Here is a 72,089-nt window from a genome sequence, read left to right on the forward strand (position 1 = left end):
AGGGGCCGGGGCTGGGAGGCTGCGGACCAACGGGGAGGGCGAGGAGGGCGGAGCCGGGCCCCCGGGCCCCACCTGCTGGCCGCCCCTGGCTCCCGCCCTCCAGGGATGCGCCCGAACCCCCTCCACTAACCTGCGCTGACGCGGGCTGTCCCCGACCCGAGACGCCCAGAGGGGGCGCACAGCCAGTCGCAGCCCCGATTCCGCAGGTACCACCTCTGGGGGCGAGGCGGGGTGGGGAATTCCACCTCTTATTCCTGCGCAGGAGCCTCGGGTCTTTATAACTTGACGCCCCTCACCCCGTCTTGGCCGCGGGGCTTCCCGGCGTTCAACCCACCCTGCAACTCCTAGATCCCTTGTCCTGGTGGCCAGAACGCAGAGGGACCAGGAAAGTGTGCGGGTCTGATAGCCAGTCAGGTCTTGCCGAGTAAAGTCTTGCCCTGGATTTCCACGTCTTCCGTGGCCTAATTTGGCCACTGTCCCTCGACCTCCGGGATGTCTCCAGATTTGGCAACTATCCAAAGAACAGGCCCTCTCACGAATCTCGTTTAAGATTCTCCTCAACCCACTCCAGCATCCCTCTCAGTGACTATTGGCCCACTATCTCGGTGTCCTTTAAAGTCTGGGCAACTCCCAAGCTAAAGCTGTCCTGTAACCAACGCTGCTTGTCATTCTTGGACTGTAAAATCCCTCCACAGATCTTTTGGGATTGATGTTAGAGACAGAACTATGACTGACAACAGAGACAGCTGCGACCCACTGGTGACTTTTTTTTTTGATAGAGCAAATATTTATTAATATCGTCTCGTTCAGGAGAAACACTCCTTAATACCTGAATAGAATTCTTTCCAACAAAGACTTTTTTCAAAACACAGATTTCCACCCTCGCTCCATCTGGAGTCATATTTTCCTGGCCTGAAGTCTCAGAGAGATAACCTGGTGGCCTGCCACCCTGCCAGTTATGATGGGTTACCTCCAGGACTGTCTTTCAAAGTGGGACCAAGTATCACAAAGAAGGAGGCCATAAAACCGAAGAAAGGACACTTCCAGGCACCATGTGCTCTGTGCTCGGCTTACAAAAACCTCCAAAAGATGCTGTGAAAATACAGCCCCTGTAGGAATCCTGGGCAATTCCTTTTCACCTCTGGGTGAAAGAGAGAACAATAGGTTGATGTGAGGAGAGAAGAAGAGGATATTATGTATGTTTTGGTACGCATGAGAGTGGGAATGAGAATAAGTTCTCAATCTAGAAAACACACCAAAAGACAAAGCAAAGAAATATGAACCCAGATTCAGTAAAATCTGTCTCTCTCAGTCTTCTCTGAAAGCATAATCCATGCACACATAAAGAGTCCACACTTCCTTCTGCTTGAATGAATTTCCAAGTGGTGGCGGCCTTAAGGACACTGAACGCCAAAGCTCAAATACTTCCTTCTGTTGTGCGCCCGCTCCCAAGAGATCAGCTCTTCCCAAGATCTTCCTAAACTACCACAGGGCCAGACATAAAGGAGTAATATTCATTTTTCACATCCTTAATAGAAAAAAGAAAAAGTCCCAAGGGTAAATACACTGTTCAAGGGGAAAATAAAGTGAATTATGTGACCCAATGCTTTTTTGTCGGGTGATCCTCTCTATACTAATTTGTGACTGGGAGAGTTTGCATACGACTAAAGAAAATGCAGAGCAGACTCTCCCCACTGAAAAGTCAGGGGGACAAGCATACCTTAAAGCACGGTCATTGGAGGTGCAGCCAGACTGCAGGACTCTGATCCCATACCCACCACTTGGTGATGTGGGCTTGGACAAGTTTCAGAAACATTACTGGGCTCAATCTCTCCATCTATCAAACACAGACCACACCTGCTAAGAGGTTGGATCTGAAGATAAAATGGGAGTGCACGAGCACAGATAGGAATCACCGTGGGACACATAGTGATTTTGCACTCAAGCTCATGCAAATTGCTTCCAGGATAAGGTGAACTCTATCCTGTTAGAAAGACTTGGCTTCTCCACACACCAATAACCAGAATTGGCCCTCTCTTCCCTAATACAAGCTCACAGGAACCAAAACTAAAGGTAGCGGAACGCTTGTGCTGCCTCACTGGACTCAGCACACTGACCTTCTATTCCTAAGGTCTGTCTTTTTCATCAGCAGTGAAGTACTCTGGATAGGTTGATAGACTCTTCTTCAAATCTTCAAAGACTAGTATTAGGGATTGTTGCTATTACCCTCAAATTTCTACTCAAGATTCCCAATGCCTTGGTTATAAAGAAGTGGCTTGAAAGATAGCACAAAGGGTTTAACCACAAATATTTTTCTGTTACAAGGCCAGGAAAGAGTAGCACCTACATATAAGACTTCCTATAAACAATTCCTGGGTAGAGACTCGTATCTTTGGCCCTCATTCAATTATGTGCAAACCAGTAAGTAATTATCATGCCCTGAAGTTTTGAACAGCTGCCCTAATCCCTGCCCAGTCTGCACCAGACCTGTGGCCATAACCTGAATTGCCTGGTCTCATTACAGGCCTGGAAATGCAGTTTAAAATTATCCTTGAGCTAAAAGGATGTTTCTGATTTTCCAAGTTATGTCATTTATCAAACTTCTAAATGGTTCTTCACCTTTGAGTTACATAAATGCTTCCTGAGGGAAACCCTGTGAAGTTTATTAGGTAATGATTGTGACCAAATTTAGCAGAGACCCTAGTACAAAGAAGTTCCTTAAACGTATGCCTGGGAATCACCTTTCACTTCTGTGCAAGAAAGTATCTTGAAAAATCCACAAATTTTGAAGACCCTCACATACTTTCAGTATTGTGTTTGATCCATTTCTGTGTTGGGTAGACCGATGCCCTCTCAATGTGATTTAAGAGGAAGCTTAGTAGGATTTTTTACCCACAGATGTAGTCATGTTGTCATCCAGCTAAGCCTACATCTTGAGCATCTTTGATACTAAGGTTGGAAAACCTGTAATCAATGGACTACTTCATTATACATGGGTATCCTATGCTGAGGGCTAAAGAGGAAGAGTGGGTCAAATATTGACCAATACACAAGTCCACTTATCAGAGAAGGAAGTCAGCGGTCCTCGATACCCACCAGATGGCAGTATCATGCAAAGCCTTGGGGCCAGAGGTACAACTAGGATGTGGGGGCACAGGGGGGAAAATACCCTAAGGAACTCTCAGTTCCCTGACATGGAAGTGCATTTGCTAGATCCCTAGGAGCACATCAGGGATCAATGCAAGATCAATGAGACAAAGACTGGAAAGACAATTGGTCCAAGGTTTGACTCTATAAAGCTCCGGACAGGGATAAATTTGACCAGAAAGTAGAACTTGTGGGGAATGGTTGATGAACGGAGAGGAATGTTTGAATAGTACCTACACTGTGCTGAGTCCAATGTTTTTCATATGTTTAGTATTGAGGACAAACTTGGAAGCTAGAAAGTTGGGCCCATATCCCAGTTTTGCCACTCACTAGTTGCATGATTTGGGGCATATAACTCCAAGTGGTGCTCAGGAAGCGAGGGGCCACTCCATAGGATATTCTGCCAATCAGGCAGACAATCCAGTGCTAAGACTCAAGAATGTGGTGCTACTTGGACTCTGTGGTGCCAGTAACCATCAAATCCACCCTGGAAATTCTCAGGGGCCTCAAGGGCCATACCTGACAATGCTGGGGGCTTTCCTGTGATGTCGAAGGTGCTGGAGATAGAATCCTAACCCCCCTGTACTATCTTTGTCATAAAATTTTAGTCATAAAATCTTGAGTAAGTTACTCAACCTCACTGCTTTAGTTTTTCCATAAAATAAAGACAAATATCCCGCAACATGATAGGGAGAGAATGGTGAGATTAGATGAATTCACATATATAAAAACATTAAAGGTGCCATATAGGTATTGTCTAATTTTTTTTTCTTCTTTTGCTTTTTAGGTCACACCCAGTGATGCACAGGGGTTACTCCTGGCTTTGCACTCAGAAATTACTCCTGGCAGTACTCAGGAGACCATATGGGATGCTAGGAATTGAACCTGGGTCGATTGAATCTACAAGGCAAATGCCCTACCCACCGTGCTATCGCTCCAGCCCGGTATTGTCTATTATTAATACTTCTGAGCACCACGGTATCTGAAAAGTATATGAAAGGAGAAAAGGCAAGTATTCAGAAGAAAATTTACTTTAACTATGCAGAAAGGGTCCTAAAACTGGTCTCCTGGGTCTTCTTTCACTGTACTACAGCACCCTGGTGCTCACGGATGATCTTGGCAAAAATTCTGCAACTGGACCCATATTGCCATCTGTTCTCTTACCTACTCAATGTGTTCTGAGAGCCTGCACAAGGCAAGATCCAAAACTGACTAGTGGGGATGCAGAGATGACTCACAGACCTACGCTGGCCCCAAGGAGATCTCTGGGAAGAGAGAAGGTCAACTAATTAACTGCTGCAATGCATTCTGATAAGCTCAAACCTGATACATCACATAAATGTGAAAGAAAAGGAGGAACACGGTAAGCAAAGCACTTAGTCCTCCCCAACAATTAGTTTTGCAACATCTTAATAGTTCCCTTCCAAACACTCTATAGCTGCATTGGGTGGAAATTTTTTCTTTAGACCTGAAGGAAAATATTTGTAAGTTGCTTAATAAACTGTCGATTGGTATCCAGAATACATATAAGTCAATAAAATAGGCAAACATATCAAAGTGGGAATAAATGAACCACAAATATGAGAAGTAAATTAACCAAGTATAAATATTCAAAACTTTGCAAGTATGCTAAAACTGTTGTTTTTAAAAACCACAAAATATATTTTTAAATAAACACTATATATAACTTATCAGATTAACAAATTTGATGTGATAGTTATTTATTTATTTATTTATTTTGCTTTTGGGGCCACACCTGGAGATTCACAGGGGTTACTTCTGGCTCTGCATTCAGGAATTACCCCTGGCGGTGCTCAGGGGACCATATGGGATGCTGGGAATCAAATCCAATCAAGGCAAATGCCCCACCTGCTGTGCTATCACTCCAGCCCCGATTGATGTGATAGTTATTAATCATTATAAGAGGTATAATAATTTTGCTACTATTGATAAAATGGAATTGATACAAATACACTGAAGTATTTGTATCAATTGATACAAATACATTGAATTTGGTAGTAATTATAAAATTTAAAATGTACACACACTATGTGGTCCATGGACCAATAACATAAATATAATTTGGGTATTTTTTTTTTTTGGTTTGGTTTTTTAGGTTTCACCTGGTGATGTACAGGGGTTACTCCTGGCCTTGCACTCAGGAATTACTCCTGGCGGTGCTCAGGGGACCATATGGGATGCTGGGAATCAAACTCGGGTCGGCCGTATGCAAGGCAGACACCCTACCTGCTGTACTATCGCTCCAGCCCCAATTTGGGTATTTTTATAAATATAAATTATCAGGTTCATCCAGCCCAGGTTTGCTGAATTGAACCTTCATGTTAACAAAATCTCAGATCAATCATATAAAGCCTAAGAAGCAATAAGTTTAACTATAGAGTTTCCTTGAGGAAAAAAAAGTCAGAATTAGGGTAGTGACCAACTTCTGAACTGTAACCTGTAATGTCTTAATTTTACAAAAATTATTCTTAATATAATGCTTCTAAAATTATTTGAATGATTATTTACACTTGGCAAAGTTCAGGCTTACTCCTGGTTTTACACTCAAAGATCACTCCTGGAAGACTTGGGGGACCATATAAGGTATGTGGGATTGAACCCAGGTTGTCCATGTGCAAAGCAAGCACCCTACCACTGGACTGTATCAATCCAGACCCTGTTTTTCAATTTTAAAAAAATGATTCTTTTGTGCTGGTCTTCCTGCTGTTGGTTGCCAGCCTACTTTGTGATTTGAACTAGTTTTAAAAATGTTCTGAAACTGTTTCTTCATCTGTGAAATGGGGGAAATAATAATATACCTGGAACATATAAGGTCAACCTAGCCTTAGATATTGACAGGCTTTGATAACAACACATCAAATACAATTCAACCTTTAGCATTCACAGTTCTGACTTTGTCATTAGGAAAATGGCCTCCTTTATGGTTTATCACTATATGGATGGAAGCAATGCTATAGAAGTAAGATTTCCACAAAGTGAAACAATATGATAAATACGCATATTGTTTTTACATGCACTCACGCTTATACTTCATATGCTAACTAGGTTGGTTACATGCACTTCATTCTTAAAAATACAATAGAAACCATTAATGAGCATCACCACATTTACCCAGTAGGAAGAGCAACAAGGTTATCACAAACCATCCCCTTACTTTTGCACACTCAGTGTTATTTCTTAGGTGTGCATTTTATATAAATAACATTTTTATCAACGTTCATGAGAAACAGACTAGTTCACATTTCACTCAAGTGAGAGAAGAAATCCAGAGTTCCAATCTCCTTCGAAGATCCAGAATGAGGGACACTGTCTTGTTTGCCAAGGCATCAAAAATCAGATGGGCCAGACACATGATACAATTTAGAGACAACTGCTGGACTAGAGCTGTTACCAACTGGATTCCACAGGACATCAAAAGAACATGTGGCCACCCACCTACAAGATGGTCAGACTTCTTCGTCAACATCCTGAACAAATGGTTTGAGGCTCTTCATGTTCCTGGAGTGAGCAGACACCATTGGGATACACTAGCACAAGACAGGGACGAATGGAGACGTTACTGGTGTCTGCTCAAGCAAATCGATGAGCAATGAGATGACAAGTGATACAAGTGATACAAGTGGACATTTTATATAGAGTTGTCTGATAGTAGAGGTACAATAAAATATTTCTCTTTGAAGGGGGAGGGAACATCCTGTTCTTGTTTCCTTTGTGTAAAGGGTAGGTAGGGAGGAGGATGTCTCCCAAGCAATGCTCAGTGGATTCTAGGGACACTTTGGGAGATACTTGGCCAACAGAGCAGATGGGTTTAATTTTTCACCCTCCTCAAACCAGGTACTCAGGGCCCAAAAGAGCCATAGCCAGCCATAATTGGGGACCTCAGGAGGTACACCTGGCAGTGTTGGGGTCCACGAGGTACCCAAGATTAGAGCCTTGGAAAAGTGTGCCCATCCTTTGGCTTCCTGCTCTTTAAAAATATACTCAGTAAAAGAAACGTTGATTAGGAAAGCAGTAGAACACTGTGGCTGCATACCTATAATAGAAAGACTTTAAATTCTGGATGTGTTACTACTTCGATGATTCTCAGAAAGTTAATTAAGCTCTAGTATCACAACTTACTCATTTACAAAATGAGAAAGGATTTTATAAAAAAAATAAAAACACTATAAAAATCTCGTAGGTCCCCCCACCCTGTATTTTCAGAAGCCCCAGCAGCCACACCCACTTCCCATAGCTGCTGCCATATTGACTCACCCACCGGCTCTACTCTGCCAATTCACAGCTAAATCTCCCAAGGAAATTTTAGGCAAGCCACTAAAATCCATGGAAACACAGGTTCCCATTGTCAAAAACTCTGGGGCACACTTAGGAGGCTGCCTTGCTGAAGCCCTGCAGCCATACCCACATCTCATTTCTGCAGCTACACCAAGGACTTGACTCCACCTCTTTATGATTATTCTCTGCACAGATGCCAAACTGTAAATAATTTCAAGCACCTTTGTGCCCGGGCTGAAAATTCTGGTGCTTCTAAGAGTGGGGGCAGAGAGCCTCCTCCTCCCAGGCCAGTACTTGCAGTAGTTCCAGCAGCCTCTCCCATCATCCATATCTGCCACCATGTCAACTCATTGGCCCAGGCCAATCCAGAAGTCTCTGGACCACATGGCAACATATGTGTCCACATGATAACCTCCTAATTACTCAATACTGAAATTCCAGTAAGAGCACACCAAATTCGAAGGGCAAGTAGCATAAAAGCCAAAAAAACCCTCCACAAACAAAAAACAATACACAGAAGAATCAACTAGAACAAACAGCTGAGTAAATCTTACATAGGGACTTAATAACCCCATGATGAGATATAAGAATTTTCACATAAAAATTGATTTTTGCATACTTATTGATTTTAATATTGGAGCCTTTTATCTAACCAATTTGAACTCTAGAATTATATCAACAGTTGTGGCTTTTGTCTATATTAAAATAAATTTTTATAAATTAAAAAGTAACCTCATAGAATTTGTATACAAATTAAATGAAATAATATATCTAGAACCAAAGAGATAATTACGAAGGGATTAAAGCACTTGTCTTGCATGAAGATGATTCCCAGCACCATTTACGGTCACTTGAGCACCATTAGGCATGATCTGAGCACAGAGTCAGGAGTAAGCCTTGAGCACTGCCAGGTGTGGCCAGAGAGAGAAAGAGAGTCAGAGATAAAGAGAAAGAGGGAGAGGGAGAGAAAGAAAAAGAAAGAGAAAAAGAAAAAGACAGAATGAGCAATAGAGATAGAGATTGAACAAGAGAAATAAAGAACTTTCTAAAGCTTGGCACTCAGTATGTGGTAAGCAGTTTTAAATGTTATATTTAACATTACTTAACACTTATTTAAATAATAAATCATTATTTACTTCCAATCCATAATTATACATATTATATATCATATAATTGAGGAGTCAGACTCTTCTGTCGCACAGGGACTAAATATGTATGTTTAATGCTTCATAATTTAAGGGGATGAGCATCAGTTTTCTGTATAATTTATAAAAATAAATTATAAAAATAATTTATAAAAAGTAGAAGAGCAATACAGAATAGACCAGCTACACCTGTAGGACGATGGGAGTCTCCTAGTACTGGTCGGTCCACAGAATACTATTCACACACCTCTTTTTTTGACCTTCGCAGCCCCAAACCCATTTTCATGGGAATGCGCAGTATCTAAGGTCAAACATTAGTACTAATTAGTGCTATGGTGCTTCTGAGTCCAATTCTAGTCCTCTTCAATATACTACTCCCCTCATGGACATTTATTAAGAGACACCATTGTCAGTGAAAGAATCTCTGATTAATACCACCCAAAAAGCAAGAACATCTTGAAAATATTTGCATCTGCCAAGAGAATCACTGAACACATAATCACTCTCAACCTAGCTAGACATTGTCTTAAATAAAGAAGTTATTAAATCCCTTTTTTTCCACAAAAAGTTATGGTGGGTGATGGAGAGAGAAAAAAAAAAAGAAGTGGTATTTATTGAACTCTTATTGATAAACAGAAGTGGAGTCACAGTTTTCTTTACACCAAGAAGCCTCTTTCCTGGCAAATCAGAAAGAAAAACCAGGATGGAGAAATTCCCCTTTTCTTAAGAAAGTGCCTGGGGGGAATATCCTGAAGCTAGGATGAAAGGGTAGGAAGTTCCTTTAGCTACATTATAGTGCAGAATCCTCTTCCCAGGATGTCAAAGGAACAGACAAGACCCATGTGAGGTCCAGCTGTACCCACTGGACATTATTAATATAGTGACATTTTCAAGACTGATATATGATGGTCTGGGGCACTATGGCCCATACATATGTGCTGTACTTCACTGCCACCCAGATGGTAACTAAAATATTCAGCAGACACACCACCTCCTCACAACAGCAAGGTGACTGACTTGCTCAGCACAGAGTGGCGCTGTGGAGGACTGAAATTGCAAGTGGCAAGAAGCAGCTGGGAGAGAGTGAGCAATCTGCTTCCTGCGACAGAACCAGAGACCAGAGAGGGAGACAGCTTGCATTTGCAGCGGGCTCAAAGCGTCTCCTCAGAGAACTGCAGAACCTGTCATCAGAGGGCTCTGGAAACCTGGTTCCAAGACAGATGCCTGTGCACAAAAGTACAAAGCACTCAGATGGATGATACTAGATAAAACAGGCTCAGAAACTGCTTGTGGATGTATTTACACATACAGATACAATCGCTTTCCTGACAATCCTAAACCAGAATGTCTAGGTATTTGCTAGTCATTCTCCACTGTGCCTGGGCTCTGTTCCAGGCCACCACAAGTGACAGAGTCCAGAATCAAGTGTGCAGAACCTTGCGTCCTCATGTAGTTGGACAGATATAGCAGATTCTTTGCTCCCCCTCCCTAACTTCATTGCAGTGTCTCCAGCAAGTACTGTGACTAGGTTAAGCATGGTAAAGTTGTGCTCATTAATAACGCTTATCTCTGGGGTGACTCGGTGGCAGAGCACGACCTGCTAGCCCTGGGGCTGCACGCTCACTTCTCAGTGCTGTTTGATCCTGATGGCACTACCTATTTGTAATGACCGACATCAGCACCAAGTCTCTGATCTCCAAGGAGCAACACAAGCCTTATCAGGCTGATAGCAAATTGTGCATTTTTGTATGATTCATTGGTGGGACATGCAATTCAAATATAATAGGGCAGATTCATTTATTTTCCAATTGGTATCAAAAAATCTCACTCCCCACCCACCCAGCAACCCTGATAATTATCTCCAAAATAGCTGCCAGTAATGCGCCAAAGACTACAATATGGTTAAATCCAAAACATTTTTCAGAACTCTTTTTAACCCTCCTATAGTTTTTGACATTTAACTCTCTTTTCCTTAAAATGACTCAATTTCCTTAGTATTTAGGACCATATGCTCCCTTGTTTTCCTCCCCATGACCAATCTATTCTTTTCATACATGACCATTAAATATTACAGTTCCTCAAGACTCCTTTCGAGCCTGTTTCTTCCCAAGCAGTCTTCTTTCAGACTGCTGATATCGAATTCATGGCTAAATTGTATTGGCTTTACCTACAACATAAGTAAAAAAAATTCTTCCACCTTCCTCCATGTCTTTTCCCAGGATCTTAACTAAACTACCCTCCTATCTCACCTTTTCTATCATCTAATAAACAATATTAAAATTTTGCCCCCTAGTAAGATAGGGTACTTAAGTTTTTCACAACAATAACTTCAAAATATATCATGAGGAGACAGCAGGTTGGAGTAAGGTGGGGGATAATAAGACAACTGTGGAGGAAAATAGACACTGGTGGAAAGGGTGGTGTTAGAACACTGCAGGCAAAAAATCCTGTCGTTAGCAGTATTATAAATCATGGTGTCTAAAATCAAGATAACATTTTACTTAAATAATATAGAATCTGGTAGTGTCAACTAACAGTAAACTCCACCCATAAGAAACTCCAAACATTTAAAATTCCATTAATGAGCCTGAAAGAAAGTCCAATGGCAGGGCACTTAACCTTGTATGTGGCTGACCCTCAGTTAGATCCAAAGCACCATATATGACCTCTGAGCCATGCCAGAGATGATCCCTCAGTGAACATCCAGGAGTAATACCTGAGTGCCACAGATGTGGCTGAAAAACTAAAAATAAAGTAAGATAAATAAAATTGTATTTATTGAGTCCCTTTGATTTTAATCCATTCGTAGGACAATCTTTCTAACATCTGGCATACACTAACAAGCATTCTCTAAAATTCTCTCTTTTAGAGAATGCTTGTTAGTTAGACTTATTACTGATGAATATATACAGAATTTAAAACATAGCAATGTATTTTAGTAATACAGTAACATAACAAGTTGCTGTACATATGATTAATGAACAAAAATCGATTGCTTTCTGCACTAAAACCACAATTTTAAAACAATAAAAATGACATTTATCATAGCAACCAGAAATATTCTCAATACTCAACAAACTACTTTGCAAAAAATAAAAAAAACCACAGCTCCAAAAATCATACTTCAAATGATCATAGTCCCAACCAGAATGTCTTATGTGAAGCGCATAGCCCAGAAACTGATCTCTCAGGTTACCCAGATGTCTTCAACTGGAGCTTTTTCTCTTTTCATTTATTTGGGGACCTATACACAGCAAAGTTCAGGGGCTATTCCTGCTTCTGTGTTCAGAGATCATTGCTGTGGGTCCATATTCAGTGCCAGGAACTGAACCTGGACCTCCTACATGCAAAGCAAGGGCTCCAGCTCATTGAACTTCCCTCCTACCCCCACATGGCCCAGTCCTAAATAATTTGTTCTGAATGAGCCTCTCTGGCAAATTGCAAATATTTCTAATAGCTCAGTGAAGGTAGAGAGTTCAGGATAGTTAAATAAGGCAATAAGGGGATTTCAGAATTTCTTTGCTTTGGGGTCACACCTAGCAGTGCTCAGGGCTTACTCCTGGCTCTGTGCTCAAAGAACCATATGTGGTGTTGGGGATCAAACTTGGGTCAAAAAGGGTAAGGCAAGTAAGACCTTACCCTTTCTATATCTCTCTGACCCAAGAAATCACAGAATTCTTACAACATCCAGACCCAATAGTTCCCTCACTCTTTTTTTTTTTTAATCTTATTGAATCACCTTGAGAGTTACAAGCTTTTGTGTTTGGGTTACAATCACTCTTTAGACATTACTTTTCGCTACTTGGGTTCTTTTAGATCTAACCCAATAACAGAAAATTTTTCCTTTTCAGTATGTTTAGTATACTAACAATAACAATAACATGAGGCACCTTAAGTAGAGGATGTTGTTTAGAGCCTTTCCTGTAGCTGACTGCCCAGATGTACCTATGGGAGCAAACAGGGAAGCCTATTTGGGTCGGTGTTTGATATCCCAGCTGTGAAAGGTCAGTCCTCAGCAGCCTGGGCCACCATGACTCAACCCTGAGTATAGGGACACCTCTGGGGTGTCAGTCAGAGACTGGAGAAGAGAGAACCAATTCCTTACAGAACAGGGGCCATGAGGGTCCAGCAGGGTCACAGCCCACTGGAGAGGGAGGGAAGCTGTGGTGGGCGAAACCCATACCTCAAGGGTCAGATCTGCTGGTCCAGGTGCTGCAATCCATACTACCCTTCACATGTATGAGGGAACCCCCTAATTTAAACAATTTTTCAGGTCTTTAAAAGACTGACTCCGTGTGGGAGATGGAATTTCTGAAGGAGGAGGCCATGGCTGCCTTCATCACAGTGTCACCTGGTCTTGGCTCATGTCCCAAGTACCAGACTCCCAGCTCTCAAGTCCAGTCCCTTCACACAGAAGGATTCCCAGAGCCTATCTTGGAGACTGGGCTGAAAGTATCAAGTTCCGGGTCTCTTGACCACCTTGGGATCATCCTGTCACACCTCTAAGCATTGCCAGCAAAGTGGAGTTCTCCTCACCCCACCTGACCACCCAACACCTACTTTTTCCTTATTAATTATTATTTTTAATTGAATCACCATGAATTACAAAGTTTTTCATCATTTTTAGACATACAAAATTCTTTTAAAGAGTTTCTAGAACACCATACTTTGTTATTTTTGACACAAATAATTACTGAGGTTACTAAATCCACAGCAAAAATGGGCCATACCATTATGATGGGGATCCCTTGCCCTTATACCAACGATCCCTGAAACTTTACTTAAAAATGTTTGTCTTTCTTTACAATCAGGTGCCACTTTCCAGAAGCACCAGGGTTTTTAACCCTCCAAGTATTCAAGTTCTTTCTTAAACTGTTATTTTTAATAAGCTATAAATTAGGAAAACAAACAGCTGAATTACTAGAATTGGATGCAAATAAGGAAAGAAATGATTTGGATAGGGTTGCTAAGGGACTCACAGATGAATAAAGTATTCAAGAATTTGACACATTTATTAGTTCAGTAATTTTCTGCTTCTCAACCTCTTCACTCTTCCAGCAGCTTACACCGAGGCCCCCCAACCAATCAATTTCCCACAAAGCAGTCAGAGTGATCGAAAAACACAAAACTGATTCTGTCACAGAACAGACACCTGCCTTCATCCCTCCCTTATCAGAATCCTTTTGTGGCTTCTTAGTCCCTTCAGGATGATGTACAGCTTCACTGACAGGCATTCAAAGCCCCTCTTGTCTGACCTCTTCCTCCTTCAACACTAGCAGTTACTCTCCACTCTTACCTCACCATATCGTCCCAGTTCATTGTACAGCTTTGATCTCAACCCCTTCCTCTAGAAAGCTCCCTGAGTCAAGTCATGTGTCCAGCCCTGGTCGGTGGCCCCATCTATCCCCTTCCAAACATATAGCTCAAAATTTGTAACCACATACAGGAGCGATTGCACAGCGGTTGGGCGTTTGTCTTTCACGTAGCCGACCCGACTTCGGTTCCTCGATTCCTCCGCCCCTCTCGGAGAGCCCGGCAAGCTACCGAGAGTATCGAGCCCACGAGGCAGAGCCTGGCAAGCTACCCGTGCGTATTGGATATGCCAAAAACAGTAACAATAAGTCTCTCAATGAGAGACAGTACTGGTGCCCGCTAGAACAAATCGATGAGCAAGGGGATGACAGTGACAGTGACACAGCATTACAGATTCATGGCACTACCATCTGATAGCTGGGCTAACTTAGACAAATCACTTAACCTCTTTAAGACTTGAAACAGAGTTAACTCAAGTTTCAGCCTCACGTGAGGATAGAAATGGTGCATGTTGAACTGTTCACCCAGCAAATGCGATAAGTTGTTTTTTTGTCTGTTTTTTTTTTGTTTTTTTGTTTTTTTGTTTTTTTTTGCTGAACGTTCTTCCTCATGAGAACAATAGCCTTGTGACCAGTAACCAGGACTATCCCATGCTCAGCGTCCCATTGTAGCACTGAGCCCAAGACGCTGAACTTGTACACAACCACTCGATTACATGCTATGGATATGCTAAACGGATCTGTGAAAGAATGATAATTCCATCACAGAAAGGACAGGAGCACCCTTTCAGATCAAAACAACTTCTCATTCTTCTGCTTTGGTGTTCTTCCAGCCTTTGCTGCTTCTCTCTGTTGAACCTTAACCACTTAGCAAACGGTATCATTTTTATGTCCTCTCCCTTCCAGGTGGTTCATCTTCCAGGAGATTTTCTTGAACCCATAGTTCAGGCCTTCTTGAAACGCCCACGTTCTTCACTCATATTGTCTTGTCTCTTCTCCCACTCCTCTCCAGCTGTGTTTCTCCTCCAGGTAAGACATAGACACCTTCAGACAAGTTTTGTTCTGCTTCTCCTTCTGTTCTTTATCTCCACTCCACCCTTGGGTCAGTCTTCCTCCTGATTCTTCTTTCCTCTCAATGAGCCATTTCTTTTACTAATATTCTCTCACCAAATGACACCCAGCATTTACCTCAGTGTTCCTGAGCCTCACCACGCCTCACTTAAGGTATTGACTTTTCAATCCATGATAAATTATTCAGCAGCTCATTTTCAGCCTAAGTCCTCTTTTCTTCAGGGCTCGTTCTCCCCCAGTCACCATTTCAGGGCTGCCTGTAAGTCTAATGACATGTTTACAATTCATGCTCTGCCAGACATTAAAGCAACTAGGTGCACTTGGGGATGATAAAGTGCTACTTGGAATTCTCAGCAAAGGGAAGGGCCCAATAAGAGTGCTGCTCTGCTGTTTATAAAGAACAAAGATCTCCGTCTCCACAACAAGGATCCTGTGTAAGCCACAGCAGAAGGGTGCTGGCTCAAAGTCAAGGCTTTCTCTGGAACTTCCCAAGCCTCTGTCAGAGCAACCAGCTCAGCTGCTGATAGGCATAAACCTCCTGGTGCAGTCAACAGTAGGCATGGCGATTTGAGATCTCTGTGCCATCACGGGAGGAAGGAAGGAAGGAAGGAAGGAAGGAAGGAAGGAAGGAAGGAAGGAAGGAAGGAAGGAAGGAAGGAAGGAAGGAAGGAAGGAAGGAAGGAAGGAAGGAAGGAAGGAAGGAAGGAAGGAAGGAAGGGAGGGAGGGAGGGAGGGAGGGAGGGAGGGTGTAACAGAGACAGAACACAAAGCCAAGAGGGCAGAATTCTGACTCTGTGGCATCATTCTCTCCACCCTGGCAGCTGATATTTTGCTCCCACCCCATTTCTCCCATCATCCTCAGCCCCTACCTTGTGACTAAGCTGAGTGAACAACACCTCAGGGATGGATGTTGGCCCAATTAGATTCTCTCTCCCAGGAATTTATGATTGAGATACAAAATACTGGAAACATAGCAGTGGGGAGTAAAAGTGCTTCACAAGACCACTGTTTTAGTACAGCCAAAATTGTTTGTGAGCAAATAGGTAAGCAAATGAAGAAGCCAGCTGAACAGATGAGAATGAGGAGAAAGGTGCAGAGAAAGGAAAATAGAGAAGAGGAAAGGTATGTGTGCGTGTATGAAAGAGAGAGAGAATATCTGTAACAGCATTTGCAAGAGTCTCCTATATACTAATGAAGCTTCAGTGAATTTACTTTACCAGATTGTGAACTCATAAAAGGTGGGTGTGTGTTGTCTTATATAACTTTGTATTCTGAGTTCCTATCATAGTACCAGGTAAATAGGAAATCTTTCATGGATTTGAATGAATGGACCAATCAGGGAAATGCTACCATCACTGAATGGTTGTTCTTTCCACCCAAACATCCCTGACCTATAGACCTTAAATTCCCACTTCCAAATTACTCACAAATTTTCAAAAGAAATAAGCCCCCTGGAAATGAAAAGTAAAAGAAAACAATGTTTTCAAATGGTAAAATTTGTTACAGTGAACACCTTCACAGTGCCAGACTTGTGGTAACCTGTGGATTAGAACCCACTGTTCTAATCTCAACAATCCACTGAGATCAGAATTTCATTACCACTCTAGAGTGAAGACAACTGATGCTCACCAAGTTTAGGTCTATAGCTAGAAAGGCTCAGAGCCAGAATGTAAATCCACTGATGCCTGTAAGGACTCTTCCCCCCCCCCCCCAACTCTACGCTCCTCTCCTACTACGAAAGTCTGCACACTCATCTATTCTGGAATTATCAATAAACTAGCAGGTTCACATTAAAGAACTTTCTAGAGAAATTAAGCACATTCTTCAGGGGAAAAGAAAACTTTTCATCAAACTTGTAAATCCTAAAGCATAATCAACACTTTCCTGCTTATCTAAAATGATCATTTACTGGGCACAATGGGGCATTTCCCTGATTGGTTCATTCATTCAAATCCATGAAGGATTTCCTATTTACTTAGTACTATGACAGAAACTCAGAATTCTAAGTTATATAAGATGACACACACCTGCCTTCAACGAGTTCACAATCTGGTAAAGTAAATAACATACATAATTATCATCATAGCCAGGATCATGATTAATTAATATCTGTGGTTATCTAGTACTTACTTACAGTATCGCAGTCTCCTCAGAAAAAAATCTATGCAGAAGATATTATCACCATCATCATTCCTGCCTTGTGGAAGTAAAAACTAGATTCAGAAAGCCCAAATAATTTGTAGCTATTAAATTGTGAAGCAGGACAAAATCATTTAATTGATCTAGTACCGAAGCTTTTCTTTCACTATATGGTTTCATACAGGAAACAAAAAATTGCAAACTGTTTGATTAACAAAAACTGAAGTCAGGGACAAAGTAGTGATTGAAAGGAAGATGTGATCAGGAGAATAGGAGCAGATTATCATCATATTTGGATTGGGGAGGGATCATTCAAAAATAAAATAGGTAAAAGCACAGAGATAAAAGAAAACAATATTAGGCATCCAGAGAACTGCAAACAATTTTATTATTTGGAGCCCACGTGAGAAAAACAAAGGCCAGGTGGTGAAAAGGGAAGGAATACAGCAAGGACCCAGACTTGGGGCAATCTCCTGCTATACCTAATGTTCCCTACAGGAAAAAAAGTGGGGGGGGGGAATCAGAAGAGATGGAGGGGGGCAATTAGAGAATTAAGAAAGAATTCAGGCTGCAGTGAGGAAAGTGAAGAGCTAGGTGTTGTGAGGCAGGCAGGAAGGGGAAATGCCCTCTAAAAACACATGGAAATGTGTGTGTGACGGGGTGGTCACAGGCAATGATTGAGAAATAGCACAGGAGCCCAGAAATGCCACATAGTCTGCTACAGAGAAAAGGGGCCTGCCCAATGTCCTGCCACAAAAGCCCATTTCCCTAGAAGGAAAGAATTTCAAGAGTCTTTCTAGCTCTCCTTTCCCTTGCCAGTCCCACATCCCTTCCAACACACACATATAAAAAGTCTCAAAGTCCTATGACTTCCTTTATTTCTTTTCCTTGACGTGCAACTCTCACTATTTCTTCTTTAAATTGTGGGCTATTCATCTGTGGATCCCTGTCACCTATCACTGTACTTAAGGAAATGTATGATTGCTAATGTTTGTTGAACCCAATGACACTGTTTAATCCTATGGATAAATGTTTGCTGTGCAATGCTCTTGATTCCAGTGAAAGCAAATGATGCCCTCCTCACTAGTGATTTCAGCATGAGTATTTCTCCCAGGCCTTGGCAAAGCTGGTTATTTCTGCTTGACTTCATTGCCACATTAGAAACACCACATTTCATCACCCGTTGCTGTTCTTTTCAAAAATTATTTATATTGCCCAGCATCCCTTGAGTAATCAAAAGAAATATAATGTCTTTACTGCCTCTGTTTGTCATTTGGAATGCATGGCAAGACTTCTCGAATAAAACCCACCCTCAAGTTCACATTTCCTCTTAGAATGAATCTCTACCTACATTATCTATCAAATCACCATTTTCTCTCTCCCTCTCTCTTTCTCCCTCCCTCTCTCTCTCTTTCTCTCTCACACACACACACACACACACACACACACACACACACACTGTAGTTTTTAATGAAATGATAGTTCGCACCAAAATTTTTACTTCCAGATAAATGGCTGAACCCTGCTTTTTGGTCCTTGTAATTGGGTAGTACCAATTACAAGGTGTAATTCAAGACTGGTGTATTTGAGTAAATAGCTTCATGCAGTCTAAGCAGAAGTGCTGCATTTCACTACCAGATCAGAACACTTAATTGTGAATGTAATCTCTTCAGAGTTGTTGCTTTCTTTTGCCATAGCAAACTGCAGTGTTCTAGATGGAGATACTCTGTTCACTTGAGTCTTGGAGTGGAGAACTATGAGTTGCCTCTATGAGCAGTGTGCCTACTTTATAGATAAATATCTTCAAGGTCCAGAAGATGGTTTTCCTGTATGTTCAAACTGTATTCACTTTCGTACATGTCTGCAGCCCAAATTTCCTTTTTCATAAGGACCCAAGTCATGTTGGGTTAAGGCTCACTCAAATGATTTCATTTTATATTGATTATCTCTACAAAGATTCTATCTCCAAATAAGGTCACCTTCAGAGGTCCAGAGGTTAGGATTTTCAACTTAAGAATTTTTGAGGATGCATGGCAGGCAGTCTGTTGTTGCTGGAGATCACTGGTAGAGGGATGACAGAATGGTTTACAATGCAGCAGGGTTCAATAAACTGGGATTAATGAGAGATGAGATAACCTATGGAGATCAAGATGTGAAATAAGCCAGAAGAAAGCTCCCTGAGAACCTTTATAATGACAGGATGTTTCACAGCGAAGAAGTACTGAATCTAATCACGAGGCAGCAGATCTTGCCTAAAGAGCAGTGGACGGAATTCGAGGCAGATAAGTTCTACTTTAAACCATATCTAAAGAGAAGATTTGGAAAATAAGATAGAGAAAAGTCTGGGAAAATAAATAATCACACAGTTGAGACCTGGATGCAGCAGCTTATGAAATATTTTTATGAAGTTCGTCAAACCTGAAATTTACAATTCTGAGTTTATTTAGGCTATGAGTGTATTATTTTGTATATCTTGTAGTTAAAAAAGAACTACGAATTGAGTCCATGTCTCTTTGTGACATACATGAAACAGGTACCAAAAAAATATTTTGACTTTGCAGCTGCATATAGTCAAGCCTATCCTAACACATATACATACATAACCACTTCAATCAGAGCAACATTATATTAATGATTTACATATTAGAATTCTGTTAGAATGTTTTTTTGACAAATAGTTCTACAGGCTAAAAATGTATTTGACTTTCAGGACCCCTCCATCAGAAATCCATTATTCTATACAGATTTTTCCAACCATCTTCTTGATGCTTATAATACTTTGATTTTTCCAACTATCTTTTTGATACTTTGATATTGATTCATTTACATAAGACTTTCTAATTTGATAGATATCTCCCATAGATATTTATTTTAACGTAAAATTTTATGTCACATTTTGGATCTCAAAATGGTGACACACTTATTTTTCCCTATACCTACTTTCACTTATCACAGTCATCAGGACATACTTACCTGCTAAAGTTGACAGCTCCTGTCTGACAAGGTGAGACTTGTAAGCTGTCCCCACACTGTCTCTGCTTCTTTGAGCCACAAATAAAAATATATGTCATCACTTTAAAGTCAGAGCTAGTATGAATCTTTTAGTTAACTAATATCTACTCCTGTGTCTCATTGAATTCTGTACAAAAGTTTCCAAATAAATTTACTTTTGGCATATTTGAAAGTAATAAATTTTTTGCAATATCAAAATTTCTTTATTAAACTGGTGTTGCCTGAGGTATGCTGTGCCCGGGACCACTAAGGTCAACCCAGAAATGCTTAGGGTTCTAGTAGTACATCTGGCAATGCCTGGGGGACCATGGGATGCCAGGGATAGAACCAGGCTCAAGTCTAGTAAATCTATTCTTTATTCCACATTTCTGATACACTAGAAATTTACAGAAGTCAACTAAAGTATCATCAGAAAAGAACTGGTCATTTATGAATATTCCCCTTTTGCCAGTGGAGAAAAAGCATGAAAGAAAGGAGCTAATATTTTGTTGCTTCAATAATAGTTCTAAAGGAAACTGAAAGTAATATCTTTGACCTTTGATCTTTTTTCCAAGGACTGGTGGAGTTTATTGTTTCATTGAATTTCAGAAGGGTTTTTCTTTGAAAAATGTCATGGGTATCCTTATAGGGACCGCATTGAATCTGTAAATGCTGTGGGAAGTATTGCCATTTTGACAATGTTAATCCTTCAAATTTATGAATAGGGAATGTGTCTCCATTTTCTAGTGTCCTCTTTTATTTCTTGAAGTAGTGTTTTGTAATTTTCTTTGTATAGGTCCTTCTCCTCTTCAGTTAAGCTGATTCTGAGATACTTTATTTCCTGAGGCACTATTGTGCATGGGATTTTTTTTTTTAGCTTTTTGGGTCACACCCAGCGATGCACAGGGGTCACTCCTGGCTCATGCACTCAGGAATTACTCCTGGCGGTGCTCGGGGAACATATGGGATGCGAGAATTCGAACCCGGGTCGGCCGCGTGCAAGGCAAACGCCCTACCCGCTGTGCTATCACTCCAGCCCCCTGCATGGGATATTTTTTAATATCTCTTTTTTCTCTTTCATTGTTTATGTATAGGAAAATCATGGACTTTTGGAATTAGCAAGCACAACCCCCAGAAGATGCCTGGCCATCTTTGGTTTTCGCAAAGGATGTATCATTTCCTTGGGGAGTTAAATCTCCTTGATGGTACAAAGGCAAGGCCAATAACTGAGTAGAGAAACTACCCCTACATGTGGAGCTATCACCTCCCAAAGAACACTGCATTAGACTCTACTGACTTTTGTCAAGAGTCTAAGCAAGTCTTGTACTTCAATTCACCTGTTTAAAAAAAATGTGGAGTAGGGGGTCCAGGGATAGCTGTAAGTATAGCTCATATGAGGGCAAAACCTTACAAGTGTGAGGCCACAAGTTCTGTTGGCAGCCCTGCCCGACCTGCACCAAACGAGAAACCATTATCACTGCCCTTGGGATCCCCAGCACCATCCCAGGTGTGCAGTCTCCAGGATACCTCAAGTGAAATGCAAGAGCATTGCCAAAAGGTATGTCACCCCAGCAAGTACCACAACCAGGAGCATGTGATTCCCAGCCATCACAACCACTACCACCACAACAAAGAAGGAAAGGAAAGGAAATTAAAAAATAAAGTGACACAAAGCTTTCCATCTTGCTTCCCATTAACCTCAAATTCTCTCTACAACTCTTTCAACTTCAAAAGTGTGCGATAAAGTATTCCTCTGACTATTTAAATCTAATTTCTTACTTGCGCTTCTGATCTATACAAATCCATAAATGCAAAGGGAGAAAAAAATGCTTCAGGCACCAAAAAAGTACTCATTATAGAAATATCAATAAAAATTATATAAGCTAGAATCCTGCTTTTGCTAGCATGTGTTTATTTCTTCTTTATCCTATTCCTTCACCATAAAAGAAATAATAATTATTAGAAACCTCAAAGAGAATGGAAAGGGGACATAAATATATGAGAAATTTCAGTGAATTTTCAGAAGACTGAAAGGTATTGGAGGAACAAGTACTTATTTGTCAGGTTAAAGGATACCAGACAATTCTGAACATACACATTTTTCCTCTGAATAACCCTAAAAAGAATAAAAATTCATTGGAACAAAAATAAAAAAGATATGTTTGCTTCTCTAGCAAAATTTACAGAAGCAAATAGGGTTCAAGCACACCAAAGTGAAAGAGAGTTGTAATTTTAAAAAGAGATTAATTAAAGTTCTTTAAAATTAAATGATTGGATCAAGTCCTTCTATTTCCAACCATCTGGATCACTGCCTATAGATAGGTAGAAGTAATAGATAGGTACATTCCTTAGCTTCTGGAGATCTCTTTTCTAGCGAGAGCAGTAGAAAAACCATCAACTTCTTTTCCAAGTTTATTAAAAAGAAATCTATGTCTTCTAAAGCAGAATCACTTCCCACTCCCACACACATTCTCAGACACACACACACACACACACACACACACACACACACACACTCTTTTATGTCTTATTCTTATTTACCAGAAAACAACCCAGATTCACCAAATAACTGAGGAAAAACTTGTGACATGATAAAAAAAAATTGAAACAAGGACGGGAAAGTCTTATCTAACCGATAATGACAGATGAAAAATTTTCCTCAGAAAATCTTTAAAGAATAGAAAACTTGGGGCTGGAGTGATAGTGGGTAGGGCATTTGCCTTGCACTCGGCTGACCCAGGTTCGAGTCCCAGCATCCCATATGGTTCCGCAGCACCGCCAGGAGTAATTCCTGAGTGTAGAGCCAGGAGTAACCCCTGTGCATCACTGGGTGTGACCCAAAGAGAAAAAAAAAAAAAAAAGAATAGAAAACTAAATAATAGAAAAATCAGACTATAAAAGACATTAAAATTAACATATATGACTGCCAAAATTAAAACTCGTATAGAGCTCTGAAGGAAAATATAGCTTCAAACACAAATAGGCAATTACTAAGTAGAAAAAATGTTTAGATAAAAGATAAATTTAAGAACTATATCATAAGATAATGAAGTTATGAAAGAAAGAATAGAGTAAAAACAGAAGAAATGAGTTGAAGAAGAATATTACTACTTTCTAAAAAAACAAGTCTCCATATTGAAAGACCCCATCAGTTCTCTAGCACAATAAGCTTAACAATTAAAAATAAATTAAAAATTCATAGAAATAAGAGTTCGGAAACCTGGATATAAATAAAAATATATGAGATACTCTAAAATGAAAAGTAGAGGGTGAAGAGTTAGTACAAGGGTTAAGGGATTTACTTGCCTTGCATATAGTTGATCCTGGTTCAGTCCTTGACACTGCATTTAATTTCCCAAGCACCATCAGGAGTGATCCCAAGATCCCTCTCAAATAAATAAAATGAGGAAAAAAAATAGAAAAGTACAAAAATGGAGTAAGAATTATAATTGGTTTTGACTCTTCCCTTGTAGAAGATTGCATATGGAGCAAGACTTGAAAATTCTATTTGAAATATACCAATTTAATATTTTAGGGCCCAGGATATGACTCAGTAGTATAGCAATACCTTGAATATGTGCAGTTTTGAGTTTGAGTCCCAGCACCACAAAATAAATAAATAAGTTTGCATGTAATCATACTATCCACCAACTTTAATTGTGGACAAAGCTAATGCAGACGTTCTATGTCCCCCCAAATCATTTCCACTTACATGAAGCAACGTGAGGTTATATTTTTTTTCCTTTTTTTTTTTTGCTTTTTGGGTCACACCCGGCAATGCAGAGGGGTCATTCCTGGCTCATGCACTCAGGAATTACCCCTGGCGGTGCTCAAGGGACCATATGGGATGCTGGGATTCGAACACGGGTCGGCCGCGTGCAAGGCAAATGCCCTACCCGCTGTGCTATTGCTCCAGCCCCAAAGCAACGTGAGGTTATATTTCAACAAAAAGACATAGTAAATCAAGAAAAATAATACAGGAAAGAGAAGACAATGCATACAACTTGGGAAACAAATGTTGGGTATTGCCAGTAGACACAAGATACTCCAGAGTAAAGTGGAAATTCCCAGAATTACAGAGGAACTCAACAATAAGTGTCACCTTCAATTAAAAGGGGAACTCCAAATGTATCTTTTTAAAAATTAAGGATTTGGCAATGATCAAGAAAACAGGAGAGACAAAATGTTTAAAAGTTTGGGGCCAAAGTCATAAATGGGTGAGGGGTATTGCTTGCCTGCAGTCTACATGGGTTCAATTTTTTGTAGCACATATGGTTCCCCAAGCACCACCAGGAGTGATTCCTGGGCACAGAGCCAGGAGTAAGCTCTGAGCACTGCAGGGTGTGGCCCACATAACTAAAGTTCTTAAGTTTTAAAATTAAATAATTATAAGTTTAAAGAATAACAAAAAGCTTGGTGCAGGAATAAAATAATACATCATGCTCTGAAATAAGCAACATTTTCATTGTTATAATAATGCAAAGCTAATTATTATGCAAAATTTTTACATAATTTTTTTGGGAAAAATGAACAATGGGAAATTGAAAAGTGTATTAAAACCTAAACCATTTTCTACTGTAAAATGAACTTCAATAGATAGCATCAGAAATAAATAATTGAGAAATAGCATATAGTAATATTATTTAGAAAGATGGAATTGGTTATAAAAAGAATTTGAAGAGAAGACTGTTTTGACATAGTGGGCTAAAGAATGAGTGCACAGCACAGATTAATGTTGTCTTTGTCAGTCTAAGAGACTACTTAGACATAGTACATAAAGTTTATATGTTAAAGCACAACCCTGGGCCCTAAAATATTGAATTCATAAGCTTCTAATAGAAATTTTAAGGTCTGGATCCATCCATAGTCTACAAAGGAAAGGTCCAAGCCATTGCAATTCTTATTCCATTTTTGCATTGTTTCCCATTCTATTTTATTATAGAAGACTTAATATTTAAAACATACATATATTACTTACTGGGAGATAATTTTAAATTAAAAATAACTATAAGAGGAGCCGGAGTGATAGCATAGACGATAGGGCATTTGCCTTGCACTCGGCTGACCTGGGTTCTGTCCCTGGAATCCTATATGGTCCCCGAGCACTGCCAGGAGTAATTCCTGAGTGCAGAGCCAGTACTAACCCCTGAGCAACGCTGGGTGTGACCCAAAAAGCAAAAAAAAAAAAAAACTATAAGAAACATTAACTGTCAAGTAGTCAAGTACATGCAGTACCAGGGATTGGATTTAACATCTGGCCTTAATTAGAAAGTCAGACAAAATGCATGTAACAACAGTTTTTTTAAAAGTTGGGCAAAAAGTAGCGAACTCCCAGACAAGAAACAAACAAAAAAAAAGTAAGAAACAAAAAAGCACAATGAAATTTAGTATTCAACACATAAAATGGACAATGTCTGGAACCCAATTAAAAATTATCCGTGCTGGAACGATAGCACAGCAGGTAGAGCATTTACCTTTCACGAGGCCGACCCAGGTTCGATTCCCAGCAACCTATATGGTCCCCTGAGCACCGCCAGGAGTTAATTCTTGAGTGCATGAGCCAGGAGTAACCCCTGTGCATCGCTGGGTATGACCCAAAAAGAAAAAAAAAATTACTAGAGAAACAAAACTTAAATTTGTGAGGGAAAATAATAAAATTGAAGAGAAACAAAAAAATATGAGCCATTTCCAGAAAATAATCAATCAATATCAACAGAAGCAGAAATGAGTGCTATGATGGAAACAGAAAAGAAGGATATTAAAATAGGTACGAAAAATTACTTATGGCTGGAGAGGATAAAAGGCTAAAGTTCTTTCCTTGTATGCAAGGTTAACCCAACCTAACCTAGGTCAAACCTTAGACAAGGACTTAATTCCCCATGGTCAGGTACATAATTTTCACAAATTTTATTTTATGAAAATATTTTTTATTATTCCATTATCCATTTAATGGTAACAAGCAATATAATATAAATAATTGTGGGCCTGCTTCGGAGGCAGGCTTGAGGGGTGGTTAAGAAAATGGAGACAGTGGTAGAGGGAAGGTGACAGTGGTGGTGGGATTGGTGTTGGAATACTGAATGCCTGTAACAAATCATCGGTGAACAATTTTGTAAACCATGGTGTTTAAAGAAAGTGGGAAAAAATAAAACAAACACATTCTGCACATGGGGGAAAAAGAATGGATATAAATGAGATTAACAATAGATTACACAAAAGCAAGACAGCATTAGAAACAATCCAAAATAAAGCATCTAGGGCAAAAGATTGGACTGACCAAGTTTCAGTGACCTGTGAGAACACATCAAGTGGTTTATCGAATGTGTGACCAGAATTTTGAAATGGAGAAGGACAGGGAAATACTTTTTAACTAATAGTCCCAAACACTTCAAATTTGATAAAAACTATAAATTCACATATCTAAAAAGTTCAAAAATTCCAAGGAGAGAAAACATTTTAAAAAATGAAACAGACCACTTAATGCATCATGTAGAGAAAGAAAATCTTTCACAACTGAAAGTGAAGTAAGCACATCTATAAAATAAAATTTGAAAAAAGAATTATTACTAACACATCTGCATTATAAGAAATTCCAAAGAAAGGTCTTAAGGGAGAAAACATATTACTAAACAAGAATTTCCATATACACACAAGAATCAATAGTCCCAGCAATGAGAACAATGCAGACTAATATATGAGATACTTTTTGCAATGCTTAATCTTTTTAAATTAAAACTGGCTACAGTTTTAATTTAAAATTATATATAAATTATAAGTATATACAAGATACTCGTGACACATTGGATATGCCAAAAACAGTAACAACAAGCCTCACAATGGAGACATTAATAGTGCCCGCTCGAGCAAATCGATGAACAATGGGACGACAGTGCTAATTATATACAAATATCACTATATATCAAATTAACGTGTACCACCATTTCCAACATTTATCAAAGTGAAATGTGACAGTAGAATAAGAGGTAGGGAAGCTTTAGAGATAGTACAGCAGATAGGGCACTTGCCTTGCATACAACCAACATGGGTTCAGTTCTCAGTACCCCATATGACCCCTAGGCCCTGCCAAGAGTAATACCTCAGCACAGAGTCAGGAGTAATGCCTGTGGCCCCAAAACAAAAACAAATAAGTAAGAGCTGCAATAATATTCTTAATCTATACATAAAGTTGCAGAAACAAAGATAGTTATAAACTAAACTAACAATCAGTAGCAAAACTAAGTGGAGGTATAAGTAGTAAGCCAACAAAGAGATGAGGTGGACCCTAATGTAAGAAAAGAGAAAAAGAAATGAATAATATTAGAAAAATAGGGGGAAATAACATTATGGCTTATTTATTTATTTATTTATTTATTTATTTATTTTCCATGGTACAATGAATTGAATCCAGAAACTCACACATAACAAAGTAAGAACTCTGCTGCTGTCATATCTCTGTCCGCTCACCACAGTACATTTAAATCCAGAAAAAAACATCTTTTAAGATCTTAGTGCAGAACTAATCAAAAGTATGTGGGAGGCTGAGGGAAGATAAGGTAAAGAAAAGACCAATATGACAATAATAGTAGGGAATTATCACGCTGGACAAGATCTGAGTGTCAAAAGTACGTAAAGGCAGATTCTTGATAACCTTTCAATATCAATATTGCAAACCACAATGCCTAAAAGGGGGAAGGGGGAGAGAGAGGATAGAGAGAGACAGAGACAGAGACAGAAGGAGGAGGAGGAGGAGGAGGAGGAGGAGGAGGAGGAGGAGGAGGAGGAGGAGGAGGAGGAGGAGGAGGAGGAGGAGGAGAAAGAAGGAGGACAAGGAGGAGAGGGAGAGGAAGGAGAGGGAGAGGGAGAAAGAGAGGGAAAGGGAGAGGGAGAAGGAGGAGAAGAGAAAGAGGGAGAAGAAGAAGAAGAAGAAGAAGAAGAAGAAGAAGAAGAAGAAGAAGAAGAAGAAGAAGAAGAAGAAGAAGAAGAAGAAGAAGAAGAAGAAGAAGAAGAAGAGGAGGAGGAGGAGGAGGAGGACGAGGAGGAAGAGGAGGAGGACGAGAAGGAAGAGGAGGAGGGGGAGGAGGAGGAGGATGGGCACCTGCCATAGAGGCAGGCAGGGGATGGGGGGTGATGGGAGGGAACCTAGGGACACTGGTGCTGGGAAATGTACACTGGCGAAGGCGAAGGGATGGGTGTTAGAAAACTGTATGGCTGAAATTTAATCATGAATACCTTTGTAAGGGTCTATCTCACAGTGATTCAATAAAAAAGTTAAAATACCCAGACATACCAATAATTATACATTTAAATGAACTTTGTTTAAATGCAGAAATGGTCAAATGGATAGAAAGCAAGCATTTTGGGGGTGGGACGGGGCAGTTGTTTGTTTTCTGGGCCATACCCTGCTGTGCTCAGGGCTTACTCCTGGCTCTGCACTCAGGGATCACTACTGGTGCAACTCAGGGCACCTATATGTGCTGCTGGAAATTGAACCCCAGTTGCTACAGCCAAGTCAAGCACCCTACTCACTGCACTATTCCTCTGGCTCCACAAGAATTACATTTATGCCACCTGTCTTTACATAGCACTGTCATCCCGTTGTTCATTGATTTGCTCAAGTAGGCACCAGTAACATCTCCATTGTGAGACTTGTTACTGTCTTTGGCATATCGAATATGCCACGGGTAGCTTGCCAGGCTCTGTCGTGTGGGTGGGATACTCTTGGTAGCTTACCGGGCTCTCTGAGATGGATGGAGGAATCAAACCCCGGTCGGCCACATGCAAGGCAAATGCCCTACCCGCTGTGCTATTGCTCTAGCCCACTTATGCCACCTATAAAAAAAATTTGCCCTTTATATTTGAGTTTTTGCTTGCTTATTTGTTGTTTTTGTTTATTAAGTCACTGTGATTTACAAAGTTGTTCATAACAAGTTTCAGGCATACAAAATTGTACACCAGTCCTGTCACTAGTGTCAACTCAACTTCTCCCAATCAATGTTCCCAGATACCCTGCCACTCACAAGTCTCTCTGCTTATCAGGCACATTTTCTTTTCTTCCTGTTTTTTAAATTGAATCACTGTGAGATACAATTACAAGTTTTCATGTTTGAGTTACAATCATACAATGATCAAATACCCATCCCTCCACCTGTGTACATTCCCCAGCACTAATGTCCCCAGTGTCCCCCCTCCCCCCACATCCCATCCTCCCCCCTGCCTCCATGGCAGACAGTTTCCCCCATACTCTCTCTCTACTTTTGGGCATTATGGCTTGAAATACAGATACTGGGAGGTTATCATGTTGGTTCTTTATCTACTTTCAGCAAACATCTCCCATCGGGAACGATTCCTCCTACATCATTATCTTAGTGATCTATCGGGTGCATTTTCAATTTGGTTATTATAGTTTTGGTCTCCAGCTTTACAGTGTTGCCAGTTTTAAGATATATATATTTATCATATATACATGTACTATACCTCTACACCGATGTGCCTAAAGCCTCTGGCCCTTTACCTTATAGCCTCCCATTCAGGGAAGGAAAGAAATTGAAGGAGAGGAGTAAGAACAAACCTATTTTAAAAAGAAATACAAATAAGTTAAAAATAAAGGAACTACTAATCATCAGGGAGATGCAGATCAAAACAACTATGAGATACCACCTCACACCACAGAGACTGGCTCACATCCAAAAGAGCAAAAACAACCTCTGTTGGCATGGATGTGGGGAGAAAGGAACCCTCCGACACTGCTGATGGGAATGTCAACTTGTTCAGCCCTTTTGGAAAACAATATGGTCGATTCTCAAAAAATTAGAAATTGAGCTTCCATTTGACCCAGCAATACCACTCCTGGGAATATACCCCGGAGAAGCAAAAAAGTATAGTCAAAATGACATCTGCACCTGCATGTTTATCGCGGCACAGTTTACAATAGCCAGAATCTGGAAATAAAAACCTAATGCCCGAGAACAGATGACTGGCTAAAAAATCTTTGGTACATCTACACAATGGAATACTATGCAGCTATTAGAAAGCATAAAGTCATGAAATTTGCATATAAGTGGATCAACATGGAAAGTATCATGTTGAGTGAAATGAGTGAGAAAGAAAGAGACAGACACAGAAAAATTGCACTCATATGTGGAATATAAAGTAGCAGAGAGGTATGAGATAGCAATGATGCAACCTCTGGCAGAAAGCCCTCTGGACTTAGTCACTAAAATACTAAAACACAGAAATCTAGAACCTCACGGCCGCTACTGTGGCCACACAACCTCATATCTCCTCATTCTCAGCAATGGAAAACAAATTATCAAATGCTTCTTTTCCAGCAGGTCCGACTCTGGGGGGGAAACTCCAAACAATAATAGTGAGTTTTTTTGTTTGTATGTAATCAAAGTAAAGAGAAAGTAAAGTGAAATTTACCAACTACACAGGCGGGGGTGGGGGGCTGGGGGGTCGGGGGGTGGGGGGGAGGTTTACTGTGGCTCTTGGTGGTGGAATATGTGCACTGGTGAAGGGATGGGTGTTCAAGCATTATGTAACTGAGACTTAAGCCTGAAAGCTTTGTAACTTTCAACATGGTGATTCAATAAAAAAATAAATTTAAAAAAATAAAATAAAATAATAAAAGGAACTAAAAAGTTACTATAAAAGCACTAATCAAAAAAATAGGAGGAAGCCTGTATTAACTCGGAGAAGAAATCAGCACAACAGTTTCACATGAAATTCTTGAAAAGGCAAAGTTGGTGACAGAAGGCAGATGAGTGGTTGTAAGGGGTAATTTTTTAAATTGTACACCTAAAAATCAAGTGGCCTTTATTGTATCTTTATTATACCCCAATAACACTAGTTTAAAAATAACAGCTTTTAAAACATCCCACTTCACCAGCTCCAGGAAATAAGTGGATGCATTAATTTTATCATGCAAATCAAGCTACTTTTGAAACCACATTCCAATCATAGCAGAGGGTCCCTACATAGTCTGAGGCTCTCCTGCTGAGTAAGTAATTTCTAGAAATCTATGGAATATTTACATGGAAGACCAAAGCAATGCCTGACTGTTGCTGACCCACTACCACCTTCCAGAGGGGATGATAATGAGTGACAACATTGAAAGTGACCAGGTGACTGGAGCCATTTCTTCACGGTCTCACCAGAGCACAGCATAGTACCATCCATGCCTTTATGTTGCTCCACTAATGCACCCCAGACAGCCCAAGAAACCCACAGTCTGAGGCAAACTCCTAGTCCAGGTAGGGCTCCTGTGATGGCTGATGCTCACAAAGCCACACCCACAGCCTTTCAGCAGTCTGCAACAAAGTTCTGGCCTGCAGAAGCAAACCTGTGATACTTTTCCATGTGGAATCCAGTTCCTGGGCCGTTATCTATCAAAGAAGAACCCATAGATAAATCTTTCCAGCTTCATATTGTTACAGCATTTAGTTACCAGATTTAGAGAGTTTGATTTTTATTTGTTTTTCGAAAACAAAAACAAGCAAACAAAAAACAACGCTTTTACTCAGAGTCATTTTGCCTATGTTACATTAATGGTGTTAAGAGTTCAGAGAGACCAGCGCTTCTTCATGCACTCTTCAAAGCCTGTTTTTCCTTTGACCCTTTTAGCTGGGAGTACTAGGGGCAGAAGTGGACCTTCCCACTTCCAGTCTCAGCATCCACTTTAGCTCTTGTACTAGAACTTCCCCAAGTGGATTGTATTTCCTTTAGTCTAAACCACATCCTATTGCCATGAAGAGTTGGGAAAACCCTAAATGTCCATCAAGACAAGACTGATTTGACAGTCTCAACGACCTTGAGATAACTAAGAAAACCAGGGATTTCCAACTTTTTGCTACATACTCTTGAAGTCAGTAATAAGCATTAAAATTCATCTAATAGAAGATTTTTAGGTAGTGTGCAAAATGCTTATCATATTTGTTAAGTAATCAAGTTTTAAGCAATTATTAGATCTATAATTTAAGGCACACATATATGAAAAAGAAGAAAGATGATAAGTGTTATATTTGAAGAGTACTTCCTTTTGTTGCGTCCTTTCTGATCTTCAGATTTCTGATTTTTTTTCTTTTTGGGCCACACTGAGAGATGCACAAGGGTGTTACTCCTGGCTCTGTACTCTGCGCTCCTGATAGTGCCTGGTGGACCATATGGGATGCTGGGGGTTGAACCCAGGTATGCCGTGTGTAAGGCACATACCCTACCAACTATACTATAGCTCCAGTCCCAGACTTCTGATTTTTAAAAATGTATATATACAAGCAAGATTCCTTTGGCATTTGTTGCAAGTAACAGAGAAACTTTACTGAAACAAACATTGCTGCTCACAGGGCTAAGAGGACTAGGCCCAAGTATATGTGGGTGCTCATAAACACAGTTGCATCCCTTCTCCATCTCTTGGGTTTGTCTGGTTTGGGGGTTCATTCTCCAAGAATTAAAAAGGCCTTTCTTGGGGCTGGGGGGTTTGCTCAAGTGGTAGAGTTCAATGCTAAAGCATATGTCTTTTATGAGCAAGGCCCTGCACTCCATCCTCAACCTGCATGTTCTTTGAGCATTGCCAGAAATGGCCCTGGTGGTGCCTGGACACTACTGGGTGTGGCACTCACAACAATAAATACGGCCTTCCACTGATAAAGAAAAAGGAGGGTATTACTCGGGTACTACAAACAATGGCTAAGGCTGCAGCTGACTTTTACTTAGAGTGTCCGTCTATTTCTAGGCAGTGGAAAAAACTTTTTGTTAGCAAGAATTTAACAAGATTCAAAATTTGGTTAACAAGGTTCAAAACCTAGAATCAGGTCCCTCTTTTTCCTCTTCTCTGCCCCAGTGTTGTACTTGATGCATGGACAACTTGTGATCTGAGGAACAGGACAACTTAATGAACATTCTGGGTGTAACAGGAAACCAAAAGCACACAAGATGTGTAACGAGTAAAAGTAGTAGATGCTGATCACATCTTCCCTTCATTTCTCAGCATACCTCAAGCCTCCATTTCACCCTTCCTCTTTTCTTTGCTGCTAAAACTTTTCCAAACATGCATACAATGTGGCTGTCTATGGCTTGACATCATGCATCTTTTTGGATACATTATAGTGACTTTGCTGCTCAACAAAATCCCTTGGATCCCGTCCTGTCTGTAGCACCATGCACACCTGCCCTTCTGTGCCGCTTGCACTCTCAAAAAAAGTATGTTCCATACAGCTGGATCTGAACTGAATTAGTGATGACCAGGTGGTTATTCAACAGTAGCCAACACATTTGGAAGCCAGAAATATGACTTTGTGAGACCTTGAACCAAGAGATGAGGAAGGCTGATCAGACTCTTGAGAACTCAGTGGAAGACACAGGTGGCTGACTGTTGGTGCAGAGAAGGACCCCAACACGGAAAGACGAGGAACCATTTGCAAGTGGATGAATTTTAAGTGGATGAGTTTAAAGTGGGTGAATTAAAAGTGGAAGCTGTTCTGCAGTGAAAGAAAAATGTAACTGACAAGAAGAAGAGAAGAAAGAGGGGCCTGTGGCCTGAATGTGGGAAATTAAATTATAGTCAAATGCTTCTGTCTTCTAATCTCCCCTGATGCTCAGTGACACTTGATCTCACGTCCTTTGTTTTGTCAGAGCTCTATATCCTGGCAATCAACACTTTTTTTGATTTGTTTTGTCAGAGCTCTGTATCCTGGCAATCAACATTTTTTTGACTTGAGTAACTGAGTCTTGTTTTCTTGCAGCCAAAGGAGTTGTAACTTAAGCAATTTTGTGTGCCTTTTTTAATTGTCTCCCAACATTGTGTGGTAGCTTCTTTAAGAGTAAGTCGTGTCTGGTCCAACTTTTCTAGAAAACAATATGGTCAGTCCTTCAAAAACTAGAAATTGAGCTTCCATATGACCCTGCAATACCACTTCTGGGAATATATCCCGAGGATGCAAAAAAGCACAGTAGAAATGACATCTGTACCTATATGTTCATTGCAGCACTGTTCACAATAGCCAAAATCTGGAAACAACCCAAGTGCCCTAGAACAGATGACTGGTTAAAGAAACTTTGGTACATCTACACAATGGAATACTATGCAGCTGTTAGGAGAGATGAAGTCATGAAATTTGCTTATAAATGGATAGACATGGAGAGTATCATGCTAAATGAAATGAGTCAGAAAGAGAGGGACAAACATAGAAAGACTGCACTCATTTGTGGAGTGTAGGATAGTATCACATGAGGCTGACACCTGAGGACAGTAGATACAAGGGCCAGGGGGATTGCCCCATAGCTGGAAGACTGCTTCATGGGCGGAGGGGAGAAGGCAGATGGAATAGAGAAGGGATCACTAAGAAAATGATGGCTGGAGGAACCAGTTGGGATGGGAGATGCATGCCAAAAGTAGATAATGGACCAAACATGATGACCTCTCAGTGTCTGTGTTGCAAGCCATGATGCCCAAAAGTAGAGAGAGAGTATGAGGAATATTGTCTGCCATACATGGAGACAGGGGGAGGGTGGGAAAGGGAAGTTATACCGGGGATATTGGTGGTGGGTAATGTGCACTGGTGGAGGGGTGGGTGTTTGATCATTGTGAGATTGTAACCCAAACATGAAAGCTTGTAACTATCTCACAGTGATTCAATAAGATTTTTTAAAAAGAGTAAGTCATGTGTTTCAGTTCATTTGTAGACACAGCTCATGATAACATGATGGAAATATAAAATTATTGATGAGGTTATTGATAAGCCCTAGGTTATCTGAAGTTCTGAAGGAATTAAGAATCTCAGACTCCTTCCAATGCACCCCAACATGAAGCAGGCATAAGGCTCATGATACAGGTCAGTTAGATTGTCCCATGTGGGATTTGGAATCTAAATTGATGGAGAAAAAATACTTTTTTAGATAAAGGAAAAGCCATGTAGTTCTCATGTTTTCAATTTGACAGGTGGGGATGGGGTAGAGGTTTGGGCAGGGAAGGAATATGGGATCATTGGTGGAGGGAAGCTGACACTGGCGGTAGGGTTGGTGTTGAAATACTATATGCCTTAATCTCTACTATCAATAACTGCAGATTACAGTTCTTTAATAAAATTTTTAAAATAAAACAAAAATAAATAAAGCTCTGTCAGAATCATTTTAAAAAAGAAAGGAAGGAATGATAGGAAGGAAGGAAGGAAGGAAGGAAGGAAGGAAGGAAGGAAGGAAGGAAGGAAGGAAGGAAGGAAGGAAGGAAGGAAGGAAGGAAGGAAGGAAGGAAGGAAGGAAGGACCATTTCTGAGAACTCTGATACTTCTCTGGTTACCGCCTTTCCAGGGTCTGGCTTATTTAGTTTTTTATTCAATTCTAGGTTGCTCATCATCCTTTCAATACCCCGCTTTCCCATAGTCAAAGAGCATTTATATTGCTTCCATCTGAAAAAAAAAACTCCCTGATAAGAGTTTAGTTCCAAGACAGGTCAGTTTCTCCCCTGACCCATTTAGAATAACTGGAAAAGATCCTATTTTTGGAAATAGAAGCTATTTTAGAGGCGTGCTATTTTTGAAATAAAACATTTCTTTATTGAAAATTCCTTCTATGCTGTCATATTTTTCATTAGTCTCTGGGCCAACCATCTGGTCTTCTTTTATGCAAAAGGCACCATTGGTTCTGCGTCTGTGGTGCAGCATCACCCTCTTCCTTTCCTTAAGTCTGGCTGGGAGAGAAAGAGCGAATTATGAAGATGAGTCTTTAAAGTGGTCCTTTAGACTTAGAAAGCCAGGCAACAGAAGTTAACTTCCAAATGTAAAATTAACACTTCTATCACAATCTAAATCAGACATCATTTCTTATGCAAGAAGGTTTGGGCTAAGTCTAAGCAGACAGATCCTGGTGTCTCAGTTTCCAAGATAGATCCACTCTGATTCTTTGGATCAGCCTCCATGCTTACAAGAGAAGCCATGCTTAGGATGTGGCTGTGATTTGCCCAAAACCTCAAGTTCCCAGCACTTTTTCCTCCACTCAACATTCTGAATTGTTATTCTGCTTTACTGAAGTACTTAAAATGAGAGCTTCTGGGAAGTGTGCTGTGAAGTTACATAAATGAATGGGCATATTTGTTTGAAATGTTTTCAGAATTCTTAGAAAGAAATCTCATGTTCTTTCACTGGCTCTAATTACTTAAAGGGGGGAATAATCCTGAGCCATATCCTGGTCCATTCCAGGACCTGCATTTCCAAGGCAACAAAAAGCATAGTCAGTGGGTCGTCATTCATTTTTAAAATGGATATTAGGAGCCTGCTGCATGCATACAGTCTGTTTATTTTTTAAACCCTTAAATTTGATCTGTGGAATCACCCCATATTGCTGAATGTGATCCCTGGAACCAGAACTATTGCAACCCCTGGCACTACAAATGTACTAACACCACCCCACCCTGCAACAAGTGTAAATAATCCATTGAGCTACAAAACAACAATAACAAAGAGAAAAAGCATCAATTCATCAAGCAGCTTAACACTTCCTCTTGAAAACATCTACCCAAGAGTATTGTTCTAAAGAGACTTAGCACAGCAGGTAGGGCGTTTGCCGTGCATGAGGCCAACCCCGGTTTGATTCTTCCATACCTCTCAGAGAGCCCAGCAAGCTACCAAGAGGATCTCACTCACACGGCAGAGCCTGGCAAGCTACCCGTGGCATATTCGATATGCCAAAAGCAGTAACAACAAGTCTCACGATGGAGATGCTACTGGTACCTGCTGGAACAAGTCGATGAGCAATGAGATGACAGTGATACAATGATACAGTGATATCCAATAGTACTAAAGACTTTTATCTGCATAAAGTCCTATATTTGAATGCTCGTGGAAATTTATAATAGCCTAAGACTGAAACAAACCAATTGTATGTCAAAGAGAGTATGGGTAAGTGTGGAATATCCATCGAATGAAATGTCAATCCTAGAGTGAAAAAAGAAAAAAACCACTGATACAAGAGCAAATTTGTTCCAATTGGTGACTATTTGAATGGTTATGATTATGAAAACTCATTTCATGAATGGATCATTAAGTATTTGATCAATTTTATTGTACATAAGTTATTACAAATAATTCATTTTTAATTAAATGTTTAAAATTTATTACTTAAATATTTTTAATTGTAATGGAAAGAAACAAAAAAATTTTTTTAAACAAGTGAGAAATATGACATGGCTTGTTTCTAGCAGATTATTCTCATAGTCTTGCAAACTAAAGAACAAATAGGGTGGTCATTAAAGGAGTAATGCAGCAGTGGAGAAATATACTGAAGGCTTTCACTGCTGAGAAATAAGAAACACTAGTCTAAAGAGATAAGTTATGTTAGAAAGTAGAACTGACAGATTTTGTTTATTTTTTAGAAGATAATGCATAATGGATAAAGCCAACATTTATGACTAACACTAAGGAGTAGAGAATTTTGTCATTTACTGAAATGGATTAGTAGATTAAGAAAAGAACAGGTATGATTGCAAGTCTAGGGGAGAGAGAATCTGGAACTCTGGAGTACATTAAGGCTGAGATGACAATGATCTATGAAAGCAAAATCTCAAGTAGACGGTTAGATGTGTATGTCTGGAGTTAGAGAACAAGTTAGAGATGAAGATGGATACAAATTTGGATATCATCAACATGTATCTTAGGCCATAAACATAGATTATATGTGATGAGAATAGAGAGACAAAACAAGCCCTGAGAAGCCTCAATTAGCAGGGATTGGAAGAGAAAGGTCACCTATCATAGAGGGTGATAATAAGTTGTTAGGGATGTTATATGAGGGAAGAAAACCAATGATATAATGTCAAATACACAATGGGTCATTTGGATCTATTTTAACAGAGAGACTGAATAAGATAACAGTCCATTTGACAACATGGAGATTGCTGGCAGCCTTGACAAGTAAAGTTTATTTGAAGTTCTAAGGGAAGGCACCCAACTTGAGTTTGAAAGAATAGTAAAATGTAAGCAGTGGTGTTAAGAATTTAAACAACTACCTGAGATATGAACCTGTGAAGAGATTTAGAGAAATGGGAATTCATAGAGGACTGAGGGATTTCAAGAAGGATTTTTTTAGTGCTAAAGGTGAATTGATCAGGTCTGTGAGCTGAATAGTTGCATAGAATAGGGGAGGTTGGTTTGGGAGGGAAAGGACACGCCTGATGAGTGAATCCTTGGGAAGTTAAAGTGGGAGATTCAGAGCTAAAAGAGGATCCAGACCCAGGAGCAGCAAAGCTGTTCTGGGAGCAGCATACCTCCTCCTCTCTTCCAGAATACAGAAAGAGAGAATGCAAATGAGAGTAAGTGTAGGTTAGGGAGAGTAGGTGTAGGCTTGTTCGATGGCTCAAATTCTCACTTGTACACAATTAACTCAAGGAAATTAAATCAGAGTGATGGATGCAGGAATGAAATGGGAGATTGGAGAGAAGAGGTGAAAGTACAAAATATCATATTTGGAATGAAGATTTATTAGGCCTATGAAAATAGCAAATTCTTTAGAAAAAGATAGAAAGCTTCACAAGGCACAGGGAATATGAGTCTCAAGGAAAGTTTCTCAGCCTTATTGAGGGGTTTTCTCCAGCCAAACTCAGTTGCTCTAATTTGGGCAGGTGGATGGCTGGATTTATTCAGGCTTGGAGTTTTGCCAAAGGATCTCTGTAAAAAAGAGAGACACAGACCTGAAGGAGGGATGGTAACTGTGGAAAATCAACAGAAAGGATGCTCATTAAAAGAGACAAGTTGTCAGGAAAGTTAGGTGCTGTCTCAATTTACTGTTTTTATATCTATGGCCACTTTTCTACATCTCCCAGACCACCACACACTAGATTTGACTCAACTTAGGAGCCTCTTAATGATGACCAGCTTACACCTCAGCTTCTGGGATTCATCCTTGGTCTCCCCTCAGTTCCAGATTCAAATTAAACCTATTAAATAGATGCAAACATATCTATTTAACACTTTTCTATTCATTATGTGCCCAGATGGGGTCTTCAAGCATTACTCTAGTTCACAGAAGTGGATTATCACTCTGGAACCCATGCCTCAGAATAAAGGACTTTAGACTAGGTGCTAATACTACTATCTTATTTCCAACTGACCATGCCAATTCCTCCCAAGACCAAGCCTTCTCTTCCTTTTGCATTACTAGCTCTGTTGAAAGAAGAATGTATCCTTTTTTTTTTTTTTTTTTGCTTTCTGGGTCACAGAGGTTACTCCTGGCTCTGCACTCAGGAATCACTCCTGGCAGTGCTCAGGGGACCATATGGGATGCTGGGAATTGAACCCAGGTTGGCCGCATGCAAGGTAAATGCCCTACCCGCTGAGCTATCACTCCAGCCCCAAGAAGAATGTATCTTAACCTGATGAATTAAGAGACAAGATAACTGATGTTCCATATTTTGCTAATGGACACTGTAGTCCAAGTGCTATGCCAGTTTTTGAGGATAATGTTCTGTTTCTCACTGTTCCTTCCAGACACCTATCTTCATTAAAGCTCTGTTGCAAAGAAGAGTCAGTATCCAGACATTCTTGTGTCCCTGGCCAAAATGCCATCAAACATAATCTAAATCTCATTTTTGCCCTTAAGTCACTTAGGGCAAATGGATTCTCGGATTCCTGATTATTATTCATCATAAACTCTGTTAATTAGTGAAATCCTCTCAGTGAAAAATTTCAAACCCCCGTTCTGTTGCCCTCTGCAACATTACTGTGATAGATTGAATTATATATGGCCAAAGGATATGTTGATGTTCAGACAACCAGTATTTAGACAGCAACCTAATTTGTAAATAGGGTATTTTATATGACATTCATTAATATGAGGCTCCACTTTAATACAATATAACTTATAAGTAGAATAGATGGAGATACTGAAAGAAGAAGGCCATGGGCTGATTGAAGCAGAATTGAAGTGCTACAGCTATAGGCTAAGGGATCCCAAGGAATATTGGTAAACCATCAGAAGGCCGAAAGAGTTAAGGAGAGAATGTTCTCCACCATATTCAGCAAGAGCATGCCAACTCCTAGCTTCCAGAATCATAAGACAACTAATTTCCTTTGTTCTAGTCACCCAGGTTGGTACTTTGCTATTAGTTCCCTAAAAACTCATAGTTAAAACCATCATATTGATCCCATAATATTCCTACTTTCTTGCCATCTTTAAGTGAATCTTAGAGGTAGAATTTGTATCTGTCTGGAGTTAATGCTTTCTTCTGGGCAGATGGACCTCATTCAAAGACCTCTGTCTCCCTGTTATGCCTGAAGAAACCAGGCAGAGCTTAACTTCTTGTGATACTAGTCAGCCAAACACAAATTTGCTTTGAGTCTCCAGAGATTCCATAAATCCCAGTATCAGCTCCAAGAAGTACCTGTTTAACTTGGTGGCCATGGCAACTATCTAACAAAGGAAACACCCAACCCTCCTGCTAGGCCGGTAGAACAGTGACTTTTCCTCACTTGTAATGCAAGAAAAGAATTTTGGAATGGACCATTGGGGTTGCACTATCCTCTCTGTATAGTGACTCAGAGAAAATAGTGCACAGTGTTTTTGTACAATTGATGGTGAGCACAACATTAGAAAAACAGGGAATCAACCAATAGTAGGGAATCAGCCATGAGGAAGAGCAAAAGATGCCAAGGTGAAGGTAGAAAGGAAAGCAAGGCTGCACTAGTTGAAGTTTTGAATGGATCATTGTGGCATCTTATGTGCAGAAGGAAACAGAAGCAGCTCCATGGAGCAGGAAGCTCCTCTATCAGATACAGTGCTAGATCAGAGAGTTCCAGAGCTCATTTTTCAGGTTGAAGCCATGCAGAACTGGGAGGACAATGGTCCCTGGCATGATACCCCAGGAAAATGGTTTCAAGGGGTAGGCATGGGATCAAGGACTCAATCAAGTGGTCTAGGACAATTTTTTCTCAACCTTTTCCAAGCCATAGCTCTCTTCTTACTTAGTATCCAGCCTGAGGACATCCACTGTCCCACCAGTTGGTCTTTTAGCCTCTTCTATAGCCCAATATTTTTCCAATTTTAACCATTGGATCCACTGAATATCCTAGGGCCAAGTGGGGAACATATAGGAAATAAACACTGGTCTGGTATTTGGGTAACACCTTACTCTAATCTGAAAGCAAACATGTGCTAAGAAGTAGAAGCCACAAGATGATCCCCAGGCCCTGCCACCCATCACCACGTCTCTCTGCTCCCTCCTCAACCTTGCCGCCTCAGTCCTGCAGGTAATCAGCCCACCCTGAGCACTGCCAGTGTCCCAAGTGGTTACTGGGGACGTGGCCTGTATCTCAGGGGGCGTGGTCTCAAAAGGGGCTTGGCCTCCTGCCAGAGCTGAGGCCGCTAATGTGGCCGCAGTTATTATTATTTTTTTAGCATAATCTATATAACCTGTTTCTTTGAAAATTATCCTGGCCATCTCAATCACTCTATGTCAATAGTCCATTAGTTTATTCTAACTTCACAAAAACTATCCGTGAACAATAGAAACTTCACAAAACCTTTGCAAGGAGAGCATAGCCTTAAACCTTCACTAGAGGCCCCACATAAGTCAGGATGAATTCCTGAGAGTAAGGAAGAATTCTAGAATAGGATCAAGGCTACCATTATCAGCTTAGTACAACCAGAGCCCCTCCTCCCGCAGCAAGAGGGAATAGGGATAGACAACTAGAAGGTTCCAACTCTATACTTCCATACCAATATGAAGAAACAGTGAAAATCCCCTCCATGAAGAGAGGATGAAGAAAAGATTCCAGAAATCTCAACAGGAGCTACCCACATATACAACCTTTCAGAAAAAGAATTCAGAGAGGAAATCTTGAGGAGAGTTGATGTACTCCAAGCAACCATGGAACAGACATCCAATAAATTAAGGGAGGATATAAATGAAGCATTGGATCAGTCTACCAAGAAAATGCAGGAAGAAATAAGAGCAGAAATTTCAAAGCTAAGAACAGAAGTAGAAGCCACAAGAGGCCCCAGACTGTAGATATAGTCACATTAGTGAGAAGAAGGGAGGTGGGGATTTCATTAACATGGGTGTTGCATGGATTCTTGCCTCGATCATCTAGTCCTGGGTCTGGTTCATTCAACAAACATTTATTGAACCTTTACTGTGTTCAAGTCAAATCCATGCTAGGAATACAAAGGGGAACACAATCCAGATACTTCCCTGGAGGAGTCTGGCCTGGCTGAGAAATAGAAACCATCAGCAAATAATTACCTGCAGTGTGACAAATGGTACATTGAAATATGAACATGGTTCTATGGCAAAGCAGAGGGAGGGGACCCAACTCTTCCCTGGGGACTCAGGGTGACAGAAAATATACTGCATTCATTTTATGTGACCTAGATAAATTATAAAGTTAAGAAAAAGTGGAATTTGATTATAACCTTATACACTATACCCACAAGCCCACATTCAGTTCATTCTTACTGTCTCGTTTGAATTCTTTGAATTATTTAGTTCAAATCAGAGTAACCATAGTGATGATTTCAGTCATTCACCATTATCTTATGAAGCCATTCAAGTTTTAATCGACATTTAGCCTCTAATTGTTGGCAGTCTCCTACCTTTGGGATCAGATTACTGATGCCACAGGAGGAACTCATTTCTTAGGTTAGTGGAACGCTGGGTGACTCCTCTTCTGTCTTTCCTCAAAACACTGGGAACAGGGTATGGTGCTGCCAGCAGGTCAACCTGTACCAACAGGGCGAGTGCATCAGCAGCCTGATGGTGACTTCAGACTTCCTAACACCCCAAAATTACTACTGTGTCTTTGGCCAGACCTAACAACTTGAGTCCAATTTTATCAAGAAATTAAATGGCCAAAAGTTAGGTATGTGGGAGCAAGCCCACAAATCACATTCGATTCAGCTATACAAACTCATTTATTGGGCTTGTTTCAGAGACCCATCAATAAATCTCAAAAGAGACCAAAAGACGCAGTTAATCTTGGACCTGCACATGGCTGAACAGGCCAGGGTAAATCGGAGGAGGGTGGGCTGGTCAGGAGCCTGCCCAAGCAGAGCCTCTGGCAGCCGCTTGCTTCCACAGTCCAAACTCACTGCCATACCCCTGGTCTGACTCCACCGTCTCAGGAAAGACCTCTCCAAGATATAATCTGCTGAAATTTGGGGTATGTGGGTTTTGTGACTGAAATCTCCGGGTTTTCTGGGAGTAAGGCTGGGCTACCTCCCGCTACCTCCTCGTACTTCCGGAAGCCTCATGGATAGTCACATCCACACCTCAAAGCAGTCACCCAATTGAAAAGCTACTCCAGTCTTACCATCTGAATAAAAATACCAAATGCCCTGAACAAACACCATGACCTCTTAGCACCTATATTGCAAACCATAATGCACAAAAGGAAAAGGAGAGAGAGAGAAAGAAGGAAAGTACCTCCCATAGAGGGAGGTTGGGAGTGGGGGATGGGGTTGAGGGGATGATATTAGGGAAGCAGGGGACACTGATGATGAGAAATGTACACTGGTGGAAGGATGGGTGCTCTATCACTGTACGACTGAAACCCAATTATGAACAGTTTTCTCATGGTCTATCTCATGGATATTCAATTTAAAAATTTTTAAAATAAAAAAAGGTAATGTGGAGTTCATGCCCAATTCAATCAGCTTAATCAATGGCTGAATAATTAGCAGCATTCCTACATTAAAAAATAAAAACACCGGGGAAAAGAAATGAGATGGAAAATAGAAACTGTAATTAATAGTTTCCCATTTTCCCTGTCTGCCATTCTCTACTCCCAGAGAGTCTTCTCTCTCCTGGAGCCTCTGCTAATTGGGCAGTAGACTTGAAATCTCACACCTGATCTAGAGCTGACTGGTCCACTAATGAACACCTTATTCAAGTGAATTCATCCTGCCAAGAATTCAAACACAGGAGCTCTACTTCCTCTCTCTCAAGAGGTGGACCAGCACTGCAGGTGTGAAAATGTGTAAAACCACTGCTTCAGAGTATTTCATCTAGGGAGGTATAGAAAATGGAAAACTATGTTTGTGCTATCTTTAAGTGGACCAGAGAAAGGCACACTTAAAAAGTGGGGACAGGGCTGGAGTGATAGTACAGCAGGTAGGATGTTTGCTTTGCATGAGACCAACCCGGGTTCGATTCCCAGCATCCCATATGGTCCCCTGAACACTGCCAGGAGTAATTCCTGAGTGCAAAGCCAGGAATAAACCCTGTGCATCGCCATGTGTGACCCAAAAAGCCACTGTCACTGTCACTGTCATCCCACTGCTCATCGATTTGTTCAAGAGGGCACCGGTAATGTCTCTCATTGTGAGACTTATTGTTACTGTTTTTTGGCATATCAAATATGCCACAGGTAGCTTGCCAGGCTCTGCCGTGCAGGCGAGATACTCTCGGTAGCTTGCCGGGCTCTCCGAGAGGGGTGGAGGAATCAAACACGGGTCGGCCACGTGAAAGGCGAACTCCCTACCGCTGTGCTATCGCTCCAGCCCCCCCAAAATGCCAAAATAAGTAGGGACAGATCTGTCCCACTGAGAAAGAAATAAGGGGGAAGTGGTGGAAGAGGAAGCCTTTGGTACTAATGACATTAACTTCCTGGTTGAGGTTATCCTGATGTCCTATCTGACTTGTTCTTTTCCTTTGATGAAAAAGATTTAACTTATACCTTGAGGACCTGTCTGATTTGTACAGATGGCAGGCAGTTCCAGCCAGGGGAAAGCACCATGGTATTAATTTTTACATGCTTGTGGGTGTCAGAATTCTTGTAAGAAAGTAGGGGGCTTGTATAAAAGAAACCCAAATATGTAACCAATTATCCCCCTAAGATCATTTATAGCATAGCCCTTGATGTTCCTAATCATAGCTCAATGGTAGAGGTAGGCAAAGGAATGCCTCAAATAAGTTTCTGTCAGAGCAAATATAGGTCATACTTACTATATTTCACCCCATAATAGTTGTGTCTTGTTAAGTCCAAAAATTGATTTATAAACTTTCATTGCATAATCGTGGCATGATTTAATTCAGTTCTTCTCATCAAACCACTTAAAACACAAACTGCAGTAAACTGCCATTACTGGCATTGAACACACATTTGTCTTCGTGTCCATTATGCTCTGTGAGCCTGGAATTCTCAGCGTATGATCATTCGTAGCTTATTTCCAGGAGTTTACTCATGTGGTTTGTTTGGAACTCTGCAGTATAGCTGTACAAACAGTATTATCCCCCAACCCAGGGAAGGGTCTTAGGCACAAGGGAAGCCATAGGTGACTCTGCCATGAAACAATTGCATGGTGTGTAAGATTTAGGTCTTCCCCAGATTCTTCAGCAATGAAATACTGAAGTAAGCAGCTCTGCTCGTTCTATAGAGTTTCTGAGGTAACACTGTGAATGAAGTGAAGCAACCTCTCTGAAAATAAGACACAGCAAGAGTATCTTCTGGAGACCTACATCAAGGGCATCCCAGAGGGGGTGCAGATCAGCTTAGTGCCCACCCCAAACTGAGCCCCAGCACTAAAAACTCTCACACACCACAATCACCACCATAGTCCCCGCCAGACTCCACTACTAGGGAGTATCTCACCAGAAATTAATCTGCTGAAAAACTCAGGCATGCGGGTTTTGTGACTGAAATCTCCAGGCTTTCACAGAGTTAAAATGGGCTATCTACACCCCCCATCTCCCTGTACTTCCAGAGGAACTAGCAGTCATGCACACACCGCAAAGCTACCACCCAGTTAAAAATTTGAATCCAGATGTGGGGACGCTCCTTTGCGGCCCCGCGCGAGATCGACCCCGGAGGCAACTGAACCACTTTGGACACGAGCGGCGCCCCCAAAATGCCTCCAAACTGTGTGCTGGGAGCTTCTGGCCCAGGCGCTGCCGGCGAGTGATGCAATTACCAAAAGAATTTTCCCTGGACTTCATATAGAAATCCAAAACCGCGCGGCTGCAATAGCAGCCGCGCAACCTACTATCTCTTGATTGTCAGCAACGTGTAGTGTAAATGTTCCTTTTTGGCAGGGCTTAACGTGGGGGGAAACTCCAAACAATAGTACTAAGTTTTTTGTTAAAGGGTAAAAGATTGTAGCGATAGAATTTTAGGCAGAATTTTCCCTGGACTTTAACGGGTCGGACTTTGGTGGGATATCCTAACAAGAATAGTAAGTCTTTTGCTGAAATATTGAAGGCCACCAAAGTGGTAGCCATCTCTATAGACTGAACTAAGCCATATCCCCACGCCGGCTGAGAAGAAATATCCTTCTTTCTCGGGATAAAACGCGGCGTGGCGTTAACCATAGTATGATGTCCATTAAGCTGACACGGACCTGGTGGCGTGGGAACCGGATGCAAGGGAATAAATTATTATGTACTTGAAACAGCGGGACGCTGGTGGAATCTTGAGCCGGGGCCGATACCAGCGTATTACTTTTGGTTCCAGAAACTGCTTGCAGACATTCTACCAGACTATCAACTAAGCTAGAGCCCCACGCCGGCTGATAACAAGAAATAACCATCTCTTTTGGTTTGTTTTCCCTTTGTCAGGCAGCGTGGTGTTTACTAAACAGGCATGATCTCGGTGGCGCGGGACGAGGGGGGAAAAAAATAGAAAAGTTATGTAACAAACAGCGGGACTTAATATCTCTACATTCTCAGCAATGGAGAGCCATCAAATGCTTCCTTGACAGTGGGACTGTCTTCTCTTTTTTGGGGGGAAACCCTAGCAACAATAGTGAATTATGTGTTGAAACATGGACTGTAACCAAGATAAAGCGTAAACGAAGTGAAACTTATCACTTACAAGGGTGGGGACTGGGGGGGTGGGAGGGGGCGGGAGGTATAATGGGGTGGTTGGTGATGGAATATGGGCACGGGTGAAGGGAAGGGTGTTTGAGTACTGTATAACTGACATAATCCTGAGAACTTTGTAACCCTCCACATGGTGATTCAATAAAATTTAAATTAAAAAAAAAATTTGAATCCAGCTGTATCACTCCATTACAAATTTTGGACTTCTGGAGTGACATCTCAAACTCTACAACACTGATAAATCAGTAGTAGGACACCAGATTGGATGGGATATAATGTAGAGGCAACCAATCTTGATGAACAAAATACAAACACAGAGGCTTAACCTATAACAATATCTTAGTAATATTTTATACAAGGATTTAATGGCTCTATGGTGAGATACAACAATCTTCCCTAACTTTCTTCTAAGGAAACATCTTTTGATAATTCTATTAGCAAGTTATTGTTTACAAACAATATAAAATAAATTATTGAGGACCTGTTTTGGGGGCAGGCTTAAGGGATAGTTGGGAAAATTGGAGACAATGATGAAGGGAAAATGTAATGGTTGTGAGATTGGTGTTGGAATATTAAAGGCCTATAACAAATCATCACGCACAATTTTGTAAACCACAGTGTTTGTATAAAGTATGAGGAAAATTGGAAAAGAAAGAAAGAAAGAGGGAGAAAGAAAGAAAGAAACAATGAAAGAAAGATGAAAGAGAGAGAAAGAAAGAAACAAAGAAACAAAGAAATAAAGATAAAAGAGAGAGAAAGAAACAGAAAGGAAGATGAAAGAGAGAAAGAAAGAAAGAAAGATGAAAGAGAGAAATAAAATAAAATACATAGGTAGTTATACCAGGTGCACTAACATATCTTGCAGCTACAGGATGTATGTGTAACAAACCACAGGATGCACATGTCTGAGGACAACATGCACCATTTCTACATATTGGATGATAGCTAAGTGGTGATCACCAATCATCTGATGGAAATAGCAAGAGCTCACCCTTGAAAATGTTATGCAGGAAGACAACTAAGATTTGGGACCTTATGCCATACAAAACAGCTGTCAACGGCTTCATAAAAAGATGGGAATTTCAAATGCACAAGATGAACCTGAAGATGATATACAGTGACACATCTTATATGAGTGGCTGAGGACAATGCATCAGATAACAAAGCCAATGACAACAGTGCAGAATCTCTGGACACACGATTATATTTTGTATGTCCACTCTTCGCAGCACTGTAGTAAGTTTTCTCAAGTGCAATATTTTATGTATAATGCACAAATCAGTAAGCACTAACATGTTCACTTTTTATATAGAAAAAAATGTTCACTAAACTTCCACAAAGAAATGATGTGCATCAATTTGTACTACTCAGTCTTAATATAGAATCACAAGTATTTTATGCACACTTATCTTGCACAAAAGAAGTTTTAGTAGTAAATGATTGGAAGGGTCAAAAAAAAGAGGAAATAAGTGAAAGAGAACATGGACTTCTCCAGAGTGGTGGGGGGCGGGGGAAAGCAAGCAAAGAGACCTAGATACAAGTAAGCAGGATGCAGGGTCATGAGAGAACATGAGCTTGAAGGAACAAGCGAGCCATAAGTGATTTTTAAGTAATATTACCATAATTTTTTAAAACCACATAAGGATCACACCCCATTTTTGGCTAGAAAAGTTTGCATTAAATCTACAGTTTTGATTTTATGCCAGTTTATTTCATGCTGAAATATGGTATGAGGTGGTCCTGGCACCCTATGAAGGAGAAAAGTTTTGGTTCTGAGGATATAGTTAAGTGGCAGAATGCAAACTTCACATGTTTGAGGCCCTGGATTCCATATCTGGCACCACATCAATTAATAGGGAAAGGGCAGGGATTGTGGGAAGTCAGATGATGTCCCACCTTTTAGGCACTACCCTGAATCCTGCTCTAATACCATGATGGCTTTTTCTAAAAGCCAGTCACAGAATAGCCTGACAAAAAGGCTTAATACATGGATCCTGCGCTTGGGGAATCATAGCCATTGAAGAGTGTTCCACACCAGCTTCTGTAGCAGAAACTATTTGAAGGTGTGTAAACCTGTGAGACTGTCATGTTCCATGAATTTCTATCACCATAGAAAGCAGGGCTTTGCAGTTTCCCCCAACAACCAAAACAGTGGGAGCACAGGTACCTATGCACCATGGGCTACCCCGGGTACAGCCTCATCATGAATAAAGAGGCTGGGTTTGTTGGGGGAACCTTCTACTTGTCAGTGCACTCAGCCCTTTGCAAAGTGTGCTAGGGATGAGTCAGATGGAACCCAAGCATCCGTGGAAGCTACACTCCACAACAATGGCCACTGACTTCAGCTTGCCCCTGAGGCCAGCTCCACTGCAGAGCACCCCAGTCTACAACCTGATGGAATGAGGGTGTGCCCTGGCTAGAAGCATTGCATACATAAAGGGAGGCACTGCATACATAAAGGAGATGGTGTATGAGATCTTGCACTTGTTACCCTATGTTTCGATATGGTTCCAAGATAGGGGCGGGTGGTATGGGGTGTGGGACCTGAGCATCTGTGGCTACTCTAGCATTTGGCCACAGCAAACAGCTCATGCCCCACAGAGTGAGAGCACTGTGGTTTCCCACCTGAGGTCTAGCTCCATTTCCTACCTTGGGGCTTTTTGGAAACTCTAACCTAACAGACTCTTCTTCCTTTTCATTAGATTGCATGATTCTGACTGAAATCATCTTGAAATGAGGCAGGAACAAAGGTTAAAAGAGGATCGTTGCCAAAACCAAGGTGAAATTTTCTCTAATTTATAGAGCTAACTGTAAAAGTAAACCCTGAGTACACTGCTGTAAAGGCCAGACTGAAATATGCATCTCTAATGGCTAAATACTCAGCCCTGTGAACTTCAGGCAGCCAACAGGGGAGAAAGCAGTTCAAACCTCCAGCTGCTCTTCTCCTGTCCCTGTAAAAAACATCCGCCAGGAGAACCCCGGCGGTTCTTCCCAGTGGCCTCCCCGGTTTTCGCGGGGTCCAGTCCCAGGCTGCTCGTCCAGCCAGGGCGGCCCAGGCCATGGGGTAGACAGAAGAGAAAATGAGAGCCAAGTCGGTTGATTGATCAGATGCCATTTATTCCATTCTCTCCACATGCCTGTTCCAGTCTCTCTGAGCTCCCCATTTCTCCTCTCCCCTCTCTCTTCCCCAGCACTCTTCCCTCCTAGCGCCTCATTCCTCCATCCCCATTCTCTGGATTCTGCTCCCTCTTCACTAGTCTTGATGTCGGTGGGCCCCACGGGTGATTTACGTGAAGCGGGGAGGAGAAAGACGGTCACTTTCTCCCCAGCTGCCTCTACCACTCAAGACCCAGAGTTACTGGGTTCTTGTCTCGCTCGCGGAAAAGAATTTCAGGAGTAGACAAGCAGTGAAGCAAATAGATTTTATTTAGAGGTTTCTGAGGGAAAGAGGAAAGGATAAGTGGGAAAGAGAAATAGTAAGAATAACGCGCTCAAGAGAGAACTTCACCAAGGGTGGAGGAAGCTCTACACACATCCTAGCACTGCACACGAAGTATGAGAGTACACATCTCAAGGGGGGAGATGCGGGCGACACATGTGCTCAGGCACCACATGTGCTTGGCCACCAGGGCACAAGCAGCACCTGGGCTCAGGCAGCATATGCGTGCCCTTCCTTTGTTCAAGGTGTCTTTTATAGGGTTTCTTCAACCTGCCCCCATGTGGGGCTTCTTTCCAGGTAAAAGTTCGTTGCTAAGGTTACCAGGGAGGTTGGGAGTGGTGATGGCCTTCTTTGGGGAACCTCCTGGGGAGGGGCCCATTATCCTCAGGGTGGGTCTTTTGTTTTCTTGAATCTGCAGGTCTTAAGAGTCTCCTTCCCAGAGACTATGTTAAATCTCAATTTTCATTGCCAAGGGCCTTTCCCTATCTACCTGCCCACATCAGTCTCTCCACCCTTACTTGGCTCTCTGGGCCCAAGCTATACCCAGCAAAATAAACCTAAGAAAGCCCTTCCTGGGAGCCCACCAGGTTCAAAGGAAACACCATCTAGAGGCATTCCCCTCCTCCTAGCAACTTAATTAACATCTCAATATTAGTTATTTTTGTATAGGCACCAGAAGAGGTACTTTGAGGCTTATAGGGCAGCTCTCCTGAAAACATCTTGCCACAGACTCAGACTACAGTGCTCAGGCCAGATTAATCATTCCTAACCCTAGCAGGGTCCAAATCTAGTTACTACTTTTTGGATCATGACAGCATTTATCCATGACCAAGCTCTTAACTTATAGTTAAGCATTAGGCACTTTGGCCAGGCCTATCTCCATGTCAGGGTAGCACATAACTCACTGCTTGCCCTGGGTCCATCCCATTCGTCGTTGGGATCCTGCCTTTGGGGATGCTAGAAAGTAAGGGCAGCTGAGGTTTAGGTCAAGAGAACAGATGCCCTGGAGGAAAATATTATGTAGCATCAAATGACTCCCAGGTTACAATAGCGTAGCATTTGCTACAAGTCTTCCTGTGCCCATACAAAAGGACTTGGCTCTGAATAAACTACACAAAGGACTCAAGGAGAAAAAAGAAAAACAATACTTACAGGTCAACAGAACACAAAGAAAGAAGTTACAAATAAACACAGAGGAATGGGAGCACTGTGAGGGAAGTAATCCAAATAAACCTAAACTACACAAGGCTATGTTATCCTACATGTCCCCACACTCTTACCTCAGCTGGCCATGCAAATATCTACCCCCAACAAGACAGCCAGCAGCCATTCAATATTTCATGGTGGAGGCAGTCACAGTCATGTTATTTTTTTTGCTCCCTTCTCTGTTCCCCAGAATGGTTCAGAAACAAAGCTCTGAGAATATAATAGTGTTGAGAGCACAGGGTGCTGTGTCCTAGGAAACCGTTAATTTGAACAGACCCATGTTGGCTGAGTGCAGGCTTTCCCCTGCTCTCTGAACAGACCGAGAGCCCAGCAAGGTTTGGCTAAGAAGCAGGGGCCTCAGATGGGAGCTTCTCCTCTTTTCCATGTCTCCAACACTGATATGGAAGCCACGCAGATTAGGGAGGGGAGAGTCCAGCATCCCCGAGAACACAGGGCAGTGTCATGGGAAAGTGAGAGTCCAGTTTCAGTTCTTCTCAACAATAAAAAAACAACAAACCGTAAAATGGATGCAAAAATAACATCTTTAGAAATTCATTCCTCACAAGAGACAGAAGAAATTTTTACAAATCTGCTTGATATTTGAATTCCAAGAAAGACGACATGGTCTCAGTGAGGTGGAGCAAAAGAATCTTGAAATATAGCTGGATGGGGAAGAAATCTGAGCACAAAAGGGAGCCAGGTGGAATATTTTTTAAAAGGCATAACAGCATCCAAAATAAAATATGAAAATAAAATAAAATGAAACCAAGAAAGGGGTTGGGATGGGAAAAGGAGGAAGCAACACTTCCAGCTGGAGAAATGGCTAAGGGACATTTAAGGAATAGGAGCACTTAACTAGGCGATTCCAAGTGTGCATCTTTATGTTTTATCTGAATCATCCAAGTTGGCTAGATACACAACTCCACACATGAATTTTCATGTGGTGGTGTCTAGAAAGAGATGAGTCCCACATCTGAGTAAACCTGGCAGGCACATGAAGCCACTGAAGGTTATAGGAATCTCAGCAATGAACAGGACTTGCCACAGTCACGGTCTATCAGGACCATCTCAATTGTGCTGGGTTTGCATTTAGCTCCATTGATTACTAGGATGAAGTTTGAAGGAGCCACCTTCTTCGCTCAGCCTTGCCTTGCTCTGTTCTTGCTTTCCAAGGAGCACAGCTGGGTCTACAAGTGCAACCATCTGCTGTAAGCCCTGTAGTTTCAGGCAAAAGTCACACTTGTCCCCTGCACTGTTCCCAGGATTCCAAGGACAGCATGCCTCTAGTCAGCCATGCTGGGCGTCCTGTACTTCTAGTTGCCAGCTTTCTTGCAACAAAACACCTCACTTAAAGCAGAGCTAGACTGGAAGCCTGCTTCATGAGCGGAGGGGAGAAGGCAGATGGAATAGAGAAGAGATCACTAAGAAAATGATGGCTGGAGGAGCCAGTTGGGATGGGAGATACATGCCGAAAGTAGATAATGGACCAAACATGACGACCTCTCAGTGTCTGTGTTGCAAGCCATAATGCCCAAAAGTAGAGAGAGAGTATGGGGAATACTGTCTGCCATGGAGACAGGGGGAGGGTAGAAAAGGGGGAGTATACCAATGATATTGGTGGTGGGGAATGTGCAGTGATAGAGGGGTGGGTGTTTGATCATTGTGTGATTGTAACCCAAACATGAAAGCTTGTAACTATCTCATGGTGAATCAATAAAATTTTTTAAAAAGCAGAGATAGACTCCTATAATCTTGAGAAGTAACTAGAAGGCCAAGAGGATCCTTGAATTATTTCTACCCCTCTCCTTGCTTCCCTAACCAATCCCTCCAACACTCCCAGGCTGCTGTGGTGTGGAGAACAAATCTGTTACTTACAATAGTCACTTCTTACTTCTCATTTTCAAATTACCCACTATATAACAATCCCAAAGCCTGAAAAGTTGATAAGAATGATACCATGAGACGGATCTGAACACTAATGTATGCAGGCATGTCGCTGGATTCTTTGCAAAGATTGCTCCTCTTTAAATTGTGACCCTATTTGCTTGATACCTTGATTGTCTTCCCCTTTCCACAGAGTTGGAAGTGACTGAAATTCAGACTCTGATAATAGCGCTTGATCATTTACCTGGAAGCAGACTCTGCCCTTTCACTTTCCTCATTTTCCCTCCAATTATCATCATGGGGCTGGACATAGAGTACTGTGGGTAAGGCACTTGCCTTGCGTGTGACTGACCACACACCTGGCACCACATAAGATCATCGTCTGAACATAGCTGGGACAGCCCTGCAGGCCCCTGAATCCCACTCGTGTCTTCTAAGAAATCTCCAAAATATGAGAGCATGAGCTATATCTCATCCTCGGCCCTTGCATTGAACCTCTAGTCCAGTTGGCTAAGAATCCCCAAGAGTAGCCCCTGACCTCCTGAGCAATGATTGACATACACTCCCCCAAAAGAATGATCAACTCCAGAGATTTCTGGCATTTCACACAAGCAGCATGTCAAGAGAAAAGAGAGGTAGAAATAGAAGGGGAAAAGTAAGGAAGCCAGGGGCTTCCCAAGTCCAGGTCATTGAATTAAAACAAATAGAAAAGTCATTCAACTCCAAGTTATAATTAAATTTCCTTCCCATACCAGACCCAAGGCTAGTTTTAACACTTCTTATAACTAAGGTCAGGTCCATGTTTGCATATGCAATTTTTTCCCTGTGATATAGATCAAGTGCCCAGTGAGGCTGACACCATACCTAAGACTACAGTCTGGGTGGGGCTAAAAATCAAACCTGGGTCCAGCGCATGTTAGACACCTGTTAGACACCTGTTCTAACCACTGTACTCTCTGCCCCAGTCTGCCATCTCTGCCCTTGTCTCTCAACCAGTACTGGCCACTGAGTCTGGGCAGACCCTGAAGCATCCTCATTTCCTGCTCTGGCTACGGGGGATGAGCAGGACTTGGAAGATTGCTGTTCAATGTGGGAAGACTGGACCTGTGGTAGAAGGTTAAAAAAAAAAAAGTAGGAATTATTTAGTCAGAGAAATGGCAGCCAAGGTGAGAGTTAATAAGTGTCTTTGCGGATCTGAAGGGGTTTTATAGAAAAATTGGTGACCGGCTGGCCCTGCTGCTCAGGGCACGGGCTAAAGGAAATGAGTTTGCCCTTTGGAGGAGGAGATTCCCTAGTGAGGTTAAAAGAAAACAATCTTCCTGTCAGGGTGGAAGGGGCCACTAAAGGGACTGTGGTGGCCGCAGCTGGGTTGCAGCATGCCACCTGGTGCTTCCGGCTGCCCTTGTCCGGCTGGGTTTCAGGGAGCAATCATCCATTGACCCACGGGATAACTTCATGCAGGGATTACCCCCCAGCCCTACCCTCCATGCTGCCTAACCCTAGTTAGGCATCAGCTAGTACTGTTGAGAGTGTGACAGACTGAACCATGCAGGTCCCCCTGACAATGAAATCCGAAATGTTCCCCAACACCACAAAACTGCACCAGCAACTCATCAGCAGCACCTACAGCTCCCCTCGGACATGTGGAACTGAGCCTTCCTTTCTGGAATTCATGATGTCAGTGACAGTGGCTAGGGCCAGTCCCCCAGAGTGGATTACTGTGACATTTACAGAGACGAGGATGGTGTTCCATGTGCTAACAGACTGGCAGCCTCACAAAACAGAATATAGACTGGATGGCAAGAGGGAAAAGCAAGGTGGGCTCTTGCCCAGCTCAGGATTGTGACTTCTTACAAGAGGACGCTGGCCTGTGTGTGTCCTTCTCAAAGCTGCCATCACTCATCATTGCCTAATGTTTAGATCTTACTCCTCATTGCACTTGCAGAAGTAGTATTGCATTTTCTCTACCTGTGTTGCCATTGTGACTTTCTCGATCCCTGGGCAAGGTGATAGTACTCTCTCACTAGGTTGGCACCAGTTAAACGAGGTACTAGCAGAAAATACACCTGGCTCACAGCAAGTGCTATGAAAGTGTGGGCTCTTCTCATCACTGCTGCTGCTGTTGTTACCGTTGTTAAGGAGACTAAGTGGCCTGTCCAGGTTTACACAGCTTGTAAAGGAGTCAGGCTTCTCTGACACCAGAGCCTTTCTGTCCACTCACCACACACAGAAGCAGCAAACATCACTGCAAGAGTCCAGCTCTGCGCATTAGGCAGACAGGAGGACTGAATTCCAGCTCAGCCAGTTAACCACTGTGAGACATTGTGCAAGTTACTTTAAATTCTTTAAGTTTTTTGTTTTGTTTAGTTTGAATTTGAGGGGGGGGGTACTTAGCAGTACTTAGAGCTGACTCCTAGCTCTGCACTCAGGGATCACTCACTCCTGGTAGACTTGGAGACCATCTGGGGTATTGAGAATCAAACCTGGATAAGTTGCATGCAAGGCAAGTACCCTACCCCTTGTACTACCTCACTGGACATCCCTCTTTGCCTTTGTGAACTTCAGTTTGTAAACCTGTAAGTAGTGATAATAAGAGGACTAACCTGCAAATTCATTTTGAAGATTAGGTGATGAGACATGAAAGCTCTCAGAAAAGCACATAACATCCTTAACTGTTTTTATTCTTTAATCAGCCATCAAAAAGGCAAGGAGATGATTCAGAAAACAAGAATTCTAGTATGGTAGAAGGAGACACTGGGCTTAGAGATGTGACTCAGGGCTAAGCTACTGCCTTGAGTACATGAAGTTCCTCATTCTTTTCCTCCATCCATCCTACATGCCCACTTCTACTCTAGAAACCACAGGTAGGAGTCCATCCGCACAAGTGTGCAAGCCCCAGATTCAACAACCAAAGGAGATGCACTGCTGTGGGCTTCAGATCACACGGAGACTCTCTGAACATGTGTCAGTATTCTTTGGGGGGACAGATCTTTTGACAGTTGAATATTTCACATTTCGCCCACAGAAGTGGCTAGGCTTTAAACACATGCACCTCAGTTTCAGGATGTTGTTCCTGACCCATGTGGGAGCTATATCTGTCCCTCTCCTTCTGTGGCTGAGACCTGAGAATGTCAAAAGGACACAAGCATCACTTGGGGTGGGAGGTGAGAGGTGATGGAGTGGGCGTTACAATAGGAATTTAGTGCTAGTGGCAGCATTTTATAATCCCTTGTTCATTTTTTTTTTTTTGGCTAATAGCAGTCATGAAGCATAGGGTGTGGGATGGGGTAGAGGGGTGAGGGTCATTGGTTGGTTGACTCACAGTTGCTAGTTTCATTTCTCAAAAAAGATATTTAGGGCCAGAGAGATAGTACAACAGGTAAGATACTTGCCTTGCATGCAGCTAGCCCATGTTCAATCCCTGGCACTCAATATAGATCTCCCAAACTTTCAGGAGTAATCCCTGAGTGCAGAACCAGAAATAAAACCTGATCACAGCTGGGTGTGACCCTATTGCCCCCAATGAGAGGGGCCAGAGAGATAGTACAGGGGTTAAGGGACTTGCCTCCTGGTTTAATTACCGGCACAGCAAATGATTCTGCAAGCACCACCGGTGAGTCTTGATCCCTGAGCACACAGCCAGAAGTAAGCCCTGAGCTCTATTTGGTGTGACAAAAAAAAAACATAAAAATCAATTCTCCCTTCCCCAAAAAGGGCCTTTACTCCAAGATACAAATTGAAGTCTACAAACCTGAGCTCAGAGGGATGTTTGAGTTAGCTGTAAAGCTATCAAGCAGCCCAAAGGCCCAGCATCAGTCAGTTGAAAATATGCAAGCACAGCTGAGCATAAGAACAATGACTGTGAACTGGGGGAGTAGGAACTTGTCAGGGGTGAGAGACTAAGTCCAGTGAGAGGTGATTGGCGTTAAATTTCAATCCCAGAGAGAAACTTGGAAGCTGCTGCTCCCCTCAGCATACCACACTGACCCCCAGGATTCAAGAGCTCCTTAGGGATTCAAGAGCTTCTTCCTTAGAAGGAAGAGTGGATAGAAGAAAGAATCATGAGAAGAACAAATGCCCCCGGATCCATGGGGGCAAGGCCAGCTTTGGTGGGGAGGTTGGCTCAGTTACCCTGATGATCCCAGGGCTGTGATCAGTCCATTCGGAATCCTTGTCTATGTGAATTGACCCTTGCAGTGTAAACGTCCCAGCTCACCCCCAGCTTGCCACAGGCAACTTTGATAGTTCCAGGAAACGTCCCCGAGGCCTATGAAAATTAGGCAGCTACCACCCTAAAACTCTGCCCCTTGATCTTTTGTGACCTCATTTCCTTCTCCTAAGAACGCCCACAGCCACAATCATTTGGCCAGCAGCTCACAAAGGAGAGGGGAAGAGGCCTTTTGAGTCCCGGGTGGGGTCCCCTTTCCTCAGACCATTTCAGGTGCCTGAGTCACCACAGGGACAGGGAAGATGAGGCTCTGTTGCTCACACAGAGAAAGTTGCTGGTGCCTGTGTGCAGAGGTGCAGAGCAAGGCAGAGCTGAGAAAGGGGGAGCACAGGCCTTTGAGAGGGTGAGGTCACACATGAGCACTGTCTGTTTGTTTGGCCCACAAACACCCAGGCCAGGATTAGGGGAAGAAACTCAGTCATTGCAAGCCTGTGCTATTTTCTGGTTGTCTGTATTGTCATTTTCCCCTGCTACCCCCCCTACCTCTCAAATCATTGAGCTTTTAAAGAACTTTGTCATCAGGAGATGATATTTGAATATTTATCTCAAAAAAAGTAACAATTAGTCACATTAATTGATGATTTGGTTAATGAACTGGGAGATTTCATAGAAACATGTTCCTAGGCTACATGACTCACCATTTTCACTCACTTCCCTGCCCCAGACACATACTTCCTTTTAATCCGCCCAACACCCTTGAGAGGGATATCTGTAGCAAGGACATCTTGCTGGCTCGAATGATTTTCTGAAGAGACGTTGGGAGAACTGGTGTCCCTTAGGCTGATGCACTGTGTCTCCCTGCTCAGAGGTTCAGAAACCTCACCAGGCTGGAGGCAAAGAGCTGCCCCATTTCTCGGGGACAGAAAGGAGTTCAGTTTAAGAGCAGATGCTAGCCTGGCCATTGGCCATGACACATGCATCTGTCACAGGGGCCTGAGCAGCACATACTCCACAGACATCAGAAATCTAATGATTCACAGGGAGCCGCTCGGTGAGTCTGAAATCAGAGTGGGGAGGTAGACAAAGGGACAGCCACACTAGTGCTAAGAAAATATTTGCTGAGCAAGTGAAAAATACAGATCTTTGTGCCAAACTCCCCCCACACTGGGCACTGTTTGAGTGGGTTCACGAGCTTAGGCTTCTTTTTTTTTGCAGGCTGCATGTCAGTGTTCTCTAAACAAGAGATGTACTGCTCTGAGATTATTTTCCAACTAGCAAATCTGTAATCACACACTTGGTCTTGCCTTCTCAAGATTACACCTAGTCAGAAAGTTAGAAGGTAAAAGATGTTTGTGTGTCCCCAGCCACACAGTAGGTCCCACGGGATCTTCTGAACAGTCCAAACCTGACTTCTATTGTATATGCAGTTTATTAAGCTTTTGGTAGGTACCCAAAGCATCTGTTGAGAGGGGCGTGATTCACTAAGCCATATCTCCTTAAAATAAAGTATTGTACAGCTAATATGATATTTATAAAGCAGTTTTAATAGACTAGAGGAATGTTATTCTGTTATTTAGGTTAAAGTGAGCTAAAGTTTTGTGGATATTGTGGAATTTTAGGTGTGTGAGTAAAGGGCAATAACAAACACTAAATATATTAAACTGTTACAAAAATATATTTTTATGATGTGGGATAACTGGGTACATCCTCCTGCCCTTTTCCCTATGTTCTGGTCCTCCCAATGTATAAGTATTATTCTGCTTTTATAGCTAAGAAAATAATAAACTTGAAGGAGAAATTTCAAAGGTGTAACACTTCCCTTTCTCTAAAGATATATGATGATTTAATTGTGCCAAACTAAATTCCTTTGATCATTTTGTTGTAGGTCATAGAGAAACTAGATTTCTAGAAGGTCTCCTCTTAAACAAATGAGCAGACTTAAAACTGCTGATAAGCAAAGGAGCTATCACTAACGCAAACAGGATTCTGCTTAATAAAATATATATGCAAACCATGCTTCTAAAAACATACATAAATAACTCATGCATCTCAACAACAGTAACAAAAACCAAACAACTAAGAATAGAAGTTTACATTGACATCCAAGAAGATATACAGACAGCCAATAGATACATGATGTTCAGCATCTGGGGCTGGAGTGATAGTACAGAGCGACAGTTTGCCTAGCATGTGCCGACCTGGGTTTGATTCCCACATCCTATATGGTCCCCCAACCACCGCCAGGAGTAATTCCTGAGTGCAAAGTCAGGAGTAACCCCTGTGCACTGCTGGGTGTGACCCAAAAAACAAACAAACAAAAAGATGTTCAGTATCTTTTATCATCAGGAAAATATAAATCAAAATCACAATGTGACAACACCTCACACCTGTGAAAATGCTCATTATCAAGAAGATAAGAAACAGTGCTGCAGACTATGTGGAAGAAAGGGAGCCTCTCATCCACTGTCAGGTTCAGCATCAAGGGAAAGTAGCATTATGAGTTCTCAAAAATAAGGTAAATAACATGTGATCCAGATATTCTACTTCTAGGCATTTATTTAAAGAATTTGAAAACACTAAATTCAAAAACATACATGCCCCTATGTTCGTTGTAGTATTATTCACAACAGACAAAATACAGAAACAACTGAATTACCCATTCACAAATAAATGGATAAAGATGTGGTGTATGTGTTTGTGTGTGTACATATGTATATGTGTATATGTACATATATGTGTATATATACACACATAATGGAATACTACTATGCTATAAGAAATGATAAAATCTTGCCATTTGCAACTACATCATGGATAGAACTCTAGGGGATTATGCTAAGTGAAATAAGTCAGAAAGAGAATGACACCATATGGTTTTACTCATGTGTGAAAAATAAGTAAAACAAATGAACAAACAAATCAAAATCTAACTAGTAGATTCAAAGAAGAGAATCATGTTCAACAGAAGGAAGGGAGTGGGAGCAGCTCAAACATTTGTTAAGAAAGTTCAGCTATACAGTGGCGCACAGAAACTCAGCTTTTTAGGGGGAATCACAATATAGCAGAAAAAGATGGTAAATTGCAATGCTACCTATACATTGTTATAAACCAACATTCATTAAAAATTTTTAAAAATTAATTAATTCCACTAAAAAAATCTAAAGAATAAAAACATTTTTTAAACAGTCTCCTCCCTCCCATATCCCAGGCAGAACAGCTGATCCACTGTGCCTTGAATCTTCACTTAGGTTATTCCACCTTCCCTGTCACCCTCTCCCAAGCCCAGGTGCTTTCTCAGAACACCCCTGGTTCATGCAAATACTGTATACATGATATACAGTAGCCTTGATAACCCAGAAAATGTATTGTCTATTGGGAATGGATAAAGATGGGGGAAATGTGCTGCTTCCCTTGAAAAATGGGCTCATTACTGCTTGACCTTCACATCCTTTCCTCTACTTACAAGAAGCTTTAAAACTTTATGTAATTTAACATTTAAAAAAAATTGTTCATCTTATTGAAATTCACATGAACATCACCATTTAAAAGTGAATGACTCCATGGCATTTAGTACATTCACAAAGTTATTTAAGCCTCACCTCCATCAGATTGCAAAACAATGTCACCATCCCAACAGGAAACTTCATATCCATAAATCAGTGCTCCTCATTCCTGATCCCCATCCCACCTTAACTATTGGCAACCACCACTCTACACTTTAACCCATGCATTTTCTTATTATCAAAATTATCAAAAAGTAGCCGACAGGTCTACTTTTTGAGTCTTCTTTCTCACACACAGTATCATGCAGCCAAGTAGGTTCATCCACATTGTAGCATGCATAGGTCTTTCATTCCTTCTTGTGGGTGAATAATATTTCACTGTATATGTACATTATCTCCTTGTTTATTGATACACATTTAGGATATTTCTCCCAGTTAGTTAATGTGACTTAAGCTATTATGAAAATATGTGCACAAGCATTTGACCCCAGTGTGTTATTAATAAGCTTCTATTTTAGGGTAAGTATCCATGCTTACTATCTCAAGCCAGAGACCCCCCCATCTCAACTTTCATAAACCAACTTTTCTGTGTTCCAAACCAGGAACAAGTTTCATCAAGTCATCAAGACAAAAGGTTGCAGATTCAGAAATAACTAGCTATGACAAGCCTTGGATTATAGGTGGATTCCAGGAGCAAATTAGTGGAAGAAAAGAGGAACATGACAGAAAAGGAGTAATTACTACCACACATCACTGGGAGCATTCATTTAATTAAGAAAAATGCTGGCAATAAAATAAACCCAACTTCTCACACGCTTGTTTATTTTGGCCTGAGAATGGCTCATGTCTGTCTCTCTCTGAAGACTCATGGTGCAATGACCAGTCTCCCAGACATATTTAGGAACACAGTCTCACACAACTCAGCTGGCCATTCGCTCTCTTGTGCTCTAAGCTTCACCTTTCACTTTCTTCACTCATTCAGAGACTGAAATTATCCAAGCAAAGAGGGTGAATCCATAAACCGAAATCCATGCTCCATTCCTGTTTGTATATCCTGGCTACATCTGGCTGCTGAAGACAAATAAGGGAAATAAGTCAGAGAGAGTCAGAGACCAGACTCTGGACCCAAATATCTTCCAGCCTGGGCTCAAACTCTTGCTCCACTTCTTCCTGGCAACATGGCTTTGTGCAAGTCAGAACCACTCTGAGCCTCAAATGTAAACCTGGAAAGAGCAAGAAGAACCAACCTTGTAGAGCTGGTATAAAAATTTTAAAGAGAAAGTCAGGCACTTGAGTTAAGAGCTGAGTAAAAGTTTACTAGGTGATAGTGCTAACAAAGCCTCGTTTTAGGATTATGCTCCTACCACAAGTTTGCAGCATCCCAGCCACAACCCCAGGAAGCAGGAGGATCTCAGTTTCCCACTCTTCACTGTGGCAGCCTCTGCCCAGAGTTTACAAGACCCCACCTGGCTGAGGATGATGCTACTGAATCATCCAAGTCCTCCATTGTTCTGTGGGCACAGACTGCCTCAAGGCCACCAGGTCACAATCATGCCTAAGATGAGACAGGGCACTACACCAAGACAAATCCCAATTGCTAGCAGAAAAATATGAAAATACAAAATCTGCAAATAAATAGGATAGACTGTAAAATGTGTGAACATACAGTGAGGTTTATAGGGCACAAAGAACCATTCTAAGTGCTTCACATATAATGACTCACATACGTCCCCCTACCCTCCACTCAGCAACACAATGGTGCGCTGTAACTACTGTCTTCATTGCACAGTTAAAAAGGGATGGAAGAAAAAGAAGCAAGAGATGCACAGCATCATGCAAAATTTCACAGCCAATAAATTAAAAAGCTACAAAGTAAACCCTAGGTTTAATTATATCATCTCTGACAAGCAAACATCAAGGGCCTTAGTTTATCAAGAGAATAACTTGGAAGCCACAGACTCAACCCCTCTACCTTTCCTCAAGCATGGTAAGTCATTGGGCTCAGCTTTCTTGTTCTAGAACACTGAAAGCTTTCCTGATACTTTGCCGGGGGTTGACCTCCCTTTTGTTACTTGAGGTCCTCAAAGAGGCTGCTATTCCCAACCTTGCCATTAACAACTACCTGCCTTGCCATGTCTCCTTGTGAGAGCCTCTCTCATTGATACTGAATTACTGGGATCCACCTTTGTTCTAAGACTTCGTCAGAAGTTTTTCTTTTGGGGGGACTGGAGCAATAGTAAAGTGGGTAGGGAGCTTACCTGAAAAGCAAGCCAACCTAAGTACGATCTCCAGAACTACATATAGTCCCCTGGGCTGGAGCGATAGCACAGCTGGTAGGGTATTTACCTTGCATGCGACCCGGATTTGATTCCTCTGCCTCTCTTGGAGAGTCTGGCACGCTACGGAGAGTATCCCGCCCTCACGGCAGAGCCTGGCAAGCTACCCATGGCATATTCAATATGCCAAAGACAGTAACAACAAGTTTCACAATGGAGACGTTACTGGTGCCCGCTGGAGCAAATCAATGAGCAATGGGATGACAGTGATACAGTGATACATATAGTCCCCTAAGCCCCACCAGAAGTGATCCCTGACTACGAAGTAAGTAAGCCAGAAGTAAGCCCTAAGCACTGCTGAGTATACTCAAGACAATTCATTACAGCCAAGCCCTGCTGTTCTTTTCACTGCTTGAGAAAGAGTTTAGTATCTAGAAGAAAGTGGTTTCCTGCCCCCTGAGAACCCTTTCCCCACTGGTGTACTTGCAAAGACTGGTGAAAGGTGGTGTAATAGGATGACTTTGAGTGTCAGCTTGGAGGCTCAGAGGTTTGTGTGATGGTGAAAATGTTGTAAGTTATATACCTCAACATCAATATGCAAAGTAGGAGTGCTACTACCTTCATCCTCAGAATAGTGATAAAAAGTCAGTGTGATAATAATAGCTGGTGGAAATATTTCATTGAGAAATTCACGTAAAAGACTTCTCACGATTCCTGTAGCCAGGAGAATTTAATGTAACAGCTTCATTTTCTTCCCACTTTATTTCACAAATACTAATTATCACCCTCAATTTGAGTAACCCCCCAAAAGTTATAACACTTAAAATAAAGTAGAACTTTTGGTGTTTGTACACCAGGTTCCTAAGATAAAAATATAATTGATTATCTTCACCTCCACCTTCACACTGGAAATTCTATAGAATATTCTAGAAAGGGTGAAGAATGATGGTGTGATTATTGTTTTGCTTTGCTTTTTGTTTCTTTAATCAACTCCACAAAGCATAGAGAGAGGCCACAATGGCGAAATCAAAATCTTGAAGACAACATCTACAGCAAAATTAAGAAATTACACGGGGGGGCTGGAGTGATAGCACAGCGGGTAGGACATTTGCCTTGCATGCGGCTGACCCAGGTTCGATTCCCAGCATCCCATATGGTCCCCTGAGCACTGCCAGGAGTTAATTTCTGAGTGCATGAGTCAGGAGTAACCCCTGTGCATTACTGGGTGTGACCCAAAAAGCCAAAAAGAAAAAAGAAAAAGAAATTACACCGGGCCCAAAATATGAGCAGTTGAGGGAAATGCATGAATACCACCACAGTCAAGTGCAGGGGGAGGCAATGAAGAGATAGGGGATGGTGTTGGTCTTAGATCTAGAGAACATGATATTGCCAACAGATTCTCCCAGAGCAAAGAGAACATAATCCAGAAGTCAGATAACAATCAACAGGGGCCTCACAGGCTTCATCTTGTGAGCACAGGTCAGTGAAGGTTGGGGAGAATTGGGTTCCATGAACTCAGAACCAACAATGTTCCCTCCCAGGACAAGGCCTGCACTAAAGAGAAATGACTGGAAACAGAATCAGATTTTCATTAGGCAAGGTACAAGGGAGGAAGTAAAATTCCTGATAAATTGAGAAAGGGTAATTGAGTCAGCAGCTGTAAGAATAGATAAAGGCATGCCTTTGAATACGTGTGATAACAACAGAATAGTCAACCCCAGAGCTATTAATGTAGGGACATGATCCTGGCCCACTCTCTCTTGAAAGTGAATAGAACTCCTGCCCTTTGAATATAAACAACAAAAATCCCACACAAAGTTATTTTTGAAGAATGAGAGAAAATAGTAAGCAGAATAAAGTCACCACAGATAATAATGTATGCCAGAAATAAAGACATAAAAAGTGCCGAAGGAAAAAACAAAGAAAATTCCAGATAAGTTCTATTCAAAAACTTAAAAGAAATAATGCCTCTTACAAAACACTTAGCAAGTACTTAGGAAGGAGTACTTTTAAACTCCTTTAATGAAATGAGACTAGTCTTGCTACCCCAAACTTAAAAAAAAAATACAAAACTACAGAGCTACATACCTTACAATATGGATATGAAATCCTACAAATATTGCAAGATACAAAAAATATTTTAAAATGATAAAACTTCCTGACCAACTAGTGTTTATCTCAGCAATGCAAGGTTGGTTTAACTTCTGTAAAGCAACCCATATGATCATAATCACAGAAACAAAAAGTAACAAGACCGTATGATAGTTTCAGTAAATGCAGAAAAAAGTCTTTTCCAACATTCAATATACATAATGATGTTTTTAAAAGCCATTTCTTGAGTCAGAAAGAGACAGACATAGAAAGATTGTGCTCACTTGTGGAATATAAAGTAGCAGAATGGGAGACTAACACCCAAGAACAGTAGAGATAAGTACCAGAAGGATTACTCCATAGCTTAGAAGCTGGCCTCGCATGCTGGGTGAAAAAGCAGCTCAGATAGAGAAGGGACCACCAAGTAAAACGTGCTAGGAGGGCCCATTTGGGATGGAAGATGTGGGCTGAAAGTAGACTATAAACCAAACATGATGGCCACTTAATACCTCTACTGCAAACCACAGCACCCATAAGGAGAGAGAGAGCAAAGGGGAATGCCCTGCCACAGAGGCAGGGTGGGGTGAGTGGAGGACAGGGTTGGGGTGGTGGGGGGGTTGTTGGAACCATAGGTGGTGGAAAATGGGCACTCAACCATTGTATGACGGAAATGCGAGCACAAAAGTTTGTAAGTCTGTAACGGTACCTCACGGTGATTCACTAATAAACTTTTTTAAATAAATAAATAAAAAGCCATTTCTGAGCAAACTAGGAATAGAACAGGGATTCATCCATCACTGTATTAAAATAAGTCCTCTGGTTGCCGCCCACGAATAGCTCCTCTGGCTCCTAAATGGCTATGAACCCAGAGACACACACACCAATCTCGAATCCCAGCGACTTTTGGCAGAAATGCATCTGGACTGTGCATTAAACTACGGCGCCTTGTTACCCTGGGTGGGGAAAGGTGTTGTCCCTTGTGCCTTCCCCCCACCCCTCCCCAGGTAGCACAGTGGCTGGATGGCAAAGTGGCCACCATCTTTCAGAGCCTATTGGATAGCCAGGTACTAGACTGCAGTGAGGAGACACATGGGGCCTCACGGGAGGGGGAGTGGAACTGGCCCTTCTCTCCACCCCCACGAGACCCTGAGTTGCTGCCCACAAACAGCTCCTCTGGCTCCTGAACAGCCATGATTCCAGGGACACACAAACCAATCTCAGAACCCAGGGGCTTTTGGCAGAAATCCCTCCAGACTTATTACTAAAATATCAGAAATCCAAAATTATTATATGCTCTTCAGAATCAGCAATAGAAAACAAATTATCTAATGGTGTCTTTTTGGCAGGTCTGATTGTTGGGGAAAATTCCAAATAATAATGGTGGGTCTTTGGTCGAAATATTGAATGTAATGAAAGTAGAGAGAGTAAAGTGGAAATCATCTGCCACACAGGCAGGGGGAGAGGTGAGTTGGGGAAAGGTGGGTTCAGGGGTATACTGGGGTTCTTGGTGGTGAAAAATGTGCACCGGTGAAGGTCATTTGGGTTTTTTGATCATTGTATGACCGAGACTTAAACTTGAAAGCTTTGTAACTGTTCTCATGGTGATTCAATAAATAAATAAATAAATAAATTTTTAAAATGGGTCCTCTGAGAGGCAGACATCAAAACAGGATTGGACACACAAGAGACTTCTTAGAAAAAGTGCTTGTGGGGGGCTGGAGCAATAGCACAGTGGGTAGGGCATTTGCTTTGCACTGGCTGACCCAGGTTCGATTACTAGCATCCCATATGGTCCCCTGAGCACTGTCAGGAGTAATTTTGAGTACATGAACTAGAAGTAACCCCTGTGTATCGTCAGGTGTGACCCAAAAAGCAAAAAAATATATAAAAAGAAAGAAAGAAAAAGTGCTTGTGCTTGTGGGAGGAAATAAGAAGGCTGGAGGAGAGTGAGATATTTGTCAGCTCATGACAGAGATTAGGAGCAGGAAAAGGAAGGGGATGGGTAGAGGTGGGTAGTACAGAAGCATCTGAAATCAGCATTCTGATGTTAGAGAGACAGGCAAAGTCATGAGGTATCCTCAAACCCAGACCATCCACGAGAGGAACCCCCAGCTCTTACACATGGCTGGAAGTCGGGAAGTGCAGTCTGGACAAAGAGTCGTGAGTTTCAGAATGCCCCACCGAATCTGCTGCCGTTGGGCTGCCCATACCTGGAAACCCAAGAGCATTTTTACAGTCCCTCAGGTTACTAAGGATAGCAGTGAACAACTGAAAACTGATCTCAGACTTCCCAGTAAAACATAAGACACTTTTTCTTTATGATCAGGGATAAGTCAAGGATGGCTGCTATTGTTATTTCTATTCTCCATTGTACTGAGAGTGATAGCAATTTTATTTTTTAAATCTAGGACAAGATGTAAAGATTAGAAGAAGAAAATTATTATATGTGCAATATACGCACCAACAATTCTACTCATTGTAAAGAAATTTAACAAGCTTTTAGGATAAATGGTCAAATTAAAAAAAATTGAGGCTGGAGAGATAGTATAGCAGGTAGGGCACTTGTTTAGCCCAGATTAGATCTCTGACACAACATATGGCCTCCCATCTTCCCAGGAATGATCCCTAAATGAAGAACCAGGTACAATAACCCCTGAGCACCACTAGTTGTGGTCCCCAATTAGAAAAAAAATCTATAAACCGAAAGCAAAATAATAATTGCTTTTTATAAAGACTAGCCACCAACAATTGGAAAACAAACAGGAAAGCATAACATCAAGTAGCATCACAAAACATAAAAACTTAGCAGAATGGGTTTTTAATACTCTGGAAGTAGGCATATAGATGAAATCAAAGCAGCCAGGAGTTTATTTTGTGACTGGGTGATGGATATATGATAGTACATTGAACCATTCTGCCTGATTCTGTGAAGTTACGGATTTGTTATAAAAATGTTAATGTATGAAGTTCATACAGCGAGTAATCATTATGCTTCAGTGACGGCAGATCTTTTGAAGGGAGAGAACTATGCAGGAAAGTGCATTAAGGGCACACAATGCTCCCAGAACACATCTTTGCATCACAATTTTAGGCAGACTTTCTAGCTGGAGCCGTAAAACAAATGTTCAGAATGGGGTCCACCACCATAGCTCTCCAAGTGGACATGCTGCAGGTCTTGACCCCAGACACTAAGTCACCTTCTTAGTCTACATCAACTTTTCCAAAAGCTGGTCATAGGCATTCTGCGTACCTGCATGAGATAGTAGATACACTGCTTGCATCTTAGATACTTAGATACTCCAAGTTCAATCTCTTCTCTCACCAGCCATTCCCCTCCAACCTAACCTATACATGTAGCTCTTGTCTTCTCTAGGTTTTGGTGAGTGGGTAATGAAGGTGTGGTAAATGTACATAATGGAATACTATACAGCTATAAGGAATGATAAAACCATGCACACACTGCAACTTGGATGAAACTAAAAAATAAGTCAAGTGAAGTGAGTCAGAAGAAAAAGAAAAATAAGAACGAATACTAGATGATCTCACTTACCTATGGCACGAATGTAGTATAAAAGGATGATGAAATATGAGGTGTAAAGGAGGGAGCATACCTAATTACTCTGGACCCTAGATTATAGACCTGGGAAGGACATAAATCGAAGCAGGAATAAGTAGAGGTGGAAGATAGGTAGCAGGGGCAGAGGGAGGAGCATTGATATAGAGGTGCGGTATATGCAGATATCTAAGCCACAGAGCTAATAACACTGTCAGCATGAGTTCCCGAACTAAACTACAATAACCGAACTTAAAAATGTACCTGCCAATGAAGCAGGCTTGGGGGGACAGGGGAATCTGGGGACTTTGATGGAAGGAAGTTGACACTATTGGTGGGATTAGGGGTTTGACATTTTATGTCGGAAACTCAACCATAAATTGTATCATAAAACACGGAACCTAATTTTTTTAATTTAAAAATATGTAATGAAAAAATATTGCTATTACTAATAACAATGAGTTTGAAATCAAAACGGTCTCTTTGAATTGACTATATTCCCTCTGTCTTTTAGGTCTGCTTTATACACATGCACATACACACACACACACACACACACACACACACACAGAGTAACGAGTGGTGCCTTACAAGAATAACTATCATATACCAATCACCTGCTGTGTGTCAGGACGGCTCAGCCCTTTGCATTCAAAGCTTACAATAATGCTGAAAAGTATTATTCCACTCTACAATGAGAAAATGAAGGCAGAAACTTTAAGCAATTTAACCAAGGATACAGAGCTTATAAATGGCAGCGCTGGGGTTTGAATTCAGGTCTGTTTGCTTGCAAAGCATGTTTTCCCCCCAACTTTTTATTCTAAATTGCCTTCATTTGCAGCAAAGAGGCTATTCAATGGGTGTTGCAGTGACACACAGATTTAACCGAGAATTCAAGCTCCCTGCCTCATGCCCCCTTTGCCATTGCTCCATTATGCCCCAGTGCCAAATGTGTCCCCATGTTCCATGTAGTGGAGGGAATGAAGGTGTGTTCCACAGGGTTTGACAAAAAAATCAACACATCTGGAAGAGGCCCGCTATTGTGCAAAGTAACTCCCTTCAGAATTCGGACAGGATGAGGTGTCTATAAATTATCATGGGAGTGCAAAGAGGTTCTCTCCCCTGAGGCTTCCTTTGCAAAAGGTTGATGGTAATTGATGAGGCCACAGGGACTTGTCAATCCTTCTGCGCTCAGAACCAGGTGTGGTTATTTACAGAAATGTCACTTCCTCAACCTTCCCTTTCCATTTCTCACAGAGGCCTGGAAATCAGCAAATACCACCTTACCACTGCCCGGGGGCAAAAACAATGAACCATCTGCATACACCCCATTCCACCCCAAGCCCCCAGGAATATCAACCAGGCAGATTCCTGCCCTGGCTGACAGCTGCTTCCTCTGTAGGATTTGGAGGGGGAGAAAGACCGCAGAAATTTCTCTTTCTGGCTAAGGGAGTCAAGTGACCAATGTAGAGCCATATCAAAAGCTAGTAAGTCAATAGTATCAGAAAGGTCAATAAAATCTAGAACTCCCATCATGGGACCTATCTCACCATGGGAGAAATAAACAAATGGAGCAGAAGTGGGAAATCGTGGTTGCAACACACACACACACACACACACACACACACACACCACCCCATTTGTTAGTCATCAACTTCCAAGTTCTAGCTTATACATCTGTAAAATGGGAGTTAGGCTTCTGTCACATGCCAGACACAGAAGGTTTGAAGAGCACTGATAAGTGAAGAGATGAACTGGTCTGCATTGTGTGAGACATCAGCAGCAATTCCACTGCAGTTCTAGATGCCACTATGGGGAGTACCTGACAGATCTCAGAAATGCCTTACATCTCAGCTGCCAACACAACCACAGGCTGATGGACAGCAAGAGGAAGCAGATATGCAGCAGGTATATTTGTTTTCTTGAGGCTTCTGCTTTGTGAGTGAAGATCATTTTGTTACAATAAGGTTCTCTCTCTCTCTCTCTCTCTCTCTCTCTCTCTCTCTCTCTCTCTCACACACACACACACACACACAAATCCATCTAATTATGAAAACTAGTCAGAACACTTTGGAGAAGTGGGAGATAGAACTGCAGAAGCATCACAAGGTTTCTTGAGCCGGCTCGTGGCTCCACCCAGAACTACAGACTCTCAGGCAGTCAGGGACACTGTCCTGCTACTCCCTCAAGGGTAGCATTGAGGGGCCGGAGCGATAGCACAGCGGGTAGGACGTTTGCCTTGCATGTGGCCAACCCGGGTTCGATTCCCAGCATCCCTTATGGTCCCTGAGCACCGCCAGGAGTAATTTCTGAGTGTAGAGCCAGGCGTAACCCCTGTGCATCGCTGGGTGTGACCCAAAAAGAAAAAAAAAGCGTAGCATTGAAGGCCACTTCCCAAATGTTCCGACTGACCTGTGTGAAGTGGCCGGAGAAAGTGACAAACTAAGGAGCAATAAGGTCCATCACCCTAATGTCCTGGCTTCTGCAGGGGCCTCCATGCTGGTAACCTGGTACCTCTGCCCACATCCCTCCCTGACCCATGCTGACTCTCCTGGTGTTCCTCACCTTGCAGATCCCCCAAAGATGACCTCTCATCGGCCCACAGGGTGAGGATCCTGACCTGTAACGACAGAACCCAGATCTGAATTCAGACTCATCTATGCCCAAAGCACTCCAAAATCCCCACAATCTAGATCTCGTTCAAAGGCATGCAGCATCTGGCCCATGTCAACAGGACTGCCCATGTGAAGGAATTGTATCAGATTCCCTCTCAGTGCTTGCCTTCAGCCCCAAGGCCCTTTGGAGCTTGGGCTTGTTCCAGAAACGTTAAATCTTAGGGACTGGAGAGATGGTTCAAATGGCTAGCATGCACATATTGCAAGCAGACACCCCAAGTTCAATTCCCAGAACTTCAGTCTCCTCCCCAAGTATTTTTGGTGTGCCACTTCTCCCAGCAAAAAAATTAACCGTTAAATCTGTCCTAGTCTAAAGAGGCTGGACTGACCATGGTAGTTCCCCTCTGCTGTTTCTCAGAAGCCCTGAGTCTAAGATAAAAATCAATTGAAAATATG

This window comes from Sorex araneus, chromosome 6 (assembly GCF_027595985.1).
Source record: "Sorex araneus isolate mSorAra2 chromosome 6, mSorAra2.pri, whole genome shotgun sequence".
Classification (NCBI taxonomy): Eukaryota; Metazoa; Chordata; class Mammalia; order Eulipotyphla; family Soricidae; genus Sorex; species Sorex araneus.